The sequence below is a fragment of the Protopterus annectens genome, chromosome 14.part0 (assembly GCF_019279795.1).
Source record: "Protopterus annectens isolate FY-2018-M chromosome 14.part0, PAN1.0, whole genome shotgun sequence".
NCBI lineage: Eukaryota > Metazoa > Chordata > Ceratodontiformes > Protopteridae > Protopterus > Protopterus annectens.
In genome coordinates this window covers 737457975-737530063 of record NC_056748.1, presented here as the reverse complement: position 1 = coordinate 737530063, position 72089 = coordinate 737457975, and the positions used below count along the sequence as shown (strand labels likewise).

The following is a 72089-nucleotide window of genomic DNA, read 5'->3' as shown; positions in this document are numbered from 1 at the left end:
GCATATTTTTGAGCCCCTTTATCCTTTTGGTGAGGAACTTTTTGGGTCTTTCCAATTGCTGCAGGTGTCAGGTAAGATACATCCCAAATGGGGCATTGTACTCAATCATTGGTCTGATAAGTGAAGAGTACAGGGGAACAATAACCTCCCTTGATCTGGATGTGAATCCCTTCATAATCAGGTGGGCAATGTAGAAGGTCCTCCTAACCACTTTGGCAATGTGAGTGTCAAAAGAAAGGTTACTGTCAACTTGGGTCCCTAGGTCCCTGATAACCTCTTCTGTGCTTAATGGATTGCCACCTATGTGGTAACTTGGGGTTACCTTGTTTTTACCAAAGGGTATGACTATACATTTTGGCGTTTAGCTTAAGGCCATGGCTCTGGCACCAGTTATCCGTTTCTATGAGACCTCTCTGAAGGATATCTGTGTCTGATGGATTTTCAACTATGGTGCCCAGTTTGCAGTCATCTGCAAACTTTGTCAGCCACAATCCTCCTATGTTTGCCTGCACTTCTGAAAAGTAGATGCCGAACAAGAGGGGGCCCAGGACTGAGCCCTGTGGGACACCGCTTGTGACCGGCTTGGAATCTGACATGGCACCAGCAACTCTAACACTGTGGGTTCTGTCTTTCAGCCAGTTTGAACCCATCTTGTGACATATGGGTTTACATTTAAGCTGGTGAGCTTTTCTATGATACCCAAGTGGGGTATTGTGTTGAAAGCTTTTGCAAGGTCAAGGTAGGCTGTGTGAACTGCCTTACCCTCATCAATGGCCTTGGTGACTGTTTCAAAAAAGTCGACCAAGTTCAAGAGGCATGATCTGCCCTTGACAAAGCCAAATTGGGTAGGATCCAATGTCTGTAGGTCCCCTATGTCTTTATTTATGAGTTCCATTATGATCCTCTCCATAGCTTTGCAGACCAGGCTTGTTAAGCTTATGGGGCGGTAATTACCAGGGTCCGTAGAAGCACCACCTTTGTGGAGTGGGACCACAGTTGCCGTACGCCACTCTTTGGGTATGTATCCTGTGGTAAGGCTAAGATTAAACAGCAGCCTTATGTGTGGGTTTAGTTCCTCATTGAGTTCATGTAGCACACAGCCGGGGACACCATCCGGTCCCATTGATGCTGTGTTTTTAGCTTTAGAGAGAGCAGCTCTCACCTGGGCATTTGAGATGATTGGGAGGCTACACTCTGCTGGGATAGATATTTCTCCTTTTGGGGAGGGAGGGGAGAAATTTGCACTGAACCTGTCTGCCAGTATGTTTGCAATGTCTGTGGGTTCAGTGATTTTTGTATCATTTTGGACTAATTCTGAGCATATCTGGGAGTTTCCACCCAGGTTTCTAACATAGCTAAAGAAGGCCTTATGATTGTCTTTTGAGTCCTTGGCGATTTTTCTCTCAAAGTTGGCCTTGGATGATTTTATGAGTGATTGTAGTTTTTTACTAGTATTGATCAGAGATGTCTTCCCTTTTAGGGATTTTGCTCTATCTTGTAGTAGCTTTCTCCTCTTGTTGTAAAGTTTGTTTATGGCTGGGGTCCACCAGATCGGGCGCTTGCCTTTGATGGAAAGGGTCTTGATATTATTTGGAATTGCTTGATCCATGCAATCCTGGAGGTGCTCGTAGAAAGCATTTGTAAGGGATTCAGCAGTGTGGGTTGTGGTTTCCAATGGCTCAGGGGCCTTGAAGGATACCACACTAGTCTTAAGAAGTGTAAAGTTGGCTTTTGAGAAGTTCTTCACTGTGGTCTTTTTTGTTGGGGGTGGGGGTGGGATGTGGATCTCCAGTGAGATTAGTTTATGGTCTGATCTCACCAATGAGGGATATACTTCCGGTGTGGAGCATTTGTCCCCATGTTTGTGATGATCAGGTCTAGTATATTTTCACCTCTTGTGGGAATGGTGACAAGCTGTTCCATAGCATTTGAGTTTATGAACTCCAGGAACCTTTGGGCTAGGGAATTGGGGCTTGAGTAATGTTCCCAGTCTATGTTTGGGTAGTTGAAGTCACCCAATATGATGGTGTTTGGAGAGACATTTATACTCTCCAGTGTCTTCAGGAAGGCTGTGTGGGGTTCCTGAGTTTGAGAGGGTGGCCTGTAACATGCTACAAACTGTAGAGCAGTTTTGCCTATGGTTAATTGCACCTGAATGGTCTCTGATGCTTCGTGAGTTGCCACCAGCCTGGAGGTGTGGGTATCCTTGATGAATATGGATACACCCCTTCCTTTTGTGGTACGGTCCGGAACGCATGATATGAGGTAAAACCTGATAGTGCCGGGGTGCTCTCAGGTGCCTTGAACCAGGTTTCAGTCACAGCACAGACATCGATGTTCTCCATACTGAGGAGGGCTTCGAGGGCGTGCATCTTGAGATTTAGACTTCTGGCATTGAGCAGCATTACCCTTAGTTTTTTTCCATTATTGTTTTCTAGGGCGGTGGGTTTAGAATTTGAGCCTTGTCTAAAAAAGGCACTATGGGGGTGGCAAGAGCCTTTGCCAATATCCGGAAACCCAGGGGTGACAGGTGCAAGCCGTCCCTTGTGAAGCAGCGTGGCTTATCAAGCATGTCATTCCAGGCAGACAGACATTGGATCCCCTTAGAATGACACCAGAAATTAAGCCAATTATTAAAACTGATCATTTTGTCTCTGTATTGTGGCATCATTCTTGGTGAAGGTAGGATACTGCTCAGGGTCAGGGCCATACCAGCCTGGGCTACATAATCTGAGTGCTCCTCTATGTCTCTTTTCATGTAGTCCAGGGAGGTACGTCTCAGGTCATTCACACCGGCATGGACAATGACTGAGTCATACTTGTACTTGCTGTGGAGTGACCTGAGTGCTTGTGTTATGTAGCGGATTCTAGCGCCCGACAGGCAGCTTACTGTGACCCTCTCCTTGTTCAGTCTGGTGAGTGGGACGTCAGTGTGTCTGACTATGGAGTCACCTATGACAAGTGTGTCTGGCATTGTGTTTGGCCTTAAGGGCTGTGACTGATTTGCACACTGACTTTGTGATCTATGTGTTGCTTGTGTTATGTCATGAGGTGGCAGTTGTTTGGGTGTCTGCTTTGGAGGCCTCTGCTGTTTTGGTAGATTTTTGATCAGTGCCTCCGAGTATGTCTTTGTGTGTTTATGTGTTGATTTGTAGTTGTGATAGTTCTATGTGAGACTGGGTTTATGGTGTGTGTGGTTACCTTCTCCTCCTGTCTGGTTTTGCCAGTCCTGAGTTGAGAGAGCTCAGCCTCCAGTTTGGCTATATAGTTGCATCTCTCGCATGTATTTGTGTTTTGTGGGAGGAGGAGAGGGTTGTCTGTGTACATGAGGCAATTGTAACATTGCCTCAATATTCCCAGATTCACCAGCTGAGCAGGAGAGGACGCTAGCAACTGACCCTTTGACATGCTAGAAGAAATGAAAAAGTTTGCTGTGTAACTGAGTCAGAAAGGACCTATAGGGAAGTGGGTACTCAAGGGTTTTTTTAAGCTAGTGAAGTACTTTGTATAATATAGAAGTGCTTTACCTGACTAAAAAATGCTTTAGGAACAAGTGCTGAGCTTTACAGATAGAGAATAGACTGTTTAGATTACAAGTAGAGCAGTTCTAAGGGAAAAAAATGAAGAGCAGACTTTACGGAGCCAGAAATAGTTTAACCTTGTTTAACGCTGCCCGATGGTGCTCTGGTGGCAACTCTGCACTAAATGCAGAAAAGGCAATAAGTCAGTAGTACAGGCTAGCACACTTTAGTGGGCAGCCAAACAATTAAATTAAACAGCAAACAAACACTTTTCAACTTGAATTAGACTAATTTCGACTAAAATGTACTTTTAAGTGCAGATAATAAAAAAATGCAGTAAATAACTATGAAAACAGTTAAAGCTTGCTCTAGGTAAGCAGTAGAAGGTAAAACAAATATAAAAACAGCAGGATACTTAAGCAGGAAAGCAGTCGCTTTTTCAGTTCTCTGTAGCCAGGAAAACTCAACAGGACCACGTGGAGCTGTGTCTGAGCAATATGGCTTCAAAAAATGCCAGAGGCAGATTTTAACCAGGGAACTTCAAAGAGCTAGAAATGGTCCAAAATGACCAATTACTACAGCTTCTTGTGCTGAGGTCACTTCCCTCAAGGACAGGTAGGCTATTCAAGGCTCCCCACTCCCACTGGTGAGCTAAGAAACTTCCTTCTATCCAAGTAAGGCAATGGACAACACAGGAACTACAACACAGCCCAGGATACAGCAAGGCCTGTAAACTGGTCTAACTAGTTTAGGAGAGGCAGGAAAACAAGGAATATTTTTTTGTTTTTAAATAGAAACACACAGAAATGCACTGTGCACCCTGAAGTGAGACAGGACAAGAGAAAAGGAGAAAACATCTATTCTTTTAAAAGCCCTTTCTTATACCTGTGTCCACACTCTGTGAGGACTCCTATGTGAGTTGACTACTTGGACCTGTCTGTAGTATTTATTAATTTGTTTTGTGACAAGAAAGGCAAGTTTATTTATCCTGAATGACTGTTGAGAAAGGCTGATTCCACTTTCATTTTCTCTGACTTTACAAATTCGGAAAGTTGCATAGCCTGATATTCTGGTTGAGATGAAGAATGTGGTACAATGTGTACACTGAAAATAGACAGTCGGTGGGAAGATGAGGGTTCTACTATTTTACATGCTACTTTTCACTTGGGGATACTTTGCACTGCACTTTATGAGGATTCACAAGGGATTGCTTATTCACACCTGCCAGGAGTGTTCTGTTATCTTACTTTTTATGAAAGGAATTACAAGCCTGTTTACTTCAAAAAAAAAAAAAACTGTTTTGTAAGGACAGATTTACTTTGAAACTTCACTAATTGGCTGGCTCCTGTTTTACCTGGGGCCAATTAGATTTTTTTTTTAATTTTGATGGTCATAAACTGTGTGTCAGTCTTTTTGGCTGAGCTGTGGGCCCATGCACCTGTCTGTAGGCCAGTTCAACAGCAGCCAACAGCCCCTACATTTTTTGTACAGATGCCGTTTATTACAAATGCAGGGTTTATTGTTAACTCTGTCTGATTCCATCCATCCATCCACAACCCCTTTTTCCTATTTTTTGCGTATGAGGTCAGGGTGTCACTTCAACAGTGACAATCACCTACAGCCAAGGTTTACAATGCTGGGTGGCTAGCCCTGATGCGGTAGTTCTTCAACACTGCACTTACACTCACACCTCTGGCCAGTTTAGTATATCCAATCCACCTACTGCATGTCTTTGGAATGTGGGAGGAAACTGTAGCACCAGGAGGAAACCCATGTGACCACAGGGAGGACATGCAGACTCCACATAGAGGACACCCCAGCTGAAAATCAAACTGGGGAGCCGATTGTTGTGAGGTGACAACACTATCTGCTGTGCCACTGTGCCATGTAACTCTTGTCTGATTATCAATGAAATATTATCTCTCTGGTACCAGGAAAGTCTCTCTGATTTCCAGTGACATCAATGACTACACAGTAAGGATAAAATTATCCACTGTTCATTCCTCCTACTCAAGCCTACAGTTTAAGGGAGGGATTCCAATAGTAGAGCAATGCTCTGTATTGTGCTTGTTTATCCATATAATATCTGTGGTTAACAACGTGATCACGGATTACCCTGAATTCTATTCAAGTTGCAATTTTGCTGTGTCATGTAGCAATTTGTGGAGTGGAATTGCAATCTAATTACTGATTCTTCTGTCCATATTCAATTGATTAGGTAATTTTTATACTATCTGGATCTATACCACCTTATGCAACTGCCAGAAACAAGGACAGCTTATCTTATTTATTTCTGTATGTATCTGGATTGTATTCATTCATTCAATTTATTCTGCCATTCTTGTTGGAGTTTGTTTTCACAAAGTTTTGCCCTTGATTGTTTTCTGCAAATTTTGCTAATGTTAGACTGTATTAGTTCTAGGTTGTTTGTGCTGTTTTTTTCTACAAATAAACTGTTTAAACCTTAGATAGAGCTGGTTTCTGCTGTTTTTTTTAGTTGTGAATTCTATTCTATTACTATTACATTCAGAGTGAACACACATTACATCAGAAAATGTGGAGGTTTGGGAACAATTAAGAAAAGTTAATGTCGTTCCCAAACCACCACATTCTTTGATGTAATGTGTGTTCACTCTGAGTGCACTTTGCCTGATTGACAAAATCCCAATAACTTTATCACTGAAGTCCACTTTCAGTAAACATATGTTGTTGTTCTTTTTCTACTTTTCTGTGATGGTGAATTTGGTATATGTAAGTTAGGTGGTTGAGGTGGTCTTCTGGGAAGATGCAAAAAAGATTAAAATCCTATTTGCTGAAAGTGGCTTTTCATGATTTTTTTATTTTTTATTTTTTTTTACTTTTTGTCCATCGAACAAAAGGAATTTGCTATCTCAAATTTTCTTCTGATGCTGTAAAGTATCTTAAGGTCAGCCCTCTAATACAGTTTATCTTTGCACCATTCCTGTAATGCAACACTCTTGATTTACCCCTATCCAGGGCCTGTGTCTGCCTGGTACAAGATAGTCAACAGATCCGATTTTTGTTTGCTAGAGGCAGCCTGTATCTCTCATCACATGGCTTTTGCATGCTAACTAAAACTTTGGATTTACCAATACTGCTTTTTTTATGCAATATTGAATTCATGAGCACTCCCACCTGGCAAAGTCCAATTTGCACAATTATCAGGTTGATATGTTTAATGTTGGGAGCTACAGCCTAGTGGCAGGAGTGTGTAGTTAAAACTTGTCTGATGGAAGACTGCTGGAACAGGGCTCAGTTTTTAGCTTTTTATGGGTTAATTTGCTTAAATCAGTTTGCTCATTTGTTACTGTTATATTAAAAAAATAAATAAATAAATAACGTCATGCATTGCCAGTTAGCTAGGGTTAAAGTATTCCCGGCACCATAAAGTCTGCTCTTCAAATTTTCCCTTAGAACTAGCCAGTTTTTTTAGGTTTAGCATTCAAATCTGTTTCTTTGAGCGCAGCACTTGTTCAGAACTCATTGTAAGCACTAAATAAGCTACAAATTACTACAGCACTCAACTTTCCCCACTTGTCTACAGGAAAACAGTTTTGAGTACTTACTAAATAAGCACCTATCCAGGCATGTCTAAGGGTCAGCTCCTGGTGTTTTCTCCTGTCTACCTGATGAATCTGGGCATCTTGGGGCAATGCAGCAATTGCCTCATGTACACAGACAACCCTCTCCTCCTACCACCCAACACTACAACCTGTGAGAGATGCACTTATATAGCCAAACTGGAAGCAAAGCTCTCTTCACCCAAGACTGGACTAGACAGTCAAGAGGAGAAGGTAAACACTTGTACCACATTACCCTCATCACATAGTCCCTCAAAACCTACACCACCAAACACACACATAGAAACACAAAACACAAACCTACATTCGCGGAGGCTCTCAATAAAAATCTGCTCAAGCAACAGAGACCTCCAAAGCAGAAATGCAAGCAACCTCCACCCCCAAACACAACCCAAATGACACATAGCCCACAAACTCAGTGTGCCACTCAACCACAGCCCATAAGGCATAACAATGTACCCAAAACTCTAGTCATAGATGATTCTACAGTCAGGCGCACTGATGTTCCACTCACCAGGCTAAACAAGGACAAAGTTACTGTCAGCTGCCTGTTGAGTGCCAGGATCCGCCACATAATGCACCCACTCAGGTCACCCCACAACAAGTACAAATATGACTCTGTCATTGTTCATGTTGGTGTGAATGACCGGAGACGTACCTCCCTGGACTACATGAAAAGAGACATGGAGGAGCTCTCTGATCTTGTAGCCCAGGCAGGTATGACCCTAGCCCTGAGTAGCATCCTGCCATCACCCAGAATGATACCACAACCCAAGGACAAAATGACTGACTTCAACAATTGGCTAAGCTTCTGGTGTCATTCTAAGGGGAACCAGTATCTGTCTGCCTGGGATGACATGATTGACAAACCACAATGATTTGCCAGAGATGGCCTGCACCTGTCACCCTTGGGATTCCAGATACTGGCTAAGGCTCTTGCCACCCCTATAGTGCCTTTTTTAGGCAAGGTTCAAATGACAAATTCACCACCATAACAGGTACAAGCAAGCAAAATCTGAAGGTAATGCTACTCAATGCTAGAAGTCTAAACCTCAAAAGGCATTCACTCGAGGCACTCCTTAAAATAGAGAACATCGACATCTGTGCAGTGACAGAGGCCTGGTTCAAGGCTCCAAAGAGCACCCCTGCATTACCAGGCTATAATTCATACCACACTTTTCGGCCAGCTAACATGGACCAAAGCACTAAAGGCGGAGGTGTGTCCATATTCATTAAGGATATCCACACCTCCAGGCTAGTTGCTCAGCATAATGCATCTGAGATTATCCAAGTGCAACTAACTCTGGGCAAGACCACAGTCCAAATTGTAACTTTCTACAGATCCCTCAGGATTCCCACTCCTCATTTCTTGATACACTAGAAAATATTAGGGTACAACCCAACACCCTAATAATGGGCGATTTCAACTACTCCACCATTAACTGGGAAAACTACTCATGTACCAACTCTTTTGCTCAACGTTTTCTGGAATTCATAAATTCCAACACCTTGGATCTGCTTATCCACACCCCCACCAGGGGCAGCAATATCCTAGACCTGGTCATTACCAACATGGGCGACCAGTGTTCCACACCAGAGGTCAATTCCTCGTTGGTCAGATCCGACCACAAGCTAATCACCTTAGAAATCCACATCCCTCCCCCACCCCCATTAGGGAAACCACAGTAAAAAATTTCTCCAAAGCCAACTTCACACTTCTTACATCAGAAGTGGCAATGACACCCATGCAGACAGACAATAGCGGTACAACTGCTGAATCCTACAAAAATGCACTTTATAAGCACTTACATGAATGCATGGATCATGCTATCCCTAACAGAACCAAGATGCTATCCACTAAAAAAAGAAGCCAATCTGGTGGTTCCCTGCCATAAACAAACTTTACAACAGAAGAAAGAAACTGTTGCAAAAAATAGTAAAATCCCTTGACTGGAGGATCTCCCTGGTCAGCCTCGGTAAGAAGCTGAGATCCCTCATAAAATCCTCCAAAGCTAGTTACAAAGACAAAATTGCCACTGATTCTAAAGACAACCACAATGCATTCTATAGCTATGTCAATAATCTCAATGGTAACACTCAGAGATCTGCTCTGAGTTACAGCATAATGGCACTAAATATACAGAACCAACCGATATTGCCAACATCCTAGCAGATAGGTTCAGTGCTAACTTTACCCATCTCTCAACCCTTAAAGGGCCCATCTCTATACCAGAAGAATGCAAGGTTTCTGTAATGATGGCTGCACAGGTAAAAAAACACACTCTCCAAAGCCAAGAACACAGCATCCATGGGACCTGACAACATCCCAGGATGTGTTCTACAGAATGAACTGGTACCCCACCTAAGCACCATGTTCAATCATAGCCTCAGCTGAGGCTTTGTGCTTACTGAACGGCCCACAGCAACGGTTATCCCACTCCACAAAGGGGGAGCCACCACAGACCCAGGGAACTACCACCTCATTAGCTTAACGAGCCTGGTCTGTAAAGCCATAGAACGTATCATCATGGAACTTATAAACAAAGACATTGGCAATCTCCAAACCCTGAACCCCACCCAGTTCAAGTTTGTAAAAGGAAGATAATGTCTCCTAAACCTGATAGACTTCTTTGAAGCAATCACCAAAGTCGTAGACAAGGGTAAGGTGGTTCACACAGCCTCTCTAGATCTCGCCAAGGCTTTTGACACCATCTCCCACTCTGGAATTATAGGTAAACTCACTAAACTAGGTATAAATCCCTATGCCACAAGATGGGCTGCCAACTGGCTCACTGACAGAACCCACACTGTGAAAGTAGCAGACTCCAAATCCGACTTCAGACCAGTGACAAATGGAGTACCACAGGGTTCAGTCCTGGGTCCTCTCATAGGTTCATAGGTTCATACTAGGCTATCTGCCCTAGGGCATTTATAAGCCTAGCCAGAGTGTGTATGGCTTTCGCCACCCATTTTAAATTAATTTTGCTATGCCCTTTTTCGAGGTTAGTATACTGCGCTTCTGTCTAACAGTGACACAGAAGTGATACCCGGGGTAAACCTATGATCTCCCATCCACTCATCAAGATTCCTCTTGAAGAGAGTCAATGAGGGACTCTGCCTAACCTGGACTGGGATTTTATTCCAGAGTGAAGGGAGCCTCTGGGTTATGAATCTGTCCCTCCAGCATGTCCTATTTATTTCAGTGCTGAGGTTTAAGTCCCTCGAGCGCGTAGCTTGATGGGATTTGGATTTTCTGAGGTGCAGCATGTCCATTAATTCCGGGTTGGACATGGCTTTATATGTCAGGCACAGATCGCCTCTGAGCAGGCGGTATGCCACTGAGTAGAGCTGGAGTTTCTTTAACCAGGCAGCATACGGCATCTGTTTGAGCCCCTTGATCCTCTTGGTGAGGTACTTTTGGGGTCTTTCCAGTTGCTGCAGGTGTCTGGTAAGGTACATCCCAAAAGGGGCATTGTACTCAATTATGGGCCTGATGAGGGATGAGTAAAGAGGCACGATGACCTCCCCTGATCTAGATGTGAATCCCTTCATGATTAGGTGGGCTATATAAAATGTTTTTCTAACCACTTTGGCCACGTGGTTGTCAAATGAGAGATTGCTATCAACTTGGGTCCCCAAGTCCCTAATTACTTCTTTGTACTTAATGGATTACCACCTATGTGGTAATTTGCGTGCACTTTGTTTTTGCCAAAGGGGATGACTATACACTTTTTGGCGTTTAGCTTGAGGCCATGGCTCTGGCACCAGTTGTCTGTTTCTATGAGGCCCTTTTGGAGGATGCTTGTGTCAGCTGGAGAGTCTATTATGGCGCCCAGTTTGCAGTCATCTGCGAACTTGGTCAGCCACAGTCCTTCCATATTGGCCTGTACCTCCGAGAAATATATACCGAACAAGAGAGGTCCCAAGACTGAGCCTTGTGGGACGCCACTTGTAACTGGTTTGGAGTCTGACATGGCTCCAGCTATTCTAACCATGTGGGTTCTGTCCTTGAGCCAGTTTGCAACCCATCTAGTGACATAGGGTTTTATATTTAAGCTGGTGAGCTTATCTATAATGCCCAAGTGGACAAAGTAGTTTGAACGTTTTTTAAGCTGCACTGCAGAGAGCTTCATCAGAAACATTGACAATAGGAAACAAAGCTTTTTAAATCAGTCAGTCATGATGTCATTTCCTCAAAACAGTGTGTCAATCAACAAACAACAAAAACCAGAAAAAAACAATATTCTTTCATGAATCCTATTATATTTTCTTATGTAAAAAATATATGTACATATACTAAAAAAAAAAAAAAAAAAAAAAAAAATCAGGAAGTTATATATATTAAATTAAAATAACATATAAAACTAAGTACTATATTAAAATACCAGAACCATTCCTAAATAAGGTATAATCAATACCTACATGTATCTAAATAGTTAAAACCATAAAAGTAGACTACCTTTGGTAACTTTTATATCTTCACTTGAAATTGATTATCTAGATGTTAAATTGACGAAAGATTTATGTAACAACTGCTATCTATCTTGCATTTATAGGAAGGATACCTATTGCAATAGCTTCCTACATTATTCTAGTAATCACCCTCCAAAACAGAAAAGATCGATTGTTAAGGGCCAAATGGTTAGAGCGGTGCGGATGTGTAGCACCCAGGAGGCATTTGTAACTGAGTGTAGTTTCTTAAAAGATCTTTTTTCTAACAGGGACTACCCGCTTCCTATGATTGATGAAATTATTGATGAGGTTGTTATGAAAAGAACCTCTGGTTTTTATAAACCTTTATTAAATTCTAATGCTTATGGGTTGGCCAACATTGAGCATACATATGATTTAGAAAACCTAGACTGTTCGACTGTGGAAATTAATATCGACACCACTACCCAATCTGCTCCTGATTTCAGTACCAGTTTTGTATTAACCTTCTTCAAAGAAGTAGGCTCTATATGGGCAATTATAAGAAAGAACTGGTACTTTATATATAACTGTGCTTTTTTACTTCAGAAGTTGGGTCCAGCACCGTCGATTGTTTACAGAAGGGGTAAGAACTTGAAGGAATTACTTCAAAGGTCTACTTACCCTTCACACACTTCAAGGCAAGTGGGTAGTGCCCCTTGTGGCTTTTGCAATAGTTGTAAATATGTGGGGTTGCAGTTCTTTCACCATCAGAATAATAATAATGAAGGCTGTAGGTTCTTTCGATCAGGAATGAAATACAACATACACACTAGAATTAATTGCAACACAAAATCAATCGTGTATGTTGCTTTTTGTGTGTGTTGTCCCTGTTTTTACATAGGGAAAACTGATCGTAGACTTAGTGATCGAATCTACCAGCATCTATATGCAATAAAAAATAAAAAACTTGATAATGCTTTATCTAAGCATATAATCAATAATAATGGCCACAGTTTCGAGTTCATGGGGATTGAACATGTTTCTATGGGGCCTAGAGGTGGTCCCCAGACACTATTCTTGGAGACGAGGGAATTAGAGTGGCAAATAGGGGTTGATGCCTACTCTTACCCTGGTCTTAATGAATCATGTAACATCTCTTCCCTACTCAGATATAAAAGTTACCAAAGGTAGTCTACTTTTATGGTTTTAACTATTTAGATACATGTAGGTATTGATTATACCTTATTTAGGAATGGTTCTGGTATTTTAATATAGTACTTAGTTTTATATGTTATTTTAATTTAATATATATAACTTCCTGATTTTTTTTAGTATATGTACATATATTTTTTACATAAGAAAATATAATAGGATTCATGAAAGAATATTGTTTTTTTCTGGTTTTTGTTGTTTGTTGATTGACACACTGTTTTGAGGAAATGACATCATGACTGACTGATTTAAAAAGCTTTGTTTCCTATTGTCAATGTTTCTGATGAAGCTCTCTGGAGTGCACGCTTAGTTGTAATAATAAAGAGCGTTCAAACTACTCTCTACTCTCTTGGCTCTTTTGGCGTGGAGGTTTTATCCTGGTATAATGCCCAAGTGGGGTATTGTATCGAAGGCTTTTGCGAGGTCCAAGTAGGCTGTGTGCACCACCTTCCCCTTGTCAATGGCCTTGGTGACTGTTTCAAAGAAATCAACCAGGTTTAAGAGGCAGGATCTGCCATTAACAAAGCCAAACTGGGTAGGATCCAGTGTCTGTAGGTCCCCAATATCTTTATTTATAAGGTCCATGATGATCCTTTCCATAGCTTTGCAGACCAAGCTAGTGAGATTTATGGGGCAATAGTTTCCAGGATCCATTGAGGCACCACCTTTGTGGAGAGGGACCACTGTTGCTGTATGCCACTCTTTGGGTACATATCCTGTAGTAAGGCTGAGATTGAACAGTAGTTTTAGGTTTGGGTTTAGCTCTTCTTGGAGTTCATGTATTCCTCAAGGTGTTCATAGAATGCGTTTATAAAGGATTTTGTGGTCTGGGCCGTATTATCCAGAGGCCCGGGGGCTTTGAAGGATTCCACCTTGGTTTTGAGGAGTGTGAAATTTGCTTTAGAGAAGCATGACCCTCAGATTGCATTTGTTTGCAGCTTTTACGGTGGTAATTTGGTCTTTGGAACACAGCCTAAAAAAGGCAGTATAGGGGTGGTAAGAACCTTGGCCAGTATCCAGAGGCCCAGGGATGACAGATGCAGGCCATCTCTGTCAAAGCATCGAGGTCTGTCAATCATGTCATCCCAAGCAAACAGATACTGGATCCCATTAGAATGACACCAGAAACTCCTCACACCCCCCTACTTTAATATTCCAACTCTGAGGCCACACTACAGTGGAGTAAAGGGAAATCTCCTATTTAGCGCTATATGCAGAAGTGCTAAATGGGAGATTTTCCGTACCCTATCTGTAGTGCCATCACACTGTATGCAGGGCACCTTGGTGCCCTGCAAAACCACTAACAATCTCCCACCTTCACTTACCTTTTTCTTCCCCTTCAAACCTTTGATGTTTTCAAACTCAATGTTCTGGTCTCGATGATCTGAACTTTGATGTTTTAAACGTTCGATGGTTTGAAGGGGAACTGCTGGAACTGTTTAGTATCACTGGAAGAGACAAGAATAATACCCAGTAATATCAAACTTGCAATCATCAGCAAACTTTGTTAACAAACTTTCAGGATATTGGTTCAGATGTCTGCAAAACAAATGTCAACCAGAAGAAGACCTATCACAGATCCATGTTACACCCCACTCATCACAACTTTAAATTACTGAGGATATTACCACCTCTCACAAACCAGAATGTGTGCAGCAGCCAATTTACAGTCCAAGAAACACTACAAAGGTTTACATTAAGTTTGTGAAATATTTCAGTTATTCCAGCATGGTGAATGGCATCAAAAGCCTTAGCCATACCAAGATAATCAGCGTGCTCAGAGAGACCACTGTCTGCAGGCCCTGTAACCTTTTCAAAGAAGCTTACTAGGCTCAGCAGACGGGACTTAACCTGAGTGAAGCCCAAGTCTGGTAAATTATCTGTGCCAACATACATGATTTCTGTTATGATATGTTGCATGGCCTTGCATATAAGCTGCTGAGACTGATGGCCATTACCTGGGTCTATACAGGGACCACCCCTTGTGTAGTGAAGCCACAGTGGTTGTTCTCCAGACACCAAGCACAAATCTTGTAGACAAGCTGAGGCAGAACAGTTTGAATAAAGACTCAGATAGTACATACTGGGCACTCATGCGAATGCGACTCCGTATGATGTTTGCTCTCATTAACATATTATTTTGTAGCTTTTGACAGGAATTCCAACAGTTTTTCCAAGGTGATTTTAGGTGAACCTAAATTTTCATGGATAGTGGGGGAACCAGTATGGATAGATGGGGCTAAAGTTATTTAGCAGACTCCACTTAAGGCTGTTTGAGCCAAAGCACCAGAGTTGGAATATTACAGTTTTATGGTCACTGTTTCATTGTATTTTATTATTAGTTAGCAGACTTGCCTACTAATATATTGGCTATATCCTTGGAATCAGAGTCTGTGATATTATCATGGATGATATCTTTGCTTTGTCGACATTACTCCGTAATTTTCTGACATACCTGACAAAAGATTTGTAGCTCACTTTGGTATCTGTGGCAGTTGTTAGGAAGTCCTTCTGCTTCACACAACTAATCTGATATGGCATCTCAATTTAGGTCAGATGATGTCTTTGTCCCTCTACACTCCTCCCTTATTAGAACTGGCACAGAATACCAAGCTCCCTTGGGAATGCACCTACCTAAGCAATTTTTCCAACTTCAGAAAGCCAAAAAATTCCTAAAAAAAGTTCAAGTTATGTCGCTTAACATATCCCAACAGATTAAAAAGTTTTGTCTTCTACTCTGTCTCATACAGGCTCTTAAGAAGCAACCTTTGCTTATAATTTTGAACTATGAAAGATCCTGTGGTTTTTTTTCTCTCCAGTTTTGTAGAATAGTCTAAAAAACACTCAGTCCAAATGTCTAACCCCCATTATAAGATCAACAGCACCTTCCAACATGCTAGGACTCTTACACAGTACATTTTTCATCATTGAAAAAGCCTCCTGCTGCACACCAAGCAAAGTACCTCCCTGACTAACTTCAAATCCAACTTCGACAAATAGACGGGTAACTAGATTCATGCATGGTTTTATTGCAAATGATTTTCTGCCCAGTGGAATCTAGTCTTGAACAGGAATGTGGCTAAGTTTATCAACAGCTCTCTAGTTATAAACTTTGTTTAAACCTATGGAACTATGAGCCTATATTAAAGATGGATGACAAATTCATGTGCTATGACCAGCTAACACAAATAGTTTAAAGTTCAGTCACTTAACTTGGTTTGGCAGTAGATAAACAAAACGTGGTAGGTGTGCATGTTTCATACCTTCCCAATACTATGTACCAACTCTATTAAACATCACATATTATAATACAAAGATCTTTGTTGTAACCTACTTTGCCTACAACCAAACTGCATGCAGCTGTTTTATATGTTATTTAAAAGTAGGAGGTATTTTTTCAATTTAACTTCATGGAAATTTCCCTACAGCAATTGCTCCTTTTGGTGAATTGCCCTCACTTGCCAGCTACATGTTGAAGCAAGTGGCATATTCCCCACGCCTGTATGCAAGTATCTCATATGATATTCTGTAAAGGGCTATGGACTCATTTTTCTCATTTCTGAGGAAACACTAGCTACTCTCCATGCTTCTTGGAATAGGCATGTTACAGACAGAGAACCAAATGGTCTCCTGCATCTACAAAACACAATTTCCCTTGTGATATGCCTTTATTTTGGAACACAGGATATGATCTACTGCCTTTCAACTTAGTAGTGTTTATGTTATATGACAGTATTTTTAATGTGTTTTGCAAAGTAATACTCAGTGAAGGAAAAAAATCATCACTCATATAAACGAGCTAGAAGAGCTACTTGGCGTGTCCATTGTTTGCGCTATAATTGCTTCCTTGATTGCACAGTACTTTCCCAAGGAAAAAATAGGACATGTGATTATACTTGCATTTTATTTTGGAGTTTCCAACTTTTCTGATGTTGTGTTGTACTTTTCACTTGGCCTTTTTTATACATCATTTGAATGGGTGTGAAAAGTTCATCTGCAAGTCACACCAAAGTTATTGTATGTGCATTTATGTGTGTGTGGTGTCAGTTTCCTTGACTTAGTTCACACATGCATCTCAGATTTATACATATCTGCTAATATATATGCATCATTTTATTTATTTTTATGTAACTTGACCAATTATTTGATTGTACTTAAGTATTTGGAACATTCTGTATAGGATAATGCATAGCAGTGGTGCAGTGGTTAGCACGCTTTCCTCAAGGCTTTTTTTTCTATGGTTCATTTCTTACTGAGTGCCTCCTGTGCAGAATCTACTTGTCCCATAGTGTGTGCATTGGCTTGTGCTAGGCCATCTGCTCTCCCCATTCCATTCCAAAAATATGCCATTAAAGTACTATCAGTACTCTAAATTATCTAAAGCTGTGTCTGTGCGTGCACACACGCATGTGTATGTGTACACACTCATGCATGCATGTGTGTTTTATGGATGCACACATTTGTGTGTGTGTGTGTGTGTGTGTGTGTGTGTGTGTGTGTGTGTGTGTGTGTGTGTGTGTGTGTGTGTGTGAGTGTGTGTCTGTATATGCATATTTCTAGGTACACATTTTGTGACTGATCAATGCCCCAACCAAGATGGCTGTCTGGCTTATGATCATTGTTTTCTGGGGTGCTCTCTGGACTGCCCTTACACTGGACAGAATAAAACACATACCATGACTGAATGATAATATAATAGGTTGTTAAAGCCACCTTTCAGTATCAGAGCCCACTGTGTGGCCAGTCATGTGCTCAACTATAAAGTGACGATTTTGCCATACTGGATACAAGGCCTTTGCAAAACATATGCCTGGGAATTTTGTTGGTCTTAGCTAATAAATATTATAGTTTATACCTTGTCGCCTGCTTTGGTTCTGCCACGCTCTAACATCTTCGACTAAATGCCTATTTCCATGGATTATCACTCATTTATTTTTTAAAATAATTTGTTAATCTCTTAGGCCTGTAAAAGCCACAATCCCTCCTTTTAGAAATTACCTAACAATGCTGGTCTGGTTAAGTGACCTCTGCATTACCATGTACAAGTGAAGGGAGATACACATGCATTTTAGCTAAATGTTTTGTTGAGTAAACTTGATTAAACAGTTTCACTGTAGTCTATAAACAAAACAATACAAATTAGCATTCAGCGCTGGCAAATACTGATTTGCCCTTTATTTCAGACAGACTAACTAAATATAATATGTCACCTGATAGCATTGAATTATTTTAAAGATTACACATAAAATGATGAATGGCTAATCTAGATCCAAGAACCTGACAAAAAAACAGCAAATTATTATTATATATATATATATATATATATATATATATATATATATATATATATATATATATATATGGGTCTACTATATTTGATTGAAAGTTCATTTCATTGAAAATGAAATCACTACGGTCACTTCACTGAAACTTCATTTTGCTGAAAACTCATTTGACTGAAACTGCACAACCCCCTACATATTATAAACATTTTAAACTATACACATGGAAACCTACAAATATAATGAATAACTATTTGCAGAAGACAATATATAACCAAAGTATGTGGGGGCTTTTGACCCCCACACCCCCCTTACTATAAATACTAACTCCAGGATCGCACTACAGTGAGGAAAAGGCCATATGTAACTTTCAACGAAATGAGTTTCAGTCAAATGAGTTTTCAGCAAAGTGCACTTTCAGTGACGTGGCACTAGTGATTTCATTTTTAATGAAGTTAACTTTCACTCAAATATAGTAGACCCATATATATATATATATATATATATATATATATATATATATATATATATATATATATATACACATATATATATATATATATATATATATATATATATATATATATATATATATCAAGAAAGCCTCCTTTATTTATGAATTTCTTGTTTTGAAAAAGACAAAATCAAGAACCATTACAGAATACTGCAGCAAGTTAGTTTTCAGAGTGCCCACCAATAATCAAAACATAAGCATTTATTTTTTATTTTATTTTATTTTACATTTGTTATATACTAATAGCATATACTAATAGAAAGTCTGGCCACTCAATGGTACTTTAGTGACTAGAATTTATTTGTATTTGTATATGCTCAATTTACAAAGGGCACGCTAGTGAGGATGTCTGATCAGCATGCTCGTTTTTGAATACTATTGATCCTTTATTGTATAATCACTAATAAATACTTGCCATTCACATGGAAGAACATTTTTTTTATTTTTGTTCATAGGTTCATAGGTGTTTACTAGGCTAATGACAACAAAGGCCTTTTTAAGCCTGGCCATGCATTTCAAATCTCTGACAAGTTCAGATACTCTTGATAAGTATAAGCAGGGGTTTGTTTAAGATGAAACATTTACACACAGGGGCCTGGGAGATGAGCCATTTACAGGTTACCTATGTCCCTTAGAGACATAGGTGCCAAACCAGGGATGAATTTCCTGTTCCCCATCCAATTATCCAGGTTGCATTTAAATTGGGTTAGGGAGGAACTCTGCTTCACATGGTGGGGAACCTGTTCCACAGACGGGGTAGTCTCTGGGATACATATCTATCTTTCCAGCAGGTTCTATTTTTATCACAGGCAAAGTTTAAGTCTTTAACATGGGTAATTCTGCTGCTGTTTGCTTTGTGGATATGCAGGAGGTCCATAAGAGCGGGGTCTGACAATGTCTTGTATGCCAGGTTTAGATCTACCCTCAAAAGCCTGTTAAGAGACAGAATATATGGGTAGAGCCTTGAGGTGGTCTGCTGATTTACAAGCGTGCCAAAAGCTAATTTGCCTAACACTTAGACTTGCCAAAAATATATTGACAATGCTAAATATGCAAGCATATTTTTAAACAAAGTATGTTTTTAGAAAGTGAATTTTGTTATCTGAACTTCGTGTGGGTTTTACCTCTCTAATATTAATCAGATATACAGTGACTGCTTAGTCAGTATTTTGCAGATTAACAATAATATACATCAAAAATGATATTACAATTTAGTTTTCTGATGGGAAAATGTTGGTTTATTGTTACTTAGGTGAAAGTTTATTCATGAAATACAGATAAACAATAATTATCAGTTTTGGAAGGAGTAAATTATATATTGCAACAATGCTAATCTCTGTAGGTGATACATGCATTTCATCGTAAGTCATTCAGTATCTAGAAATTAAGCTGAAGCAAAGGAACTGTTCTTAATAGATTGGTACACTTGTTTAAGTGCAGTGTGACTGGACAGATGAGTCATATCAAAATTAACTTCTTACAGATATTCTCAATAAGGCAGTATTCGAGGTTAAGTTAAGCAGTTCACACAGAACTGATGTAAACGGTCACTGAGAACACCTGAAGAACAACGAATCCACTGTGTTATGTATAGCACTTAACCTAAAACCATAATCTGTGACAAAGCCAACTGTCACAAGAAAAAAAGGCCTTAAAGTGTGCTTTTAAATGGTACTACTGACTTAAACAGCAGAATAAGTGGACAAGAAACTAGCTTTAATTTTCTGAGACAAAGGAAAACGAACAGTAGTAACCGTAATGGTTGCCATTATTTGTTGACTATAACTTCCTTCTCAGGAAAAAAAGGAATAGAGCAAAATTCGGAACCCAAATCCTTAAATTCAAGGAATGCTTGAGACGCATATTGTAATGAAATAAGCATTTCATAGTTTTGCTTTTCTGCCTGTCTGTAGCTAACAGAGTGTGGTGGGACCTAACATTCAAAGGCAACCCATCCAGAATAAGCTGTCTGAGAACTGTGGTAGGTCATGAGTTGGCTATAGTTCACATCATGTGCTGAAAGCAGGAAGGATTTCAAAAGCAGTCAAACACAAAGGAGTGCTGATGGCATGCCACTTTGTATTGTATTTTTCATTCTGTACTTCTTGGAGAACTCCAGCTGCTGACAGCCTCAATGACTGTGTAGTCATGCTTGCTGACATAATGAGGGTGGCCAGGCGCAGCATCATTCTGTTCATTACTCCTTAAAGTGTCATCAGCTGAGGCCACATGATTTGTTTTCATGCTTAAAATCTGAAATTCATGGCCCTTTACACCCCTTGAGGAAAAGAGGATGCAAATTCTTTATTCTCTTATAGTATACCATACAGTAATGTGCACCAATGAACATGTCATACCTTCTTTTTGTGATACTGCTCTCTGCATATGATCTTCTTCTTTCGGCTTTTCCCAGTTAGGGGTTGCCACAGTAGATCACCTGTCCGCTCATGATTGGCAGTGGAGTTTTACTGTGTCAAGTTGCCAGCCTGGAGCCCAACCTTCCATGGAAGGATCTCTGGATATGATGCTAAATAGTATTCATATACTCATTTTATGTTTTGCATGCATGATGCATCAAATGACATACGAAAGGTAAAAGAAGGTATTTAAGACAGAACTAAATCTCTCGTAAAAAGATTCCTAAGCCTTGAACAAGGCAATCAACTCATAACGGTAACTGACTGCATTCCCATATAATCTCTGTAACAAGAAAGTAACAATGTGACTCACAGTTTTAAGAAATTAAACCAATAAAGTATGGATAGTACTATATAAGCATGAATTGGGTTATTTGCCTAAGCAATGCTTTTCAGTTCCAGAAAACATTGCACTTATGAGAAAAAAGTCAGGAGAAGGAAAGACTGAAAGGAGAAAAAGAATGTATTAAATGACACAAAGTCACGAATTTACATCAGTGCATCAGTTTTCTTAACAATTTCAGGTAACAAAGAAATGGTAGCAGTACCCCTATGATCTATCTTCACTGTAGTACTTTTACACTGTGTTCTATTGCAAAACATACTGATGCACTAATTGACAGATAGTGAGCATTTTCTTTGAAGCAAAAGGTGATTACTTTCTAAAGTACCATAGTGCATTTTTTCTGGTGGCTTATTTAGAAATGTAAATATTAATATTTTGATATGAATAAGTAGAAAGATGGATACATATCTTATATAAACCAACTGCTTTTGTTCTTTTGAGTGTGTTTGTATTTGGGCTGTGATATGTTATGCTGATGGTCACACAGAGACACTTTGATTTCACAGTACTAAAAGACTTTATGTGCATGTAATGGAATGTATGACAATTGTACACTTCATCACATATGTATGTTTAGTTGCAGTAAAGATTTAAATGCATTCATACTTCCAGGAATACCTGAATGATAAAACACCTGTAAATCTGGTGGCAAGCAACTTCAAAGCTAAGTATGTGTGTGTGAGTTGGGGGGGGGGTCATCAGGAAGAAAATGAATGCGTGTGAGTCTGACTGAAATGACGCATGGCTATATCGACAGGTTTAGCAGTTTTTCTGTAACCAAACAACAGCTGAGGCCAGACATTTCTGTGCACAGCCTGCCTTAGTATTCATCATTCTAGCCAATGTATTTAATTTATAGACTTCAGATGTACAGCTGAAATAAGTAAGGCTAGACTTAGGTGAAATAGAGCTCTAGATAAAGGACTATTATGCCACCAGCTGCATACCAGTACTCCTGCACCCTCTGTTCCCCCTTAGTTTCTTCCTATGACTCCTGTCACCATCCACACAGATTATTTCCTTCTTCCTTTTTCATACTTTGTCTTATACTTCAGGCTATAGTTCACATCATGTGCTGAAAGCAGAAAGGATCTCAAAAGCAGCCTCCAACCTTTCAACCCATCCTGGCTAATTAAGACTGCACTGTAATAACTGCAGAGGAAGTAGTTAAATTTAGCTGTTTTTTTTTTGGGGGGGGGGGGGCTGCTAGGCATTCAGAAGCAGTGGAATTTTAGATGAGGTACATTTTGACCTTTTTGTAGTCTTCTGATCAGTGACAGCCTGCACAAAAATCATGAGGAAGGAAAGGAATTAAGTTTTACCGTTTTCTTTCAAATAAATAAGCAATGCCCAAAGCCTAATGTTTGAACTGTGTTAACAGCAGTTCCAATAATGGAGAAGAAAAATCTTGCAAAACTACTTATGTCATAACTGGGAATAGTGCATGTTTCCCTACACCACCCCCCAGAAAAAAAGTAACCTTCTGTGTTCCCCTCTGGTGTTAAACTGGATTGAAAGTGAAATAACATATGGCTAAAGGCATATCTTTTGTGTTGTTGCCATCTTACATATATCTTTATCGATCTATCTATATACACATAGATCTCTATCTATCTATCTATCTATATAGATAGATAGATAGATAAATACACACACAGCTTGTCTTCTCACTCATAGCCCCAAATGACAAGTACACCCTCTGATGTTAGATATGGATGAAAATGAAAGAACAAATGGCTATGGTAAAATAATTCAAGTTACTGCTGTCAGACATATATATCCAACATGCCTCTTTCCCCATAGGCACAAAAGTTAGATACCTGAATAAACACCTGATGTTTCATTGTTAGGAAAGTGAAAAAATACTGATCAAGGCAATGTACTCCATCTTGTTGGTCATAGAGGGTATGGTGTTCCTATAAAAGCTATAGTGACCTTCTGTGCATATCTCTAAGGCCTAATTGCCAGGAAAAAATAATAAATGTACTGTCTCCAGCTTCACACAAGCTATAGTGACCTTCTGTCACATCTCTGAACACGCAGCCGAAGTAGAGGTGCTGTACCATAAAAATACTCCACAACGAAGAAAAGTGAATGAAAAACTGATGATCCAAGGCCAATAAACGCTCCAATAAACACTCCAAAAAGGTTTTATTTACAAATAAACAGAGAGACACTTGCGTCGACCTAGGTTTCGTCCGTCTCCACGGACTTCTTCAGAACACAAGTACATACAAAATCTAGCCGCTTAAATATCCATAATAGCCTAATAAAAACTAATTAGCCAATAAATAACATGATTAAATGACATAATTAATGAAAAACATTTTTAAAGTGAAAACAAAGTTGAAGAAGACGTAAAACAACACTTTGTTTCATCCATCGATAAAATGAAAACATTTTGTGTGTGATGCTGAACATTATATACTAATGTAAACATGAACTCTAGTTTTGTATGAATTAAAAACACCCAAAATAAATTATATGTATGTAAAATATTTTGTATAATAATAATGTAATAATTGATTTACAAAACTAACACTGAACTAAAAAAAATATATATATATATACATATGTGTATATATATTATATATACACAAAAATAACCTATATGATACGTATCAATTATATTACCAAACAACATACCATGTATATAAAAATTTTTTTAAAATTGTATGTGTGTTGAAAATGTAATAAAACAATAAAAGATATAATATATATAATGAATATCTGTGTACATAGATATATTGTGTGACTATGCATAAACCTTTACTGTGTGGAAAATATATAAATTGGTCCATTATGTTGTTAAAAATTAAAAATTATTAGTTATTATGTATTAATTATATTTATATATATATTAATATGGGCGGCCACGGTGGTGCAGTGGTTAGCATTGCCGCCTCACAGCAAGAGGGTCTCCGGTTCGATCCTCAGCTGGGGTGCCTTCTGTGCGGAGTCTGCATGTCCTCCCTGTGGTCGCATGGGTTTCCTCCGGGTGCTCCGGTTTCCTCCCACATCCCAAAGACATGCTGCAGGTGGATTGGACACTCTAAATTGGCCCTAGGTGTGCGTGTGAGTGTGCCTTCTGTGGAAGGTTGGGCGCCGGGCTGGCAACTCGACACCATAAAACTCCACTGCCATTCAATGTGCGGACAAGGTGATCCGCTGTGGCGACCCCTAACTGGGAAAAGCTGAAAGAAGAAGAAGAATATATATATATTAATATGTATTTGATATGTATAATTTATTTGATATATTCATCATATTTCAAATGTATCGTAAGTATGTTATATATATATATTATAAAAGTGTTAAATGCTTAAAACATTTATTAATTTAAAATATCCAAGTATTCTGAATACTTAATATTAAATATTTGGTTTGTATTTTTGAATTTTTAAATTTTTAAATATTTAAATATATAACATATGTGTACCAGGGTGTGTATTGTACGTTATATGATATATATACACATTAATTTCCAAAAATGACGTAACCATCACTAATTACCTTTGATGCTGTGTAACCATAAAATGGGTTTAATACTAATATATTCATTGAGGCCAGGATACTGGTGGGCATTCAATGAAATCTGCATCCTCAATTCTAATATGTCCAAATTGTATTTAGTAATTTTACCCTGTTGGTCCATTTTTTTATGTAATACTCCAAAAAACTTGAACTGGTGATTGTTATGTTGATGTATATGTCTGGCTAAAGCGTTGGTTAACTTGTTATTTTTGATATCTAAAATATGTTCTTTAATCCTGTCCCTCAAATGCCTACTGGTTTTCCCAACATAAAAACCTTCACATTGTTGACAAACTGCAATGTAAACAACATTGTTAGTATAGCAATTAATATGTTGGTCAATCTTAATCCTATGATTGTTAACTGTCACTGTTGTGCTAGTGTTGATAAGGTGTTTACATACTGAACACCTACCACATTTGAAGTTACCCGTAGGTTTATTAGAATAAATGTCCATCTCAACATTTAAACTTTCAAACAAATCTTTGAATGATGTGTCTTTCCTAAATATATATGTAATGTTCCCTTTGAAAAGGTCCCCCAAAGTGTTATCCATATTTATAAAATTCCAATTCTTTTTAATAATGTTTTTAATGACCCAAAAGGTGTCATTAAAAGTAGTAATGAATAAAGGTATACTGTTACATATAGAACCCCTATTAACATCATGTTGAAATTTGTTGCCAATGCCAAACAGACACTCATTGCCGTTTAATAAAGCTTTGTAAAAACCATTCTGCCTTTTATATTTCACCTCATTGGCAATACTACTACAAAAATCCTTGGGGTAACCCCTATTCAAGAATAATGTTGTAATGAACTGTAATTCATTTTCAAAATCCACCTCCTCACTGACCATTCTGGCTGCCCTCACCAACTGGCCTTTAACCACAGCTTTTTTCTGGTGGTCAGGGTGCCAGCTATCAAAATGTAAGTAGGAATTTGAGAAGGTGGATTTTCTGTAAATGTTGGACATTAACTTGTTCCTACTTTTGTCAATAGTTAACTTAATATCCAAATAACTAATACTTTCCTGACTTATAACATGTGTAAACTTCAAAAACCAAACGCTGCTATCCATATACTCTAAAAAGGCTTTTAATTCTGCCTGTTCACCGTTCCAAATAATAAATAAATCATCTAAAAAACGGCCATAAAATTTAACATGTGTAAAAAACTCAGTATTGAACACGTAGTTGAGCTCCCAATAAGTCAATACAAAATTTGCAAAACTGGGGGCACAAGCTGCCCCCATTGCTACCCCACTCTTTTGTTTATAGTAAGCCCCTTCAAAAAATAAAAAATTGTTTTTTAATACAATGTCCATTAATTTCGATAATACATTGATTTTATTTTGGTCATATAAATTAGTATGAAATAACTGCTCTTCTAACCATTCAAGCCTCCTGTCGTGGGGTATAACAGTAAACAGGTTACAAACATCCATAGTAATGAATGTATCTCCCATGTTAAATTCAATGGAATTTATTTTTAACAAAAAATCCCACGAATCCTTAAGTATATGTGGAAAGAATTCAATACCAGGCTTAAAATGGTAATCCAAAAATTGACTAATAAAATGTGTTTTACTACGTTTACCATCCACTATAGGTCTAAATTGTAAGTTATTTAAGCCTTTGTGTATTTTTGGGATGCCGAAAATTCCACTGATAACTGGATACTCATTTTGTAAGAAACGCCATTCATGTTCATCCAACTCACCCTGGTACAACATGTCATAAAGTGTCGTGTCAATTCTTTTGTGGGCTATATTTATTTCGTTTCTACTAATTTCGACATATGTATCTCCCATCAACAAAGCATTCATGTAAGAAACATAATCCTGGTAGTCAACTATAACTACTCCACTACCCTTATCTGGTTTCATTATTCTGATATTTTTAGTGGACAAAATCCTCTTTAAAGTAGCTTCTTCCTTAATGGTCATGTTTTTGTTGAAATTAGTGTTGTATTTAGTAAAAACATCCCTAATATCATTTTCAGTCACTTTTTCAAACAAAGCCACCTTTTCATGCATAGGAGGGTTATAAGTACTGGGTTTGGACAACCTATTTTTACTATTTTCATTAATATCCCAAGGATTACTTTGATTCAAAATTTTTAAATTCAATTTTCGAGTGAATAATTTTAAATCCACAATTGTATTTACTATATTCCCCCTCCTGCAGGGTACAAAACTAAAACCCTTTGAAAATAAATTGACACATTCTCTATCAAACAACTGACGTGTGTAATTATATAATTTAAAATCCCCATTGTCATTAATCACAATATTGGGTTTAAAAAACAACCTACATTCCCCTCCTTTTTCAGAAATATTGTTAGGAGTTACATGTACACTCAAATTACCTCCAAAATGCTTGTCTTCATCACACAACAAATCTAAGTCATTGTTACCAAAACTGTCCTTGTCTTTTACGTCTAAAAAAACTGTATTAAAAACTTGTGATTGTCCATCGTAAGCATATACAGTTAGGTCACATAATGAGTCACTGCTATCCACATTGTCAGCTCCTATCTGCTGATTATTTCGTCCCATAGGTACCTCCGACATAATCATTTTGTCTGATGTACCAACATGAAATATATTGTCTATGTCTATGTGGTTACAGTAGTCTTCATAAGTAGAACAAACATAGTCTGAACAATTACTTGTAGAAAGAGACGAATCAACACCAATATTGGCATCCATTTGAATCGAGTCACAACTAATAGATGAAACCGTATAAGTCTGCTTACCAAGTACCTCGTTGTGATGGACGCCATCGGCTACTTGCGCGTCCCCCACGTGTTTTTTTGAAAATTAACCTTCTTAAAATTGTCCGGATCCCTTCTTGGCCGTGCGCCTGTACGCTCGAACTTATCACCATCCTCATAAGTGTATAGCCCCCTTAATCTTTTAGATCTTCTTGGACCTTCTCCCTCACCTGGGCTGCCATGTTGCCGTTGTCTGTAGTCTTCCGACTGAAGAGGGGAAGTGATGTCATCCAGTACATCCAAACGGTTGATACGGCTGTCCGACTTTTCCTTGCTGTATCTACGGTTTACATGTTGTGATTTAGGATACACCATACCAGATGCATATATCTTTATGTCCCTTTTAATTTTATTATGTTTTTTGTCATAGATGATATTACAACTATGTTCCACATCCTTGATGATGTTGACATAGTTTGTATAATATTGAATATTATGAATATATCAAGTAAATTATACATATCAAATACATATTGATATATATATATAAATATAATTAATACATAACTAATAATTTTTAATTTTTAACAACATAATGGACCAATTTATATATTTTCCACACAGTAAAGGTTTATGCATAGTCACACAATATATCTATGTACACAGATATTCATTATATATATTATATTTTTTATTTTATTGTTTTATTACATTTTCAACACACATACAATTTTAAAAAATTTTTTATATACATGGTATGTTGTTTGGTAATATAAGTCATACGTATCATATAGGTTATTTTTGTGTATATATAATATATATACACATATGTATATATATATATATTTTTTAGTTCGGTGTTAGTTTTGTAAATCAATTATTACATTATTATTATACAAAATATTTTACATACATATAATTTATTTTGGGTGTTTTTAATTCATACAAAACTAGAGTTCATGTTTACATTAGTATATAATGTTCAGCATCACACACAAAATGTTTTCATTTTATCGATGGATGAAACAAAGTGTTGTTTTACGTCTTCTTCAACTTTGTTTTCACTTTAAAAATGTTTTTCATTAATTATGTCATTTAATCATGTTATTTATTGGCTAATTAGTTTTTATTAGGCTATTATGGATATTTAAGTGGCTAGATTTTGTATGCACTTGTGTTCTGAAGAAGTCCGTGGAGACGGACGAAAACTAGGTCGACGCAAGTGTCTCTCTGTTTATTTGTAAATAAAACCTTTTTGGAGTGTTTATTGGAGCGTTTATTGGCCTTGGATCATCAGTTTTTCATTCACTTTTCTTCGTTGTGGAGTATTTTTATGGTACAGCACCTCTACTTCGGCTGGGTGCTTTCTCTTCCATTGATTTTTGTTGGTGAGCATTGGTTCTTGGTTTATACATCTCTGAACACGGCCAGTTTTAGACTAAGGGGGACCAGGGCAGAGGTTGAAGATGGGACTTCTCCTATTAAGCCTATGTAAAAATGTCCTTTAAACACCTGAAGGTTCTGGTATCCTAGTGGCTCTGACCCAAAGATCAAAAGGACTAGATATTTTGTTTAAAGATAATTATTTTATCTTTCTTTTTTCTTTTTTTTTGTTACTGAAAGTAAGAAAAGCTATGTGTGTGTCCCCAATACTGTGTGTATCCACACATTCTCTTGTGGGCACACACACACACACACACACACACACACACACACACACACACACACACACACACACAGACACACACACACAGACACACACACACAGACACACACACACACACACACACACACACACACACACACACACACACACACACACACACACACAGACACTGATACTGCCCATGTCAAGTAAGATTTATCACAAGGCACAGACACACACACATACACACACATGTAATGGATGTTTACCTGCAAGCAAACCAGAGGAAAACATATTCACCTACAGCATGGCTTTGGGGTACTGGAGAAAACTAGAGAACCTGTTTGAAAAAAAACAAACATACAGAAGCAAAGCAGACATTTAACCTCCACACACAGAATGAATCACATGAAAAAAACCTAAGCAGGGAACCAAGGACAATGAGATGGCAATGCTATTCATTACACATCTGTCCTAATATTAATATCACACACATCCTGCCCAGACAGCCACAGGTAGCCAAAGCTGAATCATGGTCAAATGGGGCTCTAGGAAGGAACCAGGCCACTTGCAGCCAAACCAATAGCCCATTATTTGGGTGTCTCTCCCTAGACAACATAAAACACTGCTGAAACCCTTCAGTGTGCATACCATTTTCTTCTTGGCTTTTACAATGATTATAGAGATTTGAATTTAAATTAAAATGTTCTGTTTAAAAATTTGCAACAAAACATTGACAGTTGTTTACTCACGCTGAAAGCAAACTTAGGATGAGCAGCAGTAAAACCTCTCTTCCCCAAAATCACAGATTTATAGAGAATGCATAAGGTGCACCATTAAACTACAAAAGATATGATGAGACTCATAGTCAAATACCATATACTGTAGCACTAATTACTGGCTACGTGTAGGATGCAGGGACTCAAAGGACATATGTAATGCATCTGTTAACATCCTGGGACAGCCCATTGGATGCAAGTGTTCCTTTTCAGGGACAGACCAGGACCATTGCCTAGTGAAGTGACTTGGCTAGAGTCATACAATAAGGCAGAGGGAATCAAACCATGCACTACAGAAAGCAGCTCATTAACAGTACACAGCCTTAATTATCTGCACTAAGTGCCAGGAAAACACTGGTGTAGCCCACATAAAGGTAGTTCACTGCAAAGCAACAGAAAAGGCTGTCAACAGTAGAGGCACTGGGCTACAGATTTGCAAGTTCTTATGTCTTAAACTAAGCTAGTGATATGTCAGTCATGGAAGAACTATTGAAAGTGAGCTGAGAGTTCAGAAGATGATAGTGGAAGGGAGAGCCAATATGAGCTGTACAGATATAACATTTTCAGACTGGATTATGTTAAAGGAAAAGTAAACAGGATAACATTACAGAAAATGGAGAAAAGGGAAGCAGAAAATTAAAACGAGGGCTTGGGATGTCATACTGTTTTGTCTGGCAGTCAAAGAATATTGTAACTAGTTAAACTCCTTGTCAAATGTATTTGAAGTTTGAATGTTGCTAGGGTTTTATAGAGTCTAATACATCAGGAATGCTTCTTCCACAAGTAAGGGAGATGCTGGATTAGGAATCCCATCCCTGAATCGGGACTTGTTGACATTTTGGTCTGATGATGTGGTGTATCTATGCCACGAAAGCACTTACCAAATACATTTTCTACAGATTTTATCTATTGAGTGGAAATTTACTGCAAACTTTAAATTTGATATCTACAAATACAGCCACTGAGGGGTCTATTAGATGTTCTTGTGGAAATAGTATCAAATACTTTGGTTAAGTACAGATAAGCAGTATAGATGGGAATTTTTTCACTTAGAGCTTTTGTGCCTTTTTTTGAAGAAAAGAAAAACCTGAATAAATAAATAACACTAAGATGTGTACCTGTCAACCTGCACACACTGAAAATAGGAACAAATACCCTTAAAACATAGAAACATTCCATCAAAAACATGGGCATCTAATTAGCATAACATGTAAATGGCAATATCTCATAACTCTTCCTGCTTCCAGGAGGAAATGGGATACTACTCAGAGAAACATTTAAAAACAGTGTGACAAAAATGATGAAACAACATAAGCATATTATCAAAGAGGCAATGTAAAACCTATAGATATTAATGAACTGCAAAATTATACCACACAAGATAATTTATTTTTACTTCTGAAAATGGGAGATGTTAGACGTCTGCCCCTTATTTTAAATTGGTGCCACTGGTATGTTGGCCATGTAATGTGGTTTTCTCTGTACCAGACAGCTTCAAAATTAATATGTGATGAGAGGGATTCAAAAAATTATGTGAAGAGGTAAATCCAACCTGAAAATAGAGACATAACTCCAAAAATAGGATCATCATGCACTAGGGTAAATCAGGCCTGAAAATAGGAATGTCTCTTCAAAATTTGGAATTTTGAGAGATCTGTAAAGAAGACAAGGTCGGCACTTGACAGACCTGAACTGAAAAGGGAGTCCGTTGATCATGTATGTTCTTCTGGACTAGCTCTAAAATAAGTTTTCCATGGCTTTGCTGATAAGGTCCAACCAATGACTGGTGTCAGAACCATGGCCCTAAGCTCAATGCCAAAAAATGTGTCATCATCCCCCTTGGGAAAAACCCAGTTTCCTTGAATTACCACATCGACGGTAGTCCACTGAACATAGAAGGGATTATAAGAGATGTAGGAACACAGGTTGACAGCAACCGCTCTTTTGACCACCACATTGCCACTAGGGTCAGAATGTCCTTCAATGTGGCACATCTCATTGCTAAGAGTTTTGCATCCAGGAAGAAAGTGGTCATTGTATCCCTCTACTTTTCCCTCATTAGGTCAATCATCGAGTACAATGCCCCATTTGGCATGTACCTCACTTGACACCTGCAACAACTGGAAAGGCCACAAAAGTACCTCACAAAGAGGATCCTAGGCCTTAAACATTTGTCCTATATAGACAGACTCAAAAAACTCCAACTATTCTCTGTCTCATATCGTCTACTTAGAGCCGATCTCTGCTTGACATACAAAGCCTGTCTGATCCAGCTTTGTTAGAAATGCTACATCTAAAGAAATCTCAATCCCTCTGCACCACATACTCCAGAGATCTCAACCTCATTAGCACAATCAACAGAACATGCTGGAGGGACAGGTTCATAACCCAGAGACTGCCCATGCTATGGAATAGCCTTCCCATACATGTCAAGCAGAGCACCTCACTGGCCCTCTTCAAGAGAAATCTTGATGAGTGGATGAGAAATCAAAAATTCACCCCGAGGATCACTCCAGTGGCTCTACTCGACAGAGGCACTAGGAACTAAGGTCGGGTGGCACGATACCAGGGTAATCCTATGGGCTAGTCTTGTAAAGGCTCCAGGGCCATTAGTCTAGTACACACCTATGAACCTAGGTTAGAGAGACTGATGGGCTTATAACTACCTACCAAAGTCAGTTGAGGGTGCTTCCTATGTGAGGGGTGTGGGGGGTGACTACGGCATTTCTCTAGTCTTCATGTACATATCTTGTGAAGAGCTTTAACTTGAAGATGTTTAGGAGAGTTTTAGCTGGGTGAAGCTGTTGGTTTAACAGTAACCAACCATGTGTGTTGTCTTTTCCCATGGAGGTGATTTTTTTTGAGAGGGAGGATGAAGCGTGTTCAATGCTAATGACCTGTTGGCTTGAGCTGGCTGGAGGAGGCAGGGATATGGTAGTTTAAGTGAAATTACAGCTAAAATTATCAACCGAGATGTTATCTATGGATTTTGGATCAGTCTTGGAAGTACCATTTACAATGAGTTGAAGGCACAGCAATGTCCTCTTGTGGATTTTAAATGTATAACTATAAATTGTCCTAGGGTTGTCTTTAGTGTAGGTGGCTATCTTGTGCTTGTAAGCAACCTGGTTCATCTCACAGTATTCTTGAGTTCCTTTTATCAGGACAGCCTTTTTTTGTTTTTATACAAAGACCTACTTTCCCTGTGCAGTATATAATATTACAAATCCTGGCCTGTGTTGCTATTTGCAACTCTGAAAATGTTTGATCATTGGCTGAACAGTTATAAATGCACCTTTAATTGCTGCTTCTGCACAGTTTAATATTACATCTTAGTTTAGCAATGGCCATTTATGAAGGACAGCCTCAAGACAGCTTGAAAAAAAACAGTTTAAATTTCCAGGACTGCTGGAAAACATTTTACCACTGCTTGTAACTGGCTCCTATGGTCATACTTCTCAACCTCTTAGTGTAAGAAATCTGGAAAAAGCCCTACAAAATGGGGGGGGGGGGGACATAGGCCCAAAAATAGGGACAGATTTTAAATATTGCTCTTTTAAATTTAGAAAGTTGCTAGAGTAACAGAGCTTGTGTTAACATACATTTTCTGAAAGATTTGAAGTCTGAAATTCAAACATATGTCATTATTCAGTGACTTCATTCCTCAAAACATCCGAATGATTTGCCAGAAAACCACAAATTTTAGGAGGAACAGACCAAAAATATGAGCCCAAAATCTGGGCATTATGTGAAAATCTGTACAGTTGAGATGTTTGCTATGGTCTATAACAAATCCCAGACAGTTTACCACAGTTACACTCATAAGGCCAACAACAAACAGAATGCAATATATCACAGACTACAAGAGCCAATTGGAACTATAGATATGAACTGTTATCTTGCTAATTCAGGACTTTCTGTAACACATGCCAATATTTACAGAAACACTAGATCAAAATGTCAGCAGCCTCTTATACAAATCAGCTGGATGAGCTAATTTCCATGTCCTACATTTGAAATACTATCACTTTCCTGATTGCAGATTATTTTGCCTTCAGTCTGGTTTCTAAGTTTTAAGTACTTCTGATGAAGTATTTTCCTTGGACTCTGAGAACTTTGTTGGCATAGGTACTTCACTTTCCAAACACCAATAAAAAATGATCAACTCTGAAGGCTTAAGAAAGTACTCGGGTCAAGACAGGATTTTTTTTTGTATGTGTGTTTGTCTTGTTCCTGGTGCTATTCATCTATATCACTGTATGCATATATATATATATATATATATATATATATATATATATATATATATATATATATATATTGATTTTTATTGTAGAGCAATTTTCTGAATTTCATGTCATGATTTGAAACATTCAGGACACTATATTATTTATTTATTTATTTAAATTTGTTGACCGGGAGTGTCCGACTGGACGTAGGTCCATTTTCAGCGGAGGCCCGGGGAGAAAAGCTCCACAGTTAAAATAAACAGACAGTATATACATTGGATTACAGAGTGATTAACAATATACATAGCAATTACATACAACATATTTACAGATGAAGAACATAGTACATCAGTAGACAACTAGAATCTTTATCTGTGAAGTACATAACAGGCATTAACAAATGTAACAATGAGAAGTTCCTGCAGTATAATAAGTACTAGGCTTATAAGCATCTGAGCTTGCTATAATCAAGGTAGTTAGTGGGGTGGAAAGAAAGGCAGTGGTTGGATGGGGTGGGTGATATTAGAGTGGGAGTTGCAAGGGCATAGCCAGCATGTTTTTAGTTGCGCAGTTAGATAGTTTGTTAGATTTAAACATCTGCAAATGACCATTCCAACAGTAGGTCAGGTTTCACAATACATCAAAATAAAAAAGGAAGTGCAGCAACTAAGAGCCAAGAAAAAAACATTTCCAAAAGTTTTTTCAAGGAATCACAGGAACTAATAGTCAAGTAAGTCTGACATCCAAGTGTACCTTCCTAATACCCCGAAATCCATGAGGGAATGACATGTCATGCCAGAGATAAACTTGTGGGTACCAATCCAATGGTCAAGATTAGTCTTGAAGGTGGTAGAGAGTATTACTCTGCTTAGCATATAGGGGCAATCTTTTTCTAGAGATGGTATAACCACTGGGTAATGAATCCAACCCAACAATTTATTTATTGCATTTGTTTACCAGGAAAGCTCACTGGGCCTAAAAGAGCCCATTTTCAGCAGAGACCCGGGGAGAAAAGCTCCAACAAGATACAGAAAAATGTAAACATTAATTAGTACAGAAGTAGAAACAGTGTTACAGATAGTAAATGTAGTCACATATACAGAATATATACATAAAAGCAGGAATCCAGTTTGTTTGATTACAGTAATATATACAGAAAATATACATTAAAGTAGAATTCAATGAATTCAGAGTGGTATAAACAGAGATATATTAATCAGTATTATTGTACCAGTATCAATAAGTGAAGATAAAAATAAATATGGAGAAAGTATCATCAGTCACTAGTAGCAAAAGACAAAGGAGTTTAGTAATAATATAAGGAGAGTGAAGAGGTTAGGTTATAGAGCAGGAACATAGTCAAGAAGAGTTGAGATGATTTTTCAGTATTTGTTTGAAGGTGGTAGTGCTGCCTATGTTTCTTATAGAAGGTGAAAGTGAGTTCGATAGTTTAGCGATGGTGAAAGAGGAGTTGACCAGCAGGTAAGGTGGGCTTATCTACTTTTAGAAGTAGATGATTTTTAGATCTTAGATGCCTGCTGGGATGGTATTTGGCAAGTAGAGTAGAGAGAGCAGGACAGTCTGTGGGTCTGTAGATTATTTTGTGCACAGTAGTTAGTTGGGTGTATGAGAGATGGTGGGGGAGTTCCAGCCACCCTAATTGTTTCAGTGACTTACAGTTGAATTCAGGTATTTGGATAGCATTCATCCTGTGAAGGCATAAGAAATCCATTAAGATGGGGTCTTTGATGAAACAGAATGTCACACATAGATCTCCATGCATGAGTCAATATGAAACAGGATATAGCAACAGAGTTTCTTGTCTGTCTTGGTAGCTAAGGGTTCCTAGGCCAATAATACATTTTGTCATGAAACTTTGGGGCTGTTCTAGCTGCATGATAAGTCTATCTTGGTACATGCCAAAAGTGTCATTACACTCAATAATCGGTGTTATCAGGGCAGAGTACACATGGATAACGACACTGTTTAGCCTAGATGAGACAAGTTAGAAGTCTGTTGTGCTGAACAGATGTGTTTCCTAACTACTTTTGGAATATGGTTGTCAAAGGTGAGGAGAGTGTTAATTCAGGTGCTGAGATCTCTGAATACCGTGATCATGTGGAGTGGGATACTGGCTATGGTGTAAGTTAGAGATGAGGGTAGTTTCCCAAAGGTGACAATGCTGCACTTTTTTGCACTTTGTTTGAACCTTTTCTGTGTACACTATTGTTTTGTAAGGGCTTGCTCTTGCTGAAGTACTTCTGTAGCAATGAGGAAAGGACAATGGCACCCAGCTTGCTATCATCAGCATAGGTCAGGGTTTGTGGTATAGTGTTCAGAAAAGTATAAATCAAAAACAAGAGGTCCTATTACTAAACTCTGTGGTATTCTGCTGATTACTTTCTTACTTACTGAAATGGCTCCTGTCCCCTGAATTGTGTGATGCCAATCCTTCAGACAGCTGTAATTTATCTGACTACATAAGGGCCTACCTTCAGTTCTTTTAGCTTGTTTACAATGCCACCCTGGTGTTGAAAACCTAGGTCAGATCCAGGTATGTGGTGTCCACTGAGTGGCCACTGACCACTGCCTCTGTAGCCTTCTCAAAGAATTTACCAGGCTGAGCAGACATAATTTGCCCTTGACATAACCAATCTGTTTATGATCCATTTGAATGAGATAAAAGTAGAATAGTTTAACTTTAATTATCCTGGAATTTTATTATATTAAACAACTTAACCACACTAGTAGAATAAAATAATTGTTAAAAACAAAAACAATCAAGTACCTAAGTTAGAGCTTTCATCTTAAATGAATTCAAGACTTCCTCAGACAAACATCCTTTACTTTTTGCTCAATTTAAAACTCCCTCTTAAAGTCACCACACCTCCAGCCTCACCTAGACATATTAAACCAGCACTGGCAAAAAATACATATAAATACACAAAATCATACTCGGAGGCTCTAAATAAAAACCTGCAAAAGCATCACAGACCTCCAAAGCAGACACCCAAAAAACTTGCACCTCCAGTCACAAACCAGACAACACATAAAACACAAAATCAGTGAGCCGCACAATCACAGCCCTTAAGGCGAAATAACATACCTAACACACTAGTAATAGGTAACTCTATAGTCAGGCACACTGACGTCCCACTCACTAGGCTGGACAAGGAGAAGGTTACTGTTAGCTGCCTGTTGGGAGCCAGAATCCGCCACATAACACAAGCACTCAGGTCACTCCAGAACAAGTACAAATATGACTGTCATTGTTCATGTTGGTGTGAATGACCTGGGACGTACATCCCTGGACTAAATGAAGAGAAACATGGAAGAGTCCTGACCCTGAGTAGCATCCTGCCCTCACTAAGAATGATACTGCAGTATAAAGAAAAAATGATCAATTTCAACAACTGGCTAAGCTTCTGGTGTCATTCAAAGGGGATCCAGTGTCTGTCAGCCTGGGACGACATGCTCAACAGGCCTCGTTTCTTCGCAAGAGACGGCTTGCACCTGTTACACCTAGGCTTACAAATACTGGCCAAGGCTCTTGCTGCTCCCATAGTGCCTTTTTTAGGCAAGGCTCAAAGGTCAAATCCACCTCTGTAAACAGCAGAAATAAAAAAATGAGGGTTATGCTACTCAATGCCAGGAGTTTAAATCTCAAAATGCATGCGCTCGAAGCACTCCTCAGTATGGAAAACATCGGCATCTGTGCAGTAACTGAAATCTGGTTCAAGGCTCCACAGAGCACCCCAGCACTACCGGGCTACAACTCATACCACACATTTCGGCCACAGAACATGGACCGAAAGACAAAAGGAGGGGGTGTATCCATATTCATCAAGGAAACCTACAATTCCAGGTTAGTGGCACAGCATGATACCTCCGAGATCATCCATGTGCAACTAACATCAGGCAAATCTGCAGTGCAAATTGTGGCCTGCTACAGATCACCCTTCATGACCCAGGACCACCACTCCACCTTTCTGGAGACACTGGAAAACATGAAGGTCCTACTGAACACCCTGATATTGGGTGATTTCAGTTACCCTACCGTTAACTGGGAAAACTACTCAAGTACAAACTCCCAGGTTCAGCACTTCCTGGAATTTATCAACTCAAATGCCCTGGATCAGCTGGTAAACTCCCCTACCAGAGGTGAAAACATATTGGACCTGGTCATCACCAACATGGGCAAAAGGTGTTCCACACCAGAGGTCAACCCGTCACTGGTTAGATCAGACCATAAACTAATCACTCTGGATGTCCACACCACACCACCACCTCCAACCAAGGAAACCACAGTGAAAAACTTTTCTATAGCAAACTTCATCTTGCTTAAGACAGAAGTGGTAAGTTCACAGCCCCCACGCTAAAGGATAACAGTGTCCAAGATGCAGGAACCTTTACAAATGCACTCTACGAGCACCTACAAGGATGCATGGATCGTGCCATCCCTAGCAAGACCAAGACTCACTCCCATAAGAGAAGGAAACCAGTCTGGTGGACCCCTGCCATAAACAGGCTATACAACAGAAGGAGGAAACTAGTTCAGAAAAAAAGCAAATCCCAAGAAGGAAAGACATCCCTGATCAGTATCAGTAAGAAACTAAGGTCCCTCATAAAATCCTCCAAGGCTAACTTTGAAAGAAAAATAGCCAAGGATTCAAAAGATAACCACAAAGCCTTCTTTAGCTATGTCAAGAATCTAAGTGGCAACTCACAGATATGCTCTGAGCTAGTGCAAAATAGCACAAAATATACTGAACCCACTGATATTGCCAACATCCTGGCAGATAGATTCATTGCAAACTTCACCCCCCTCTCACCCCCATAAGGGCCCACAACAATACTGGAAAAGTGTAGTGCCCCAGAAATCATGGATGCACAGGTGAAAACAGCCCTTTCAAAAGCCAAAAGCACAGTGTCAATGGGGCAAAATGGTGTCCCAGGCTGCGTCTTGCATGAACTACAGAACAAGCTAAACCCTCACCTAAACACACTGTTCAACCTCAGCATCTCCACAGGCTACATACCCATAGAATGGCGTACAGCAACGGTTATTCTGCTCCACAAAGGAGGGGCCACAACTGACCATGGTAGCTATCGCCCCATAAGCCTGACTAGCTCGGTCTGCAAGGCTATGGAGCGCATCATCATGGAACTTATTAACAAAGACATTGGGAACCTTCAAACACTTGACCCGACCCAGTTCGGCTTTCTTAAGGGCAGATCATGTCTACTAAACCTGGTTGACTTCTTCGAGACAGTCACTAAGGCCATAGATGAGGAGAAGGTAGTTCACACAGCCTACCTTGACCTCACCAAGGCTTTTGACACCATTCCCACTCGGGAATTATAGGAAAACTCACCAGCCTGAACATAAAACCCTACTTCATGAGATGGGTTGCCAACTGGCTAACAGACAGAACTCACACGGTAAGAATAGCGGGCTCCAGGTCCGACTCTAAACCCATCACAAGTGGTGTCCCACAAGGCTTGGTCCTGGAACCCCTACTGTTTGGCATATACTTCTCAGAAGTATAGGCAAACACAGGAGGATTATGGCTAACCAAGTTTGCTGATGACTGCAAACTGGGAGCCATAATTGACTCCCCAGCTGACACGGACATTCTCCACAAGGGCCTTACTGAGACGGACACCTGGTGTTAAAGTCATGGTCTGAAGCTAAATGCCAAAAAATGCATAGTCATCCCATTTGGGAAAAAGAAAACACCCATGAATTATCACATAGGTGGCAGCCCCCTTAATACAGAAGAGGTAATAAGAGATTTGGGGAGCCAGGTAGATAGTAATCTCTCCTTTGACAATCATATTGCCAAAGTAGTTAGGAAATCCTTCTATGTAACCCATCTAATTACTAAAGGGTTCGCATCTAGAAATAAAGAGGCTATAGTGCCCCTCTACTCGTCACTCATCAGACCCATCATAGAGTACAATGCCCCATTTGGGATGTACCTCACAAGACACTTCCAACAGCTGGAAAGACCACAAAAGTACCTCACCAAGAGGATTACTGGTCTCAAACATATGTCCTATGCAGCCCAACTGGAAAAACTCCAACTGTACTCAGTGGCATATCGCTTACTCAGAGGTGATCTCTGCCTGACTTACAAAGCCATGTCCAACTCAGAATTGATGGACATGCTCCACCTAAAGAAATCCAAGTCACTGTGAACCACTCACTCTAGTGAGCTAAGCCTCACCACAACAATAAATAGAACATGCTGGAGGGATAGATTCCTGTCACAGAGACTCCACATGCTTTGGAACAAAATTCCTAACTACATTAGGCAGAGCCCCTCACTAACACTCTTCAAGAGAAACCTTGACAAGTGGATGGGTAACAGAAAATACACCTCTGGGATCACTTCATTGGCTCTTCTTGACAGAGGCTCAGTTAATTAATCAAAGGGGCTGACACGCTCTGGCTAGGCTTATAAATGCCCTCGGGCAGATAGCCTAGTACCTACCTATGAACCTATGATATGTCACAACCATTCTGTTACCTGCCACTCCTCCTTTGTTCAGCTTTACTTTCTAATATTCCTCTTAATAATAAACATTGTATCTATATTTATATATTTTATCAGCACGTCAAAAACTTCAAAGCAACAAGTACTCAAAAAATAATGAAGACTAAAAAAATAATAGCAATAATAATGAAATGATAAAAATGATAAAATTGACCCTAGTTACTTGAAAAAGCACTAATCTATTTACTTGATTTTTTTTTGTTTTTAACAATAATTTTATTCTACTAGTGTGGTTAAGTAATTTAAGATAATATAATTCCAGTTTTCCATCCTTTCCGAGCATCATTTGTTTATGGTTTGTCATTCTATGTTTATTTTTTGATAGTAATTTTAATTATTGTCTTACTTTTTTGGTGTCATTCAAAAGGAGGCTGTGGTTGACAGACCATGATCATTTACCAGGAAAGGTATGGAAAAGTCCCCTCTAGGCTTTTGAATATTGACTAAAACCTTATTCTTCCATATAGTACCATTTTTAGGCATTGTCTATCTCATAAACCATCAAACATAGCTAAACCAACCCAGAAATATCTAACGTTGATATTGATCAGTGCAAGAAATCTAAACAAAAACCTCCACACCTTGCAATTCTCCTAACCCTAGAGAATGTACATGTCTATGTAGTTACTGAGACATAGTTTAAAGTTGCTTGGAGCACCCCAACAGTGCAGGCCAAAAATGCCTTCCACATTTTACACCGGCTACTGCACAATAAGGGACAAAAGATGAAGGTGTCTCAGTTTACATCGAAAACAATCACATTCCAAGGCTGGTCAAACAGTACGACACACTTGAGCCCCTCCATGTACAACTCAACATAAGCAAAGTCCCATACCTTATATTTCCAAGCTAATGGTCTCCTTCTATAACCCAGGAAATCCATACCACTTACTTAAAATGAACTTGGGTTGAATGAAAAGTTACTCAACACCATATTCATGGATGACTTCAACTACCCCACTATAAACCTGCATTCCTATACAGTTTCACACTTGCAGGAACAAACATTCCTGGGCTTTGTCAACATGAATGTCCTGGACCAGCCAAGCCTGTATGCCCACTAGAGGTAGCAACATTCTTGACATAGTCCTCACCAAACATGGGGGAATTCTGAAACCCCACATGTGTAATATCCTCACTGGTCAGGTCAGACCATAAAGCTGTTTCCTTTAAAATAAAAATAAAGCCCAAGACACCAGCTAACTTAGGAATTTTTTTAGGAATTATTCCAAGGAAAACTTTCCACTTTTAAGTGACACACTGACAACATTTCAAGCCCCTTTCAACTCAGGGAATATTGCTGCCTATGTCAAGTCATTCACATAAACCTTATACAATCATTTATACAGCAGAGGCAGTGGTACCTACCCGAAATAAAACTAAAAAGCAAGCCACCCTGGTAGAATCCCAACATCAATAATGAAAAAAAGAAATGGGGTTGGTGGTAGGCAGAATGATTAAGGTGACTGCCTCACTTGCACAAGGTGCAGAGTTTGATTCTCACCTTTGCTATGAAAATTAGCTAGGCTTAAAATGGCCCAAATGGCCAGCTATCCTAGTAATTAGCTATGAACTTATGGCCAAAAATTGGAAATGCAATGCCCAAATAGGTAAGAACTATTTTGCCAAATTAAACAACCAATTCAGGAGACTAATTAAGTCTACCAAAGCAAAACATGAGGCAAATGTAGCCTCCCAGGCTAAAAAACAACTATGAGGCATTTTTCAGCTATGTCTGAAAAAGGCAGTACAGAAGAATGTGCCAAACTAATTGTAAATGAAGACACCTATACTGAGCTGCCAAGAAATTCAGTTGCAGTTTTACACCACTTTCTACCCCAGGTGCCGCTCAAGAAACAATCCCAACCATATCTCCCCCAACTGTCACTAGGGAACAGGTACTCAATGCATTCTTAATGGCCACAAATGCTACATTAATGGGACTTAACAATAATCCTGAATATCTCCTTAATAGCATAAAACACAACCTATCTGGGCCAGTAGAAGCACTATTTAATCGTAGCCTTCAAATAGATTTTGTGCCATGTGAATGGAGGACTGCAGCTGTTAGCCTTCTACACAAGGGCAGGTTATACACGGACCCAGCAATCTAGTGACCTATAAGCCTGACTAGTCTTATATGTAAGGCTATGGAAAGAATAATTGTGGACATGAAAATAAATGACTTAGAAAACCTTCAGACATTGGATCCAAACCAGTTTGGTTTCATGAAGGGCTGGTCATGCTTACTCAACCTGGTGGGTTTTGCAAAGAAGGTCACCAAAGCAATGGATGAGGCCAAAATGATGCATACTGCCTACCTAGACCTGGACAAAGTATTTGACACAACAGCCCCACTTGGGCATTATAGACAGGCTCACAAAATTAGGTAGAAACCCCCATGTCACCCACGGAACAGCCAACTGGCTCACAGATAGGACACAAGAAGTCAGGAAAGGTGAGTCTACATCTACTAAAAGGACAGTCACTATCAGAGACCCTAGGAGTTAAAGCTGGGGCTGATCCTTTTTGGCATATACTGCTCTGAAGTCATGGCCAACATTAAGGGGCTCGACCTGGTTTGCAGATGATTGCAAACTAGGTGCAATTACAGAACACCCCAAAGACACAAACATCTTCCAAGAAGGCCTGACACATACTAGTATCTACTGCCCAAGTCACATTTGAAAACTCAGTGCCAAAAATGCATAACAGTACCTTTCATAAAGACAACCGCCAGTGGAAATTACTTTATTGATAATATACCCCTTCAAATTAATCCTGTGGTCAGAGATTTGGGAATGCACATACACAGTGCCTTGGCCTTTGATCATCATTTGTCTACTGAAGTAAAGAAATCATTCTACAATGCATAACTCATAAGCAAGGGTATGGAGTCTAGGTCCAAAGATGACATTGTTCCATTGTACTCAACCCTCATTACACCAATTACTGAGTACAATGCTTCCTTCAGTATGTACCTGACCAGTCATATACAACAACTGCAGTATCCTCAGAAGTTTCTCTCAAAAAGAATACATGGTGTAGACAACATGTCCTACACAGGTGGCCTCAAAGCCTTATCCTTATATTCTGTTTTCTACAGACTGCTGAAGGTCAGACTATGCCTGGCCTACAAGGCATCCACTGATCCAGCTCCTATGGACCTGCTGCTAATCCACAAAACAAATGGCATTAGAAATACCTGGTCTAGGGACCTAACCCTCATCTTCAATATAAATAAGACATGTGAGAGGGACAAGAGTATGACTCAGAGACTATGCCATTTCTAGAACAGGTTTCCTGCCTGTGTGAAGCAGAGTTCCTTCAAGTGCGACTTGGATAAGGTAATGTGGAATCGTAACTTTACCTCTGGTCTGCCACCTATGTCCCTATTAGGAAGAGGAAGCTTGTAAATGCTCAGTCACCTATACCTAAGCCATACCCCCAATATAATGGGTCGTGTCAATGACTGTCAAATATATTTTGGAAGCATGGCTAGGCATTAAAAGGCCCTTTAGGGTCGTTAGCTTTGTAATGATGTAATAACCTATGAATGTATAAGAGGTCAAGTAAGAAATGTTTAATGCCCTTTCAAATTAAGCTAGCTAGGCCTGATGGGTCTGTAAGGGTCTGTGGTAGGGCCCTGTTTGTGTTGACACAGCACTACAGCCATTTTCCAACTGTCAGAGACATACACTATCTCTATGTTTAAGTTAAACAAGTGCAGAAGAGATTCAGTAAGGATATTTCTGGTGCTAATAATTAGACATCCTGATAAATTGTCTGGGCCATGAAAGTGGTGTTTTTAGTTTAGACAGTACAGCCAGGACATGTTTTTTGATGATCTTGGGGAAGGTGGTAAGTGACATGAATCTGTGGAATTTCAATTACTGTTTTTGGAGTAAAATTAACACTTTGTCTCTAAGTATGTATATTTAGGATCCCAGTGGGTAATGCTATTTTGGATCAGATTCTCACATTGCAAGGTATCATTTCTTCGTTTCATAGTGTACCTAAAGAAGAATTCATAGCTATTTTTGATTTCTAATGCTAGTTTCAGTTCATGCTCAGTTTTGGACATTCTGATGGTCATTTTTAGTTTCTTGTAAATCTTTTTTTGAATAAGTTTTTAATGTTTGCAGATGAGACTTTATTTTTTCTTTCTTTATAGATCTTAATTACAGTGGTGGACAACTAAGGTGGCATATTTTTCATTTCCCACTATATTTGGTTCTAATGGAGACATAGATCTATATGTGTTTTATGTGGGAGTAGATTTTAGATAGGGTGGGAGGTTGGTATAATTATTAAGTTGTTTACCTTATACCTTACCTTACCTTATACACAAAAGGTGCAAGGTTTGATTCTCATATGAGGTAATTGACTAGGCTTGAAATGGCTCATAAGGACAGTAGCAAATATTCAAACGAAAGCTTTGAAGGCTTAGTACTAATCTATGAACCTATGAACCTACATAAAAATAGAGGTTGAAGCTTCATTGGGAATGGTGACATTGCAAATAAACTTCATTCATTTATTTCTATATTCATTTATTTTGTTTGTTTATTAATTGGGTGAATGGTCTGGGACAGGGCCCTTTTCAGCCACAACCAAGGCCACATGGAAATAACAGTAACAATAATATTTGTAAACAGTATATTATGACAGAAAGTGACTACTGTTAACACTATGTGAGGCATAAGATAATATGCTAGAAAGATTATGAAATAGCTCTATAAGAATACAGTTTATAAAGAAACATCTAACACTCATAAAACAATTGGAAATAACATCTAAGGCATAAGACAATATATTACACATTTTATGAAATAGCTGTTATAATACAGCTTACAAAGAAAAAGACACACACACACACACACACACACACACACACACACACACACACACACGGACACACACTCACAAAGAAGAAACAAGCAAAGTATGTTTAAATACAGATTTGAATTGGTTATATACTGTAATGAGGATGAAATATAAAACAACGTTAATTAGGAAATTTAATGAGCGAGTTAACCAACTTCTCTGAAGCAGAAATCTTTGTATTCATTTCTAAGGTGATCCTTCAGTTTTTTAATTGTGAAAGATTTTCCAGCAACCTAATTCCATGAGACAATTTGTTCCAACAGGTAGGGGACAGTCTGAAGTAAGAAAAACTTGTCAAAAACAGCTAGTGAGAAAGGGATTCTTGTTAAGCTGATAGTGTCATTGTTTCTAAGCACATATTAATAGTTGTAATCCTGTAGTGCATTAGCTTGAGGTGGACAAAATCTATCATTATATAGTTTTAAACTAAGTGTATTTTGCTGTTAGATTAGTCTGACAGGAACTAGTAACCATCCACAGCACCTATTCAAAAGAATAGGGATTCTTTATTTATATACAAAAAATACCTCTTATTTATAACATGTTTACATAATTAAAAATATTTAAAAATGTGCATATAAACCGATATACAAATATACATACACATATTCATAATTTCCTTTACATAGACTCACACACTCCTTTCACAGTGCACCGCTGTCTCTCTCTCTCTTCCACTGCACCAGGCTCCGATGAATGTGAGTCGCTTTGAGCCTCCTGTCACATAGCCCCTTGCATCCTGGGTGGTGCTATTTGCAGACTGGCATCCCCACAGTGCTGGGTGAAGTACAGGAGGCCAACCCAATGCCCTGGTCTGGCCCCAGCTTTGAGATGCCACTGCAGCCCTATCTCCACTTCTGTGGAGACTGGGAGGATGTGATTGCAGACCTGGATTCCTGGGGTGGCCTTCAGCTCACCCGCACTGACAGCCAACTTCCCTGGCTGGCCCCGGGTGCAAGATGCCATTATGGCCCTATCTCTGCTCCCCTGGGGGTTGGGAGGACAAAATCGCAAACCTGGCTTCCCAGGGTGGCCCTTGGCCTACTCGCACTGAAGGCCGACTCTCCCGGCTGGCTTCAGCTATGAGACCCATGGCAGCCCTATCTCCACTACCTGGGGGCTGGGAGGATGGGAATTGCAGACCTGGATTCCCAGGGTACCCTCCACCCACATTGACAGCCAACTCTGCCAGCTGGCCTCGAGTGTCAGATGCCACCAGTGGCCCCATCCCCCTTTGGAGGGAGTCTGTGGGATCGACACCTGGATCTGGCTTCCCAGGTTGGCCCTTAACCCACTCCCAGGAACTGCACATCCGCTGTCACTATTGGGATGACCCTTAACTTCGGGTACATCATTTTCAGCCCCCCTCTATGCCTGCATGAGTTTTGGCTATCTGGAATCAGCTACCAGAGAGGCAACACGAAGGGGTGAACAGGGACCTCCATCTAAGCTGGAGGTCTTGCTACTGGGAAATGCTCAGACTATGCTCACTGACAGACCCCCACCTCCTCCATCAACCAAAGTCCTACCGACAATCTGGATGAAAGCAAGGAGGGGCATGGGGCAGGCCGGACAAGGACAGGTTCCCCCTCCCCCTCAACTGCCACAAAAGCTTGGCTCAAGGGCTGACTTTCAATAGATCACAGCGTTTTGCTGCTCTGCTATGTACGAAAACCTGAACCAGAATCAGGTAATCTATGAATGATTTAGCACCCAGTTCCCCATGAAAATGCACTGCACTGCTGGAGAGAGGTGTCCCCCTTCCATCCATGCTCCAACCCAGTGACGAGTCCTCCTTGCCGACCTTGCGAATGGCTATCCCTAGCCAACTGGAGATCCACAGCTCTGCAGTATCATTACGTTTAGGTGGGATTCTGACTTAGAGGCATTCAGTCATAATCCCACAGATCGTAGCTTTGCACCACTGGCTCCTCAGTCAAGCACATACAGCAAATGTCTGAAATCGTGGTTCCTCTCATACTGAGCAGGATTACTATCACAACAACACATCATCAGTAGGGTAAAACTTACCTGTCTCACTATGGTTTAAATCCAGCTCACGTTCTCTCTTAATGGGTGAACAATCCAATGCTTGGTGAATTCTGCTTCACAGTGATAGGAAGAGGTGACATTGAAGGATCAAAAAGTGGTGTCTATGAATGCTTTGCCACCAAAAGTCAGTTTATCCTTGTGGAAACTTTTTTGACACCTCCTGCTTAAAACCCAAAAAGCCAGAAGGATCATGAGGCTCCACTTTCACAGTCTGTACTGACACTGAAAATCAAGATCAAGTGAGTTTTTGCTTTTCTGATCCACTGAAGGTTTCCGTCCTCCCTGAGCTTGCATTAAAACACCTGCATTACTCTTTCACAGGTGTACCACACCAGTCAAACTCCCCACCTGACTCTGTCCCCAGAACAGGTTGAGCCTGGCTGCTTCAAGCCAGAAGCGACAGCCCCAGCGAGGCTCGTCCCCTCTGCCTCACCAAGTAAGTGAAAAATTATAAGAATAGTGGGATTTTACCAGGACTGAGCCCTCCCACTTATTCTACACCTCTCATGTCTCCTCACAATGCCAGACTAGAGTCAAGCTCAAGAGGGTCTTCTTTCCCTACTGATTCTGCCAAGTCTGTTCCCTTGGCTGTGGTTTTGCTAGATAGTAGGTAGGGAGAGTGGACATCTCATTCATCCATTCATGCATGTCATTAATTAGATGAAGAGGCATTTGACAACCTTAAGAGAGTCATAGTTATTCATGCCATTTACCCAGACTTCATTGAATTTCTTCAGTTTGACAGTCAGAGCACTGGGAAGAAATCACATTGCATCAACACCTGTCTTGGGCCTTCTTGATGGTTTGTTTTATTTAAATAGTCAGACTCCCCTGGTCTGTACTAGTTCTAAGTCAGTTGCTAGCTGCCAGACAATGTGGGATACCAGTCAGGAATGGTACCCACCACAGCCAGGGTGATCCACAGGAAAGGCCGAGTGCATGTCTAGAATAGCCACTACCATTCCTCCAGTGGCAAGGGGGTGATTACTGCTCCAGCTGCAGTATGTTTCCAGCCCCACTTCTCACCTGAGTCTGACTGACACAGCCCTTAGAGCCAATCCATATCCTGAAGTTACAGATCTGGCATGACGATTTCCCTTACCTAAATTGTTCTAACATGCCCAAGGCTGTTCACATTGGAGACTTGCTGCAGATATGGGTACAGCCCGGGGTGAGACTTAGACCCTCTCCCTCAGATTTTTTAGGGCTAGTGAGAGACCTGTTAGTGCCAGATTGGTAACACTTTCCAGGGCACAGGCCCCTCTCTTGGGGTGAACTCATTCTAGGGTGCCCTGTCCTTTACAAAGAAAAGACAACTTTCCCAGAGGCCTCCATCAGCTTCTCCAGGATCATGTGTGTCACTGCACTAGATGTCATGAGGTGCCCTTCTCTGCCACTCCAGATTCAGGGATCTACATCTGACTCCCTTTCAATCAGCTCAGAGTGATGAAGGCCTTCACCCATCCCTTTGGAAAGGTGCTCGCCTATCTCTCAGGACTGAATGACCCATGTTCAACTGCTGTTCACATGGAGCCATTCTCCACTTCAGCCTTCAAAGCTTTCGTTTGAATATTTGCTACTACCACTAAGATCTGCACCAGCGGTGGCTCGACCTGGGCCCTCACCCTGAGCTTCAGTGCCACATTAGTGACCCTCCTAGGAATTCATCGTGGCACAGCCCCTTTGGCTCCCAGCACTGGCAATGGCTGGATTTGGGCCTGACACCCCAGCACCATCCATTTTAAGGATTAGTTGATTCAGCATGTGAGTTGTTACACACTCCGTAGTGGATTCCGTCTGTCATGGCCACCATCTTGTTGTCTATATCAACCAACACCTTTTCTGTGGTCTGATGAGGGTTGGTATTGGGTGCCTTAACCCAGCATTTGTTTAATTCCACAGTACCAGTTCTGGTTACCAAAAGTGGCTCACTGGGCACTCATGTTCCACGCTTGGCTCCAAGCCAGTGAGTTGGGCTTCTTACCCATTAACAGTTTGAGAATTGGTTGAGATTGTTTCAGCTCCAAGATGTCTAATCATTCACTTTGCCAGCTAAAACTGTGTCCACCAAGTGCCAGCTATCCTGAGGGAAATATCTGAGGGAATCAGTGACTATACTCAGGTTGGATGACTGATTTGCATATCAGGACTGGTACAGACCTCCACCAGAGTTCCCTCTGGCTTAACCCTGCCCAGGCATAGTTCACCATCTTTTAAGTCCCATCAAGTGCACTCACGCTCCACCTCCCCGACAGGACAAGATGAGATGGGCCGGTGGTGCACCCACGCATGGGCCAGGGGGATACCACCTACGCCAGTGTGCATCAGCCCTCACTTTAACTGTACTGAGGGGTCACCTGCCCACCCTCAGACTCATGCACATGTTAGATTCCTTGGTCCATGTTTCAAGATGGGACGGATGAGACACCAATGTCACAGCACACCCCAGGTACCCAAGGTGAGTCTGGCAGTGGGTTACAGTTGGGCCGCACTGAGGACAGTCTTGCCAGGAGCCAGGGGACTGTGAGGATGGGGTGGGGGTGGAGGCAGTCATCTCTCATGAACCCAGGTATGACGAGAGCTGATACCATAGGCTGTAAGACTCCCCTCTGTGGAAGAAGCCACCTTCTTTGTGGCCTTCCCAGCTAATTCAGAGCCAGTCATGGCACACTGCCATGGAGGAAGTGCACCTGATGGCAGCTGATGTGCCCAGAGATGGTTCTCCATCCCCAGGGGGGGATTCACCTTGAAAGGGTGGCCGACACAAATGCCGAGTTGAATCTTCAGGGTGGACAGAGTGGATTCCCATCTGTTTACCTCTCAATGGTTTCACACCCTCTTGAACTCTCTCATCAAAGTTCTTTTCAACTTTCCCTTATGGTACTTGTCTGCTATCAGTCTTGTGCCAGTGTTTAGTCTTAGAGGGAGATTACCATCCACTTTGGGCTGCATTCACAAATAACCCGACTCCGAGAAGACCGGATCCCAACACACCTACGGCCACCACCAACCTCACACCATCCGTAGGTTGGGCCTACATCACAAGGACTTGGATCCCTTGGGAAATGCTGTGGAGATGGACATCTGTACCCCACATTTCCCTGCGCCCATTGCCCAGGTGGGGATTCGGCACTGGGCTCTTCCCTCTTCACTCGCCATTACTGAGGGAATCCTGGTTTGTTTCTTTTCCTCTGCTTAGTAATATGCTTAAATTCAGCAGGTAACCGTGTTTGAACTGAGGTCGCATTATGAGCATGGTCACGGGAGGGCAGGCAGTTGGCAGGGGTCATGGAGTTGGACGGATGTGCCTCCCCTACCACTGGACTCTGGGCAGCAGAGGAGGCATGATGCCACATTGGTGGGCAGGAATTGGGTGGGCAGACATGGGGCCACACCCACCAGCAGGGCAGCTGAGGGGCAGTACCACTGACAGCCTCCAGTGGTGGGCAGGATACATGCCTCTTCCCTCCTGAGCACAACACTGGCAGGCTTCCCAGCTTGGGGAGGCAGAAACTCTTTTTCTCTGTCCACATCTCACCAGGGCTAATGGGGGGCCAGCTATGGGCTTGCTTGATGCCCCAGCCATGCCCTCATTGGGGACAGGACACCCCTAGGAGATGGAAGGCATGATGACCCTCAGACATGCATAGCTCTGGAAGTAACACGGAGCTGCAATGTGCGTTCAAAGTGTCAATGATCAATGGGTCCTGCAATTTACATTAGTACTCACAGCTAGCTGCATTCTTCATCAGTGCACTAACCAAATGATCCACTGCTCAGAGTCATATAGTTATCACTCAGTCATCGTGGGCACCACTGCCAACATGGCATTGCACTGAGAGTTGAGCAAGGAAGGTTTCACGGGAGTCATGGGTCACAGACTGGGGTTACTGGTCTTGCACCATGGGATGGCATGGAGTCCTGTGGTGGCTGGCATGTGGCTGAACTGCCAACCTTCTGGGTCTTCCTGTAGATAAAGTTTGATTGCCTTCTCAGTGCACTGCTGGGTTGTGATCAACTCCAGTGGGGCCAATCTGAGAACCTCACTAAACCAACCAATTGGTAGTAGTGATGGGTGGTGTATATGAAGGGCAGGGACTTAATCATCATGAGCTTATGACCTGCACTTACTGTGAATTCCTCGATCATGGGGAATAACTGCAATCTCCAGTACCTATCATGAATGGGGTTCAGTGGATCACCCAGACCTGTTGACCAAGGGTAGGCACATGCTGATCCATTCAGTGTAGCATGCATGCATCCCAGGATGTCTAAGGTCATCACAGACCTGTTATTACTCAATCATTATGTGGCTGAAAGCCAGTTGTCTCGCTATGAAGTTGGAGATGACATTATGAGGCTGCATAACTAGTTAGCATGGCAGAGTCTCATTTGTTGTTGGACTTAACCAAACAGATTGCTCCGCCAACTAAGAATGGCCATATACCACCCCTCACAGAATCAAGAGTGAGCTATCAATTTGTCAGTCCTTTCCATGTCCAGGCCAGCTAAGGTTTCCCATGTTGAGTCAAATTAAGCCGCAAACTTCACTCCTGGTGGTGCCCATCCACCAGTTCCTTTAAGTTTCAGCTTTGCAACCATACTCCCCCTGGAACTCAAAGACTTTGGTTTCCTGGAAGCTCCCAACTGAGTCATGGGAATAACACCAACAAATCTCTAGTCAGCATTGTTTATGGTCAGAACTAAGATGGTATCTGATTGTCTTTGAACCTCCAACTTTCGTTCTTGATTAATGAAAACATTCTTGGCAAATGCTTTCACTTTCATTCATCTTGCGCTAGTCCAAGAATTTTACCTCTAGTGGCACAATACGAATTCTCCAGTTCATCCCTCTTAATCATGGCCCCAGTTCTGAAAACCAAAAAAACAGAACCTGAGTCCTATTCCATTATTCCTAGCTGAACCAGCCTGCTTTGAACACACTATTTTTTTTTCAAAGTAAATGCTTCGGACCCCTGGGACACTCAGTTAAGAATATCAAGAGATCGCTGAGAGGCAGAGGCTAGAACAAGTGGTAGATCACCTCACCGGACCTCCAGCCCAATCTTTGAAAAAATCTGTACAGAGATTCTGTATAACTTTTTTTTTTACTGTTTTACATTTCAAAAACAGGTGTTCCATACTTCCCTGTTCTTGAAAATGTAAACATATTTTATCACTTTTCTTTTTATACATCATATATTTTTTTTACTAGCAATTTGTCTATTATCAATCACCACAAAAATTTTAACATTCTATTTTCTGATTGGTCCATTTGTTTCTTATTTTTATAGCTTTCATTTTTTTCATCTGTTCGATTTTCCCTTGGTTTTACATAGTAATGTTTTATCATTACATTCTTATACAATATGTTTCTATATTTTTCTATATCATCAATTTTTATTTCCCACAAAAAATAGTTTTTCTTGGTAACATTCTATTTCTTCATTCAACCATATTTATACTTATACAATTTTACTATTAATCTCTCAGCTTTTTCACTTATCCAGTTTAACACTTTGTAAAAATTCAGTGAAGCAGCATATACCATTTCTTTTACATATTGTACTACACTATTCATAATCTTTTCATGAGTTCTTTCAATTTTTACTTTTACCTTTTTATTTCTCTCATTACACTACCATCTTCCTTTACTAATCTGCTTAAGTAACTCAATACTTCTCTTTTTCCTTGTAAAAAATATCTTTGCTTATGTAACAATTTGTGTATTTTTACTTGATTTCTTTCATATAATTCTTTTTCTTTGTCAAAGTACTTTCTATCATTTTACATTCTTCAATGTAACTGAACCATAAAAACATACATTACAACTTTTTATACAATGATGACAGGCAGTTACCTACTAATATCAATATTTGTGTTAGTTAAGCAATTCTCAATAGTAATATGCAATTATATTAATTTACAAGAACAATAAATAAGTCACTTATCCACCCTTTGGATATGATTAAACTCCTGAAAATACACTAACTATATTGCTTCAAGTCTACTTTGATTTACAGTCACTAGACTGGAACCCATAGGGGAAAAAGGATTAGATAAACCATTAAAGCATTTCAAGCTCTCTCCAGTGTTTTTCATCTGAATAGTCTGGCAGCATCAAAAACAGTCACGTTTCAATTAACAATACTTAGACTTAAAACAGTCTGTTCATCTTTGGAATATATGTTATATTTGGGGCTTCCAACTTTGTTAGGGATAGTAGTCTGCAGTAAAGCCCAATACCTTCAACCATCTATTCTGACAATATTTATTCATTTTGATTTTGTTTACCAAGTTTGCCCAGTTGGGTTTAGTCAAAAGAAAAAACACTTTCAACTGAGGCCTGGGGAGAAAAACTGCAATACTGCAAACATTTTTAAACCAATGTTAATAATATATATGAACAGACATTAAGTAATATATGTTAACAAATAAACATATATCTGCTAATTAGGTTACACTCACTACTACAGCATACAAGATACTTTTGCATTTATAGATATTGAACATTGAGCATTTGAAGAGATGTATTAGTGGGTTTGCCAAATAGATAATAGATCATGCGACTAATGCTTAAACATTCAAAGACATGGAGGTGATGGAAGGAACTTGGTAGGGAAAAAAAATTTTAATATTGTAGTTAAGATATGGGGTGTAAAGCAGGTTCAAGGATGATTGTATTTATGGCTATCATAATGTATATATTTGAAGTAAAGAGGTGGGGGTGAATAGCATCATAAAGCTATGTATATGGCTGGGAGAGGCTGGTAAAACTAAACAGTTATTGATGAATAATGGTTGCGAGGCATCAGATTCTGAATGAAGACAAATGGCTTGATGATATAGCAAGCTAAGGATATCAGTGGCATTTACCCTGGAGATATATAGTAGCAGATCCAATCATTTGATAAGTGCAGTTTTAATTATGTTTTAAATGAGTTTGCATTCTGAATGGATTTCTGTGATAATGAAATGTGGTGCTATAGTTTATATACACTATTTGAATTTATTGAGTCATCTGCAGTATTAGATGATTTGGTTATGGTGATTACCGATTTTTCTCTAGGCTGTAATATTTATTGGGGAGTAATGTATCAATCTGTTAAGGCCTGGGCAATTTTATGGATCATACAGAAATCTGTGTATTGTCGTTAGCTGAGAAAGAGATAAGTGTTGCAGTAGCTCTAATTTATTCTCTGAATCCTGGGCAGTGGTGTGTCTTATTGTGTAGTTGACTGCAGATTTGGCTATTTGATTATAACGTTGTTCAAATTTGGAAAGTTGTGAGACGTGAAGATTAATGAAGATTAAGATAGCATAGAGGAGAGATGGCAATAAGAAAGTAGAGACTCTATGTTTTCTGGCTATTTCAGTGAGGTATGTTTTACTCTATATAATGTACCAGCTTTTGATGATTTTTTTAACCATGTGTGCTGCATGGAGGTTGAATTGCAACTTGATGACACCTATAAATTGTGTGAGGTTTATATGTTCTATCATGGTGGTGCTGACAGAGAGGACAGTGAAAAGTGATGTTTTGGTAGAGATGTGTTTTAGGATAGATAGAACTAATTTTTTTTCAGGGCTTAGTAATAGTTGTGACTTATTTAGCAATGTTTAAATCAATAAGATGGTCTGTTGTGTAAGGTCTTGGAGTTCAGAGAGAGATTTGGCAGAGCAGTTGAGGGTTGAGTCATCAGCATCTATGGTATCTATAATCTTAGGTGCTATGACAATTATGGTAGGCAAAATAAAACTCATTCTCATGATTGCATCATTTGACCTTTTCAAGTCAATATATATTCTTATACTATAATTTTTTTAATGTCTGGAACCACTGGGGTACACCATTTGGTCAGTTCAGTTATTCTCCCAGTCACTTAAAATGCCTGCATGCATCTGAGTTTTGCCTCTAGTTTGGAGAGTACAGGAAATGACATACTTCTGGATGTGGTCAGGGCATAGAGGACAGCATTTGGCTTTAATTTTGTCTTAACTGGCACACAGTTAAGCAGACCAACTTCACTAAACATATCCACATTAATATTGTTTATTCAATTATTCAGCCCAAAGTCACATGTTACAATCCTACTGGACATATTATTAATATATGGACGTTTCAGCACATAAAGGCAGAACACATACTTCTACCTTTTACACTCAGACATTGCTAGGAGTCTACCATTGCATTTGATTTTAGCTGCAGGGCTACGTATTTCCATTTCTGCTTCACTCATCAGCAGACATTCCAAGATACATCTCTATAAATTGCACATTATGTCAGAGCTGAGGAGTAGCTCAGGTGGGGAGAAGGGAGCAGTTACCCTGGAAGCAAAGTGTTAGGGGACACAATTGGGAGATGTATATTGGAAAATGAATGCCAATAGAGCACTACTGGTCAGGGTTGAAGTTCTCCAGTGTTCTGTGTATGATATTTACACTGTTACAAGATATTCGCTGCATTTGTAGCAAGTTTCTTGCTTGCTATTCACTCAAAGGAGAAAAAGACATTTTTGTTTTGGTTTTCAACTTTGAATTTAATGGTTGGGGGCATCAGATTGTGGAGCTGCACAGGCCACCAGAAAACCTACCTACAGTTCTATGCCAGAGGAACAGTGGGTCTTATATCAATCATAAAACCTATTGGGTTTCCATGAATTGGGAGTTAGACTTGCAAGTCTGATAGAGTGTTTATCATATCAGCCACTGAACCAACAATAAATACTTCCTCACCACTTTTCTCAGTTTTATTCTCAGTAGCAAATTCTTTCACTAGTTCACTTTCACAAATGACAGTAAAATGCCCATTTTGTTGCCTCTCTTACATCTTCTGTTACATGCAGCACACTGATTTGATTCGACATATAAGTGGTTACACCTCACGCAGTTACCTAGCTTACATTAAATCTGCTTCACATGCACATACCTACCTTTCTTATCATGCTTTCTACTGAATTTGATATTTACTTTGTGATTTACCTGTCATACATCATTAGCTGATTTCATACTAACACTTTCTGTCTTCATTAGTTCAATCACTTTAACAATCTGCATTGCCTTTTCAAATGTTAAATTTACTTCTAGCTGTAACATTTGAGACACTCAGTCTTGCAGTACATGTAGAGGGTTAAATCCATGACTATGGCCTAAGCAAGGAGCAAAGACAAAAAAAAAAATAAATAAATAAACATTTGCGACACTTTTGTATCGGACAGCCCAATCACTGTTCTGGTACCTGACAAAAGTTTCAAAAAAGTTTGTCCTTTCATAAATAACATTTACTTTTGGCACAAACTGTTCGCTTTGTTTACTTATTGACTCACAGGTAATAGTCTGTCCCTCAGAAAATGAAAATGAATAGTAAATTAATTCCACTTCTTTTTCCATAGCATAAAGTAACCTGTTTACAGGCATTTCTTTATTGTATGTATCCAGTTTGGCTGCAATTAAAAAAAATGTGCAAACTGCTGACTTTATAATTACTAGGGGAATGGCATCACAAAGCTAAACAGTTCTGGTGTGTTAAACTTAGCCATTTTCTGTAACTGGTTATTTTAGGTTGCAAGGCTAATAATCAGTGATATTACTTTATTGTAAAGTAAAATTGCTGTTTTTCAGTAAAAGGGGTGATTGCGGGCTCTGTAGTATGAATTTGGCTGTTTGGCATGGGTTTTTTGGGTTATAAATGACATTTTGCTGGTTCTTTATATAAAAATATATCCTTGTTCTCTCACATAGTATAAAGTAAAGCATTTACATAGATTTCTTTATTTTCCTTATCCAGTTGTTCTGCAATTCAAAAAGGTGCAAACTGTTGCCTTCATAATGGACAGGTGAATGGATTTACAAAGCTAAACAGTTCTGGTGTGTTAAAGTAGGTCCTTTTCTGTACATTTTTACTTGTTTTAGGCTGCAACGCTGGAAATCAGTAAAATGCCTTTATTCTGAGGGAAGCTTGCTGGTTTTCAGTAAATGAGGGTTACTGTGGACTCTGTGGCATAAATGTGGCTGTTTGGCATGCTTTTTGGGGTTAGAATGGCCTTTTGCTGGTTCTTTATAAAAAAGTATATCCCAGTTCTGCCACAATGATCACCAATGGTTACTCGGCCATCTTGTTCCTCAGTGTTAAGAATGGCAGTACACACCAGTGTTTACAGTGGACCAGCAACTTTATTCGCTCACAAAATGGTAGTATAGCAGAAAGGCAGTTAACAGCTTCATCACACATCTCCAAATCTGCAACTGGTGCACCAGTCTCGAGGCATTATGGAAATACAGAGCTCTTAAAGCAGCAGAGCTATATCACAAACTCACAGACCCTTATTTATTTATAGATAGATTGATTGATCGATTGCTTTTGTTTACCAGGAAAGTCCAACTGGGTATTGAGCCCATTTTCAGCAGAAGCTTGGGGAGAACGGTCCCAATCTACAAACAACAGTAATAGACTAAGTGACACTAACATTTGAAAGGAAATATATACGAGTCTTTTCAACATTTTTTCAAAAGAAGGAGAACTCCATTTCAAGTTTGCTAAAGTATGCAGACAGCCATCTTGTTTCCATTTTCCATAGGAAGCAATATGTCTTACAAGAGGCATAGCGGTAATAGAGCCAGAGTTGAAAAAAAGAAGACATGGGTAGCTGAGGGTGAAATAATAGAACAAAAGGTGACAAAGAGAGTGAGTTAGTGTACAGGTAGGGGAAGGATATGGAGGGAGCTGATCAGGGATGAAGCTTAAGAGGAGTGATGTGCTAATCTGGTGCAGCACATTTGCAGAACAAAGAGTAAGACTTTAGGTATAGTTTGAATGACTTTAGTGAACAGTCTTGTTTTACTGTTATTGCAGTTCTGAGTTTTTGACACTTGATAGGAGACAAGAGAACAGCCAGCAGAAACTACAGCAGATTCTGATGTGTATAGAAGGCCTTTGTCAGAAGACCACAAGCTTCTTGTCAGGTTGTATGGTTTTACAAGGTTGGCTAGAGACAGACAGTCATTTGGTTTGTTTATTAGATTGTGGATAAGAGGAAGTTGGGAGCATGTGAGCTGGTAAGGATAACAGGAAGTTGGGAGTATGTGAGCTGGTGAGGTAGTTCAAGACAGTGGTGGTCTCTGAGGGCCAAATAGTGCAGTGGAGGTTGGTTTTAAATTTTACGACCTTATTGTAATGGTAGCGTTGTCACCTCACAGTAAGATGCTGTCCGGTTCAACTCTCAGCTAGACCATCTTCTGCGTGGAGACATGCGTGAATGAGTGTTCCTTCATTGAAGGTTGTGCATCAGGGCTGGCAACTCGGCAAGTAAAAATCAACTGCCAATCATTAGCGGACCGGAGTTTCGCTGTGGCGACCCCTAACCGGGAAATGCCGAAAGACACAACAACATTGTAGTACTGCTCAAGTTTATTTAGTTGAGTTAGCTGGATGTTTGCCAGTACTGGTGCTGAGTAGAGGAGAATAGGCAATAGAAGGGTAGTGGTGATAGGACATCTTGCAATGTTAGACAGATACAGTGTTGCACAGTATAGAGTGATTAGTGTTGGGTGAGTTTTTTTCACTGTATGTTGTATGTGGACATCAAACTTTAGGTTTTCGTCTGTATAATTCCTAGTTGTTTGGCTTGTGTGATCATTTCCATTTTGCTATCAATGGAAAAGGTAACAGCAAGGGACTCTTTCTTTATTCCATGGTGTTTAGGGATGAAGCGAATTAGTTTTGTTTTGTTAGGGATTAGGAATACCTAGGAGGTAGCTTGCCAGTTTTCTATAGAAGCGGGGAAGTCCTGGGTCAGTTTCTGTAGGGAAACAAAACTGTTGCTGAACAAGTGATGGTAGAATTGCCTACATACTGTACTAAGGTAGCATTCTTTCTGTTCAGATCAAGGTCATCAGCAAAAATGCTAAACAGGATAGGACCCAAACTGCAGCAGAGAGAAAGGATGATATGTCAGTGAGGCATTTTACTGCATGCAGGCTGAGAGGTAAGTAGAATACCAGGAGAGAGAAGAATTGTCAAGGCCTAGATTGGAAAGTTTTTGTAAGAGCATAGAATAGGAGACAGTGTCAACAACTTTGGATAAATCAAGAAAGAGAGGCTCAAGTTTATCATCATTTCCTTTTGGGTGGTTGCAATGGTGAAGAGGTTAGTGTTTTCACTTTACAGCAAGAGATTCTCCAGTTCAATTCTCAGCTGGAGTGTCTTCTGTGTGGAGTCTGCATGTCTGCCCTGTGGTCATGTGGGTTTCCTTTAGGTGCTCAGGTTTCCTCCCACATTCCAAGGACATGCAGTAGTGGATTGGACACACTAAATTGGACGTATGTGCGAGTGCGTGTGTGAGTGAGTGGTACAGATGAACTACTGCAGCAGAGCTAGCCACATGATGGCATAAACCTTGGCCTGAGATGACTGTTACTATTAAAGTGACACCCCAACCCCATGTGCAAAAATGGGAAAAAAAGGGGTTGAGGATGGATGGATGGATTATGTAAAACCAGAATAATTTGGGGGGTTTATAATTTTTTATTTTGGAGGCTATTTTAATATTTTTGTCTAATTTAGTATGCTATTTGGCTTTGTTTCTAGGCTGTCTGAATTTCTGATACTTTGGCTGAGTTTTGTTAGTGGCCCAAGTTTTCTAAGCAGCATCTCAAGTTATGTGCTTCTGGATGGCAGATGGCAGGATTTAACAATTCTAAGTGAGCCAGTTAATTTAGGATTTTTAGGAATACATTATGGAATTGAGATAAAATGTCATTGAGAGGTAGGTGATTTAGATTAGTCCATTTATACTGTTTTAGGTATGAGGTGAACGTGTCTTTGTTGAAATTTGTGAGGTTATGAGTCACATTAAACTGAATGGTTGCTGGATTTTTGTTTGCTTTTTTATGGTGAATATAGGGAGATGGCCACTTAAAGAGTTTGAGAGGGTCCCAAAGTTACCTGGCATAGAAGTGACTATCCACTTTATGATGGTGCTCTTGTTTTTTTATTGTTGAAGTGAGAGGGAGTGATGATCAGTTTTGTTATTCCAAATAGATTTATGGTATGGGTGAGTTGGTAGTGCAGAGAGACAACCAGTCAATATTGCAGTGGGTGATGTTTATGCATACTAAACTTGGTGGACCACACTTTGCTACTTTGCCACCTAAATGATATAGGAATTAGTCCACAAGCTACTGAATTGTTCAAAGACTAACTTTTGAATTGAATTTTTAAACTCAGAATTGGCTCTCTCTGCCTATGCCTGAGCACTGCCAGGTATCCAATAGGGCTCTATATTTGCTCCACTAATCTTTTCCATTTTTGCTAAGAAGCTTCCTTTTGATCTGCCACACATACAAATACTGCTGTATACAGATGATGTGGCTCTGTACAGATCAAGTCACAACTGCTAATTCAAGACTTTATCAGACCTGCTAGTTCTCACTGAGCAGTTCAATTCCAAAAGGCTCCTTCTAAACCTCAAAGGAAGCACAAAAAACAGTGTTATTCAGTACAGTTAAAAAACTTTCCAAAATCCCAACATCCCCACTAATCAAACATCAAAATAATCACATAATAGAATCTACCGCAACCACATTCAAGTACCTTGGAATATGGATAGATCAGTCTATGAACTTTCAAAAGGGCACACACACAACAGGCAAAAAATCCCTTACTCTTCAAGACTCAAAAAATGTTCATGTCTTCTCACCACCAGACAGAGCAGCCATAGATAAGGGCATCTGTTTAACCCAACTGATTATGGATCATAGAAAAATACTACCTCTGTTCAACCCCTACCCCACATCAGGAGTATCACTGGTTCTCCCCAAATAAGGCCAAGTTATCTACAGTTAAAAAGACAGCTGACCTTCTTTTAGGCTTATTTACATTTAAACTCCTCCATCAATACACTTCTCCACCAATCACAAAACTACTTTCAAATAATATACCCTATAACTTATGAAACCAATCCAACTCAGTCCCAAACCTCCATACCCAAAATAAAACTTCGCTATACAGAACACATCTTCTTGGTTATATTTCCCAAGCTATGGCAAGCACTCTCCCCAGACAATACAGAATTCTCTAATTATGCCACATTTAGATCCCCATTTAAGGAATTATTACTACAGAGCAAATGCTGATACAGCAACGCTGGTTACATGACATGAGACTTTGGTCCCACTGCTTCACCCCTCAACCTAGTATTACTCCTCACAAACCAACCTCATTTGAATCATCATCGATAGTCTAATCATCACTTCTGTCTGCAGCTCACACTCTTCCTGTAAACCCCTTTGAACTTTAATGATTTGTACATATGAATATAGTTCCCTACCAAATAGTATGCTTGCAACATGGACTGAGCCTGCAAACACTCATTTTTGATTAGTGCTCTACTTTGGTGGGTGTGTTTGTGTGTGTGTGTGTGTGTGTGTGTGTGTGTGTGTATGTATATATAGATATATATATATATATATATATATATATATATATATACATATATATATATGTATGTATATATATATATATATATATATATATATATATATATATATGGGACTTCTTCACATCACTGAAATCCCATTTCACTGACTTTCATTTCACTGAGGCCAAATCACCTAATTTTCAAAATACTGGCAATTAATTTCACTGAATCTCATTTCACTGAATTGTAAGCCAAAGACTTGATGTGGGTTTCCATTCACCTTTGACTTGTTTGTAATAAAAAGAATTTCTGTAACTTATAGCACTGACTGTCAGAATACCAATAGTCATGTACAAAGTGGTGATGTACTGTTTTTAAATGTGGGTATGTCTCTTTACATTTGTATGGGAAGTATCTAAAGTAATATGGTGGATGTTTTATGTGTTCCCAGCCATAGTGGCAGTGTGTAGAGTACTGTAAGGCAAGTACAAGGTATATGCCCTTTCCCCCCACTGTAGTGCGATCCTGAAGTTAGCATATATAGTTAGGGGGGTGTGGGGGGCATAGCCCCCCCACTTAGTTTGGTTTTATATTGTCTGGTTTCTGTTAAGAGGGTAAGTAAGTAACTTTTAAGTTCTGGAAAAAGGTAGTCATTAGTGTTGTGAGTGTGTTTGTCTATGGTTTTCTCATTGTAAGCTTTTGATGAAATGAGATTCAGTGAAATGAGTTGTCAGTATTTTGAAATTTAGGTGATTTGGTCTCTGTGAAATGAAAGTCAGTGAAATGGGATTTCAGTAATGTGAAGGAGACCCATATATACACATACACACACAGACACACGCATACATAAATGAAAGTCACACAAATGTTTTATTATCTCAGAGGGAGAAGCACCACAAAGGTGCAGAAGTTGAAGGCAGAAAGACACAGTACCAGCATGAGAGTGGAGATGCTGATCCTTTGTCAAAGGCCTGTAACTAGGTAGTGAAAACACATCCCTGGATGCTAAAGGGAGCACTAAACAGTATCCAAAGAATAAAGGGCATGACTTTGATATTTTTATTCTAGCATTTGAAAAGGTATGTAATCAACACCAACCTGACCCAGGGGAATATATGAGGTTAGTCTGCTAATGGGTAAGGCAATACATGCTGTGTCCAAGATGTCACATGTTGATTATTGAAATTATGAATGATAAAGTTAAACAGAGTTTATTTGAATGTCTTAAACTTACTCCAGGAGTGTACAGGGAGAAATACAGAGAACATAGAAGAAAGCCAGATCAGTATGAATTACTATATTGTAGAAATATACACTTTTTCAAGAAGATGTTAAGCTAAGGGAAAAAAGCAGTCACTTCTTTGTCCAAGGAAACAAGAATATGGTTAGAATCTGCAGTGTAACACTGATGAGGAAATAAGAGAAAATGGTGACCTCTAGGTAGCCAGTACAGCACTGCTTACACAGAAAGGGGTGCCCAGATACCCAGCAGCATCACATATCAAACCTACACTAGAAGGGGCTACCCGGCACCACACATGGGTTTAAGGGAAACCATGAGGGTAGCACTAAGCCTTCACAGAATGTTGCAAGGATGAAAGGAAGTAATAATGTCTCAAGTACAGTACAAAGTCTTCGAGTAACATGTTTCCATTGTAATTAGACAGAATGTGTGTAATGTCCAAATGCACACAGCAATGGGTTAGACAGGAAAAAATATATGAGGGAGATAAAAGTGACAATACAGTACTAATCCACTGCTGCTGTTCCAAACTGTCACAGGGACAGTTACCCTATCATAGTAGAGGGTAGAGAAAGTCTTGCTATCAGGGATACTTCATCAGATTAATCTGCTGCCAAGGATGTTACTGCTACAGAGAAATACTACCCGAATGGACAGTCCATTATAGTTAAGCCATTGGAAGAACATCATTTGTGGTGCCATTAGTCATGGTTCATTTGGAATGGGAAGGGAGGTAAGAAAATAATTGAATTTGATTCTAGAAGGTGTTCCAATAGGTAATAACATAACACAGTTTCCTCACATGGTAAAGGTAAAAGAGTGAGAGAAAAAAAAAACATTGTTCATGTTTTCTGCAAACGTTGATAAAGTAGCCACTTCAGAAAAAAGAACAGCTAGGTGGCAGTAATAGACCTAAACTGGAACCACAGATGGCAGGAAATATTGGACTTCTGCTGTAAGGGCTTATTCTAGGTGAAGAAATGATTGACAGCAACAAGTCTAGATATGAGCTATAGCAGAGGCAAAGTAATGAACTTCTCTTAGAAACAGAAATAGAAGGGTTTAGACAGATTTAAGGCAGATATTGCTCTCAGACCACACTTTATTAAACTTGAAGAGATATCTAAGGGATTCCTCATCCTCAAGAGACAGAGGCTCCTTCTATACTGGAAACCATAAAGAAAGCAGGGTCCTAAAGCGGTTCTAGAGAGACAGAAGTTATGTAGCAGTTTCTACTCCCAAGATCCTATCATTAAACACTTCTGGCCACTGTCTATAATATGTATTTCTTTTAAAGACACAGAAGACGTTATTATCTTATTAATTTTCAAAAACATTACATATAGTACAATCCTCATTCATAGTACACAAATTTCAAATCTGCCAGCAAATAACTACAATATCACCGTTTATGACATTAATCAGTTTTTCTAACAGAACCAAGTTATTCCAATTACATTACTCTTTATTGCTACCATAACATACTATAATTATTTTCAACTGTTTCATACATTAGAACAAAAATAATTACAAAAAACAATTTAACTGATTTCTCAGGGGAAAAAAAAAGTCTCTATATTAGCTTCTAATATCTTCCTCTGTTTTGCAATATTTTCCACAAACTTATCTTGTATTGCTAACTGTGTTCTTATCAATATATAGAATATACGGTACCTCTCTCTATCTTGAAAGTTATTATCTGTCCTAATCTTATTTAATAAACTATATACAGTATATACAACCTTGTGCATGAAAGACTGCTCCCCTCATTTCTTTAGTCTGGATTTTGCCCCATCTTCTTTTAATCACTTTATATCCCTCATTGTATCTCTAGCAATTATTCCCCACTGCAGGAAACATTCTATCAAGCTATGCTGATGTCTAGAAGTATTTTTGAAAACATTTCCCTGCAAATATGTAAAACATCATGTCTCTTATTGCCATCACTGGAAAAAACTGCTTTGCCAAACATTCTCAGAAATATATTTAACCACTATCCTCCCACACTCCCATTTCATTCTTCCCACTTCCTCTTTACTCACTTCTTGCATTGACTTTTACAGTTTCAGAATTATTAATCCTGATATCTTCTGCTCACATTAAACTTACACAGTCTCATCTCATAATTGTTTTTTCTTGACATGTTCCTCTCGGTTCTCACTTCTGTCACCTCCCACTTAATTCTCATCCATTTTAGTTCTTCTGGATCTTCTCTCAGTGCATGGTTGTACTGGACTAAACCACCCTGTATATTAAATTACTCCCTCATTTCCTACAGATTTAGTATCTTCTCTACTTATCGTAATATTTAATGTTAGTTTGTTATGGCCTCCACCACAACATTGCTTTCTCCCACAGGCTTGTATCTAGCACCTATTAGAAGTGGATTACCATGAAAAATTAGCTGCTCTGAAGGTCGAGTCTAGTTGTGCCAATCCTGCATATCGCCAGCTGAAATGTCGAATACCGGCATTACCGACTGTCTAAACTTGCTTCCCTTCTAGATCCATGTTTAACACTTGTTCCTGGGTCTGGAGTGGTAGGGAGTTAGTGTGTTTTGTGTTATGCTCATGTATATCAGTATTCAGCATGCTGACTTTCAAGGGCAGGTTGCCGTGATATGTATACTCAAGTTTTGGAGAAGCAAGATTTTAATAGTAAACCATTAAGAAATATATGCAGATGCCCCCTTTGATTTCTTTGTACTGAAAAATCTTACTCGCTCCCGTATCACTCCAATGAGAGGGATTTTCATTTTTTCTCCCTTCACCCCCATATTCACTTCCAACCTGTATCTTGTACTCAGCCATACAGGCCTTGTTACTCCCATCTGTTTCTGTTTTGTCCTGTATAGCTTTGCCACAGATCTTGCTATCAGTGCCATTTGCACTACATTGAAATAACTTTCAGTATCTCCTATTCCTCTGAAAATACTAACCTACTTCAGTGTGCTCATGGCTTCTCACATAACTACAAAAGAAACACTTGTCCATTTTTTTTTTGAAACATTGTTTTTCTGGGAGTAGACCCGAAGGACTGGACTTAATATATCAAATGTGGCACCACATGCCACTTCAGCATTTACACTCTTTGATCTTACTCCAAATTCAGATTTTGGATTTATGCAAATTACTTGTATCAGTTCCATCTTTTTGGCATAAGACTTTTACATGACATTTTCATAGCTATCAATTAACCAAGCACCCAGATACTTTATCTCCCCCTTCCCATACCTGGGGATATTTAATCATTATTTTTTTCCCTTTGGCTAAATTAACCCTATTGCCCTGGTTTTACTTCATTTTTTTCTTGCAACTTCAAACTTCTCAAAATTGTGTAAACATTTCAAAGAGCTTTCTGAAGTCTTCAAAGGGTTTAGAAAGATAATATCATCAGCATATAAGGCCACCTTCAGTTCTGTATAAACTCATCTCTGAAATTATCAGTCGTATAACTAGGGGTTTGAGATACAAATAATGGTAAAAGTGGGAACTCATGTCTTGTTCCCATAGAAAGTTTGACAATATCTGAAAACTTGTCCATGAACTTCACCCACACCTCCCACTGTCTTTAATACCATGTATGTATGTATGTATGTATGTATGTATGTATGTATGTGTGTGTGTGTGTGTGTATATATATATATATATATATATATATATATATATATATATATATGTACACACACACACACACACACACACACACACACACACACACACACACACACACACACACACACACACCAACTGATACTGCCAACATCCTAGCAGATAGGTTCTGTGCTAACTTTACCCCCCCCCCCTCACCCCCTAAAGGGCACATCACTATACTGGAAAAATGCAAAGTTCCTGTAATCATGGCTGCACAGGTAAAAACCACACACTCCAAAGCCAAGAACACAGCATCCATGGGACCTGACAACATCTCAGGCTGCATTCTACATGAACTACAGAACAAACTGGCACCCCACCTAAGTACCATGTCCAATCATAGCCTCACCTCAGGCTTTGTGCCCACTGAATGGCACACAGCGACAGTTATCCCAGTCCATAAAGGGGGAGGCACCACAGACCCCTGGAACTACCACCCCATTAGCCTGATGAGCCTGGTCTGCAAGGCTATGGAACGTATCATCATGGAACTTGTAAACAATGACACTGGTAATCTCCAAACTCTGGACCCCACCCATTTCAGGTTTGTAAAAGGCAGATCATGCCTCCCTCCTAAACCTGGTAGACTTCTTTGAAGTGCTCACCAAAGCCATAGATGAGGGTAAGGTGGTTCACACAGCCTAGATAGATCTCGCCAAGGCTTTCAACACCATCCCCTACTCTGGAATTATAGATGGGTCCGCTCCTGTTTGGTATCTACTTCTCTGAAGTACAGGCTAACACAGAAGGTCTTTGGCTAACAAAGTTCGCAGATGACTGCAAACTAGGAGACATAATTGAAACTCCTAACAATGTGGACATCCTACAAAAGGGCCTCACTGAGATGCCTAGCGTCAAAGCCATGGCCTCAAGCTCAATGCCAAAAAGTGCATTGTCATCCCTTTTGGTAAAAACTCTGTACCCATGAACTACCACATAGGTGGTAGTCTACTTAATACTGAAAGTGTGATAAGAGACCTTGGGACACAGGTGGACAGTAGTCTCTCCTTTGATAATCACATCACCACAGTAGTCAGGAAATCCTTCTATGTGGCACACCTCATTACAAAAGGTTTCTCATCCAGGAAAAAACAGGTCATTGTTCCCCTCTACCCATCACTCATTAGACCCATTATAGAGTACAGTGTCCCTTTTGGTATGTACCTTACAAGACATCTACAACAACTGGAAAGGCCACAGAAATACCTCACAAAGAGGATCGCTGGCCTCAAACAGATGCCCTACGCAAACCGCCTCAAAAAACTCCAGCTTTACTCCATAACATATTGCCTACTCAGAGGCGATCTCTGCCTAACATACAAAGCTGTGTCAAACCCAGAGCTATTGGACATGTTCCACTTAAAGAAATCCCAATCCCTCTGAGCTACGTGCTCTAGGGACCTAAACCTTGTCACCACAATAAACAGAACATGGTGGAGGGATAGATTCCTGTCCCAGAGACTTCCCATACTCTGGAACAAACTACCTATCTATATCAAACAAAGCTCCTCATTAGCCCTCCAAGAAAAATCATGATGATTGGATGGGAGATAGAAAATTCACCCTGGAGATCACTTGTGTGGCTCTGCTCGACAGGGGCACAGGAAAATAATTTTCTTGGGTTGCGAAGGCCAGGGTACCTTTTTGGCTAGGCTTATATAGGCCCTAGGGCCAATAGCCTAGTACCTACCTATGAACCTATATATATATATATATATATATATATATATATATATATATATATATATATATATACACATAGGTTCATAGGTTCATACTAGGCTATCTGCCCTAGGGCATTTATAAGCCTAGCTAGAGTGTGTATGGCTTTCGCCACCCATATTAAATTAATTTTGCTATGCCCTTTTTCAAGATTAGTATACTGTGCCTCTGTCTAACAGTGACACAGAACTGATACCCGGGGTAAACCTACGATCTCCCATCCACTCATCAAGATTCCTCTTGAAGAGAGTCAATGAGGGACTCTGCCTAACCTGGACTGGGATTTTATTCCAGAGTGAAGGGAGCCTCTGGGTTATGAATCTGTCCCTCCAGCATGTCCTATTTATTTCAGTGCTGAGGTTCAAGTCCCTCGAGTGCGTAGCTCGATGGGATTTGGATTTTCTGAGGTGCAGCATGTCCATTGATTCCAGGTTGGACATGGCTTTATACATCAGGCACAGATCGCCTCTGAGCAGGTGGTATGCCACTGAGTAGAGCTGGAGTTTCTTTAACTGGGCAGCATACTGCATCTGTTTGAGCCCTTTGATCCTCTTGGTGAGGTACTTTTGGGGTCTTTCCAGTTGCTGCAAGTGTCTGGTAAGGTACATCCCAAAAGGGGCATTGTACTCAATTATGGGCCTGATGAGGGATGAGTAAAGAGGCACGATGACCTCCCCTGATCTAGATGTGAATCTCTTCATGATTAGGTGGGCTATATAAAATGTTTTTCTAACCACTTTGGCCATGTGGTTGTCAAATGAGAGATTGCTATCAGCTTGGGTCCCCAGGTCCCTAATTACTTCTTCTGTACTTAATGGATTACCACCTATGTGGTAATTTGTGGGCACTTTGTTTTTGCCAAAGGGGATGACTATACACTTTTTGGCATTTAGCTTGAGGCCATGGCTCTGGTACCAGTTGTCTGTTTCTATGAGGCCCTTTTGGAGGATGCTTGTGTCGGCTGGAGAGTCTATTATGGCGCCCAGTTTGCAGTCATCTGCGAACCTGGTCAGCCACAGTCCTTCCATGTTGGCCTGTACCTCCAAGAAATATATACCGAACAAGAGAGGTCCCAGGACTGAGCCTTGTGGGACGCCACTTGTAACTGGTTTGGAGTCTGACATGGCTCCAGCTATTCTAACCATGTGGGATCTGTCCTTGAGCCAGTTTGCAACCCATCTAGTGACATAGGGGTTTATATTTAAGCTGATGAGCTTATCTATAATGCCCGAGTGGGGTATTGTATCAAAGGCTTTTGCGAGGTCCAGGTAGGATGTGTGGACCACCTTCTCCTTGTCAATGGCCTTGGTAACTGTTTCAAAGAAATTGACCAGGTTCAAGAGGCAGGATCTGCCCTTAACAAAGCCGAACTGGGTAGGATCCAGTGTCTGCAGGTCCCCAATATCTTTATTTATAAGGTCCATGATGATCCTTTCCATAGCTTTGCAGACAAAGCTAGTGAGACTTATGGGGCGATAGTTTCCAGGATCCGTTGAGGCACCACCTTTGTGGAGAGGGACCACTGTTGCTGTACGCCACTCTTTGGGTACATATCCTGTAGTAAGGCTGAGACTGAACAGTAGTTTTAGGTTTGGGTTTAGCTCTTCTTGGAGTTCATGTAGGACGCAGCCCGGGACACCGTCTGGTCCCATTGATGCCGTGTTTCTTGCTTTGGAGAGGGCAGCTCTTACCTGAGCATCTGAGATGTCATGGGGGCAGCACTCTGCTGGGATAGATATTAACCTTTTTGGTGGGGAGGGCCGGAAGAAGTTTGCGCTGAACCTGTCAGCTAGGATGTTGGCAATGTCTGTGGGATCGGTGTATTTTTTTGTCATTTTGTACTAATTCTGAACATATCTGGGAATTCCCACCCAGGTTCCTAACATAACTAAAGAAAGCCTTGTGATTTTCCTTATTGTCCTGTGCAATTTTTCTCTCGAAGCTTGGCCTTAGACGATTTTATGAGTGCCCGTAGTTTTTTGCTAATACTGATCAGAGATGCCTTCCCTTTCTGGGATTTTGCTCTATCATGTAGTAGCTTCCTCCTTCTATTGTATAGTTTGTTTATGGCTGGGGTCCACCAGACAGGACATCTGCCTTTGGAGGCTTGGGTCTTGGTTTTATTTGGGATTGCATGATCCATGCATTCTTGAAGTTGTTCATAGAATGCATTTATAAAGGATTTTGCGGTCTGGGCCGTATTATCCACAGGCCCGGGGGCTTTGAAGGATTCCACCTTGGTTTTGAGGAGTGTGAAATTTGCTTTAGAGAAGTTTTTCACTGTAGTTTTCTGGGCATGGGGTGGGGTCGGGATGGGAATATCCAGTGAGATTAGTTTATGGTCTGATCTTACCAGTGAGGGATACACTTCTGGTCTGGAGCATAGAGTCCCCATGTTGGTGATGATCAGGTCTAGCATGTTTTCCCCTCTTGTGGGAGTGATAACAAGTTGTTCCATAGCATTTGAGTTTATAAATTCTAGGAACCTTTGGGCTAGGGTGTTGGAGCTAGAGTAATGCTCCCAGTCTATGGTTGGGTAGTTGAAGTCACCCAATATAATGGTGTTTGGAGAGACCTTCATATTTTCCAGTGTTCTCAGGAAGGCTGAGTGGGGTTCCTGGGTTTGGGAGGGTGGTCTGTAGCAGGCTATAAACTGGAAGGCAGTTTTACCCACTGTTAGTTACACATGGATAGTCTCTGATGCTTCATGCTGTGCCACCAACCTGGAGGTGTGGGTATCTTTGACGAATATTGATACTCCCCCTCCTTTTGTGGTTCGGTCCAAGTTTTGGGGCTGAAAAGCATGGTATGAGGTATAACCTGGTAGTGCTGGGGTGCTCTCGAGAGCCTTGAACCAGGTTGCTGTTACTGCACAGATATCAATGTTTTCCATGCTAAGGAGAGTTTCGACTGCATGCATCTTGAGGTTTAGACTTCTGGCGTTGAATAGCATTACTCTTAGTTTCTTATCCCTTGTGATACCTATGGAGGTGGGTTTGTCTTTTGAGACTTGCCTAAAAAAGGCACTATGGGGGTAGCAAGAGCCTTTGTCAATATCCGAAAGCCCAGGGGTGACAGGTGCAAGCCGTCCTTAGCGAAGCATCATGGCTTGGCAAGCATGTCATCCCAGGATGACAGGCACTGGATCCCCTTTGAATGACACCAATACTTAAGCCAATTGTTGAAATTGATAATCTTGTCTTCATACTGTGGCATCATTCTTGGTGAGGGTAAGATGCTACTCAAGGTCAGGGTTATACCGGCCTGGGCTACATGCTCAGAGAGCTCCTCTATGTCTCTTTTCATGTAGTCCAGGGAGGTACGTCTCAGGTCATTCACACCA

General features: G+C 39.9%; 1 non-coding gene and 1 pseudogene across 1 annotated transcript; both read right to left on the bottom strand.

Annotated features, from left to right (window-relative positions):
- Window positions 1-47264: 47264 nt before the first annotated feature.
- Window positions 47265-50955, bottom strand: LOC122789525 (annotated as a pseudogene).
- Window positions 50956-51341: 386 nt separating this feature from the next.
- Window positions 51342-51495, bottom strand: LOC122789532. The gene has a single exon (XR_006362843.1). It is a non-coding gene; the product is annotated as a 5.8S ribosomal RNA (ribosomal RNA).
- Window positions 51496-72089: the final 20594 nt, after the last annotated feature.